We start from the raw sequence: 68,755 nt of genomic DNA, 5'->3' as shown, positions 1-68,755 counted from the left end.
CCCTAAGATAAGTGGCTAGAATGAGGATGCAAGTAGCTGACCTTAGTCTCTGTGCTTTCCCCTGAAGAAATGCCATTAGTAGACTGCAGGGAAAACTCTGACATGTCCTCCTTATAACTGTCACAGTGCATGCAAATCATGCAGCAAATGCTGGCCCACAGAGCTGTAGCACGTTCTGTCATTTTTATGGTGTGAATATGATAATGGTGATGTAACAATGCATTATTTAATGACGTGACAGAATGTAACAAATTGAATGATGATGATAATAACAATGATGATGATGATGATAGGATAATCTTGTAATATAAAATTATAATGTATGCCATACATTTGTTACATTTTGTTGAGCTGTTACACAATGCGGAGTTATTACATCACGCATTGTTACATCGATGTATTTTGTAATAACATCACATTTGTTACATTTTATCGAGTTATTACATAATGCAGCATTATTACATAATCAGCTTTTACACAATATTTACAGAGAATCATGGGACCAACAGCCTAAAGGAATTCATTTCAGAGAGGCCAAGCACAGTTCACTGTACATATGTTTTCCTCTGTGGCTCCAAAGGATTCCAGCAGTCCTGTATCCTGCAGCACTGATCAGTCCAAACTAAAGCAGATGGCACATCTCACACAGACTGACCCTGACAGAGTTCCTCACATTGTATAATTTTTATCTTTACCGGGACTAAAAGCTAAAACAGTGTAGATCCATGTCAGATGTATGTTCACATGAGCATTGCTTCATTCAGTACAATTATTCTTTCTCACTTTCTTGCTGTTGTGGGCTCGTGAGTATGGTCTTTGAGTTCACAGTCTTTCTGGAGAATTTCCTTTCAAATTCTTACGTTACGCTATTGCACACTGCATTACAATGACTCCGGGGCAGTTCATAGTCCACAGGATACATTGAGTCCAAAGAATCTAGCATTTCAGTGATGTACCTGCAATAGCAGTGCCACGTGTTTTGTGGTGGTGTTGATGGGAACTGGTCCTGTGCTTCTCACATTGAAAGTGACTTTGAGAAATGAGGGGGCTGACAAAACTATTGCAGAGCCCTTACACCTACAGCTACACTAACCACAGGAAGTGAACAATTACTAAGCAGTTTTACAAACGAATACACTCATTGTATTGAAGTAGTTGCCTTCTTGGTCGTCACAACAGTGGAAACTAATGGCGGTCATCCGTTTTCCTTTGTTTTTGCCTTATCTTGCCTTTCACCCCCCCCCCGCCACCTCTCAGTCCACTATTTCAGCAATTTTTCCCACATCCTTGATTACATACTAAACGTTTATCGATGTATGTTTCCAGACTTTGGTTGTCAGTGATAATGTGTGTGGGCTACTCTAATGTGAACCTGTCTGTTTGTCAGGCTGTTAGTGTGTGTGACTTGTCACAATGACTTGACATTTATTTACTTATTTGAACAAACATTGACACTTTTGTGCAGAGTGACATACAAAAGAAGCAGGTAATACAACCCTATTTCCAAAAAAGTTGGAACGCTGTGTAAAATGTAAATAAAAACGCAATGCAATGATTTGCAGAATCTCTGTATGCAAGGAACAAGGCCAAAAACCAATACTGAGCGTGGTCTTTAGGTCCTTAGGTGGCACTGCATTAAAAATAAATACAATTCTACAGTGGAAATCACTGCATGGGCTCCGGAACACTTCCGAAAACCACTGTCTGTGAGCACAGTTTGTCGCCGTATCCACAAATGCAGGATGAAACTCTATAATGCAAAGAAGAAACCAATTCTAAGCATGACCCAGAAACGCTGCCGACTTCTCTGGGCCTGAGCTCATTTATGATGGACTGAGGCAAAATGGAAAACTGTCCTGTGGTCTGATGAATCAAAATTTTAGTTTCTCTTTGGAAATCGTTGCTGTTGCATCCTTCATTGAAGACAATTGTTGCATCATGAAATGAAAAATACAACAATGGAAACCCCAAACTGTTGAACAGCTACAATCCTATATCAGGCAAGAATGGGACAAGATTTCACTTTCAAAACTCCACCAACTGGTCCCTTCAGTTCCGAAACATTTACAGAGTGTTGTTAAAAAAAGAGATGCTGCAACGCAGTGGTAAACCAGGCCCTGTGCTCACAAGAAGAGCTATTTACATCGAAACACCATGAAGGCTATAGGTTCCTAGTAGACAAGTGCAGTACAAGAAAATGCAGTATTGCTAGGAAGCCATAACTGTAGGGTGGGCAATGATGGAGCAGGTCATGGATGGAAGCATTTCTTGAAAGTTGAGAGGTACTCTGCGGACTGGATGTAGATTGGTATCTTGTTCTATCATTAAAGAATCACATACAGGAAATGTTTAGACCAGGGCTCACCAACATGGTGCCCTCGGGCACCAGGATGCCCCCAAGGACCATATGAGTCGCCAATGGACCTGTTCTAAAAATAGCACCACCTGGATGGTGGTGAACCCTCATCCAGGCTGAGGTGTCAGTGAGGAACTGTCTTCAACGTGAATATACCCTTTTGTCAGTGTCAGTCAGCATGTCTCTAACGTGAAGCTGTTCTTTTGCCTTGTCAGCTCATTTGAGTGAACGTGCCATGGGAAAGCTGCCAGCGAGACATGCTGTGTTGGGCATCTTGGTGTCTATGGTGTTGGGTGCCACCATTGTCGCGCTCATCCTCTTAGTCGTCAAGAATCACACTGTAGAAAGGCCACTAAGCTCTCAGGTGAGAATATATGATATTTCCTACAGAAATTCATTGTCTGTCTTTAAGCTCAATAGACCAACATCAGTTTGACAATGTGAACGATCAGCATTATTAAAAGCACGCTTTGTTCAGTTTTAGTATCATGTTCTAGCCAACATTCTGACTCGGACACCTTAACCACTACATTATTACTCTTGATTAAACTAGTTTACCCCAGTATGGCTGCTGCTAGCTTTGTTTTACAGTGATGCCAGTGATTGACAGTGACCCTTTCAGTTTGGGACTGTATGTCTTGCATTGAAAACACTGAGTGAACAGTGCATGTCTGTGACCCCTTCAGTATGGGATTGTGATCGATGCTGGCTCCACCCACACCGCCCTGTTCCTGTACAAGTGGCCCGCCGGAAAGGAAAATAATACTGCCATCGTGTCCCAGGTTCAGCTATGCGACGTGGATGGTGAGTACTAGGCCACACCTTCTCCTACTGAACCAGCTTCATGTTCCTGTTCATGATGCCTCATTGGGCCTCCTTGCCATGTTTGAAACCTCATTCTCTGGCCTCTTCTGTCTTATGTTCTCCGTTGGGAAAAAAGTACCTTTTTTGTACCTTTGAGGGTACAAAAATGTGATTACTTGTCACAGGGGTTGTACCCTCAAGGGTCTGCCAATCGTACCCTTGGCTATAGATAAATGTACCTTTTAAGGTACAGAAATGGATGCTGAGGAGCATTTTTGTACCATTGTGGGTGTATTATTGTTGTTTGTATACATCAATAATTTCTTCAAAAAATGAACATTCAGTGTGAAATGCATTTTTTATTTATGTTGTGACGTGTATTTTAACTTGGTCTGCAAAGTTCTGCAAATCGGTCATGTGCCGCCTAATCAGTGACTGTACTGCCTCTCTCCAGGTCCTGGTATTTCCAGCTATGCCTTGGACCCCCCCGGAGCTGGGCAGAGTCTGGTGAAGTGCCTGAATGAATTGCAACGGGTCATTCCAGCAGGGCAGTGGGAAGCAACGCCCGTGTACTTGGGGGCCACAGCTGGGATGCGGCTGCTCAAGTGAGATGGCAGCCTTGCCCCCCACCCCAAACACGCAGCTGTGGCTATGCTGGGGAGTTCTTCCCCTTTACATTATACCCCGAGCACAAGCCGATTGCAGTCTGGCCCTGGTCTTTAAACAGCATTTATGAAAATGACATGTTAATAGCACTGTTGTATTAAACAAATTACAAAGTGACCTAACTGGATGTTAACCTAAACTGTAGATTGCAGAACACAACCCAGGCTGATCAGGTCATGAAGGAAGTTTCCAAAGCCATCCAAAGATATCCCTTTAATTTCCGGGGGGCTCGGATACTCTCTGGCGTGGCGGAGGGGGCCTATGGCTGGATCACCATCAACTACTTACTTGAGGGATTTGTGAAGGTAGGTGGAGGTGATTTTAGAGCTGCTTTGTATAGTGAAAAATTCCAGTTGAGGTGATTTCTACAGTCTTTGGTTCTTCGTGGTTGTAAATGGTTGGATCAGGAAGCCAAAACATCTTTATAATGAGCCTGGAGTTGTTGATCCACAATCTTGGATCATGTATTATAGCTTCTACAATTTGTTATCAAAGAAACAGACTGTTGGAGTAGCCCAGTTCACTGCCGGAATTTGGTGTACCTTGTGCCAGAACAGTTTAATCCTTTATGAGGGCATCTGCAGTGGATTTGGAGAGGGGTGAAGTTCACCGGCTCCATGGTGTAATCTCACATGCTCCTGGGTGACAGTTCTCCTTCCAGGGAAAGTGGCTGCACCCTGTAGGAAACAACATCCTGGGAGCTTTGGACATGGGTGGTGCCTCCACCCAAATCACCTTTGTCCCAGCAGGCCCGGTGCAGGACCCGCAAACGGCGGCGGATTTCCGCTTGTACGGCTTTAACTACAGAGTTTACACGCACAGTTACCTGTGCTACGGCAAGGAACAGGCTATGAAGCAGCTTCAGGTGCAGCTCCATAAGGTAAGTGGGAGGAGCCTTACCTGATGACCGAGATGCGTGTTAGCCGCACCCTGGTAGGTGGGGCCGTTGTGATTGTATCTAGAAGGTGATAGCTTCACCCAGGTAGGCATGCCTAGCTGTCATCTGAGGCTGTTCTCCAAACAAGATAAGGTCTTACCACAGGAAATGCTACACAGGTTGACTATTAGTTCATCACTGAGAGCTCATCCTTCCTCCCATCCACCACAGGCAAATTTTTCTCAGAACATCTCGCACCCTTGCTACCACACGGGATTCCAGCTGACTCTGACCTTGGGTGACCTCTACAATTCGCCCTGCGTCGAAAAACCGATGCCCTTTGACCCAGCTGCCAAGGTGACCTTCTACGGGAGCAGTGACCCGGAAAAGTGCTCACAGCTTGTCCAGCGTTTATTCAACTTCAGCGGCTGCTCCTTCTCACCCAGCTGCTCCTTCAATGGCATCTACCAGCCGCCTGTCAATGGAAACTTCTTCGTAAGACTCCCTTCGGCATTTCTCATGTGGCAACACTAAATAAAAGCAAGATTTCATAATGTGAAGTTACATGCAAACATGCACTGTGTCAATCTTAACACATTCACTTTATGATAATATTGCATTTATGATTAGAATAAAATAGGTAATTTTTTAAAATAAGTTATTTGCAGTATTATTTAAAAGAATTATATTATGTAATATGATGTAGAGGGGCGGCATGGTGGTGCAGTGGTTAGCACTGTTGCCTCACACCTCTGGGACCCGGGTTCGAATCTCCGCCTGGGTCACATGTGTGTGGAGTTTGCATGTTCTCCCCATGTTGTCGTGGGGTTTCCTCCGGGTACTTCGGTTTCCCCCCACAGTCCAAAGACATGCTGAGGCTAATTGGACTTGCTGAATTGCCCGTAGGAATGCGAGTGGATGGTGTGTGAGTGTGCCCTGCGATGGGCTGGCCCCCCATCCTGGGTTGTTCCCAGCCTCGTGCCCATTGCTTCCGGGATAGGCTCCGGACCCCCCGTGACCCAGTAGGATAAGCGGTTTGGAAAATGGATGGATGGATGGAATATGATGTAGACTCCAGTCTCACCGAAACTGTGTACTGGAAGAGCAGTGATGTATAGATGGATGGATGGATGGATAAATGCAAGTCATTTTAAGGCAGGATGTTTGTGAATATAGACCATGGTTCTCCAATGGAGGTTCTAACAGCTGCTTATCCCTGCCCTTTCTCCACCCCCAGGCATTTTCTGCTTACTTCTACACCTTCAACTTCCTTGGCCTGGCTCCTCAGGCTTCTCTGTCCCGTGTGAACAGCACCATTGACTCCTTCTGCAGGAGGAACTGGCCTTCGGTGAGGCACCCCCACACCCCCACGCCCCCACGCCCCTGTTCTGTGGTGATGATAGGAAAGGGTAGAGGTGACAGGAGATTATGAGGAGGAGAAAGTGGCCACAGCGAACAGTCACGGGTTCCATCAAATCAGAGGGTTCATGAGCAGAGCATTATCAGCGTTGACTTGTGTTTGTTTATCGCAGGTGAAGACAGCATATCCATCAGAGAAAGATAAATACCTCCAGGATTACTGTGGCTCAGCTGTATACATGAAGGCCCTCCTACTGGATGGCTTCAACTTCACTCAGAACTGGAACAGCATTAGCTTCCAGAAGAAGGTAGGAGAACACACAGTACTTTGCAAATTTAAAGGAAATGTTTGCAGCTTTTTATCTAGAATAAGTATGCAAGTTTTTTAATAAGTTTTTTTCTTTTTTTCCAAAAAGTCACTGAGATCTTGTTGGATGGCTAGAAGAACACTGTTCAGTACCCAAACCTCTCCTCAGGGGCACCTCAGTTATTCCATGAAATTATTCAATTTCATTGCAAGCTCACTTAATCAATGAATTAAATTAAAAATTCAATGGGGTAATGATCAGCCATACGAGGTGGGATAGGAGTCAAGTCAAATGAAGTAGCTCATCATTAAAGAGAAGTTTTCTTTGACTGCCTAAGCCTTTGGCACAGTTCTGTAGATCCCAATCAAACAACTGCTAAACCAACAGACTTAAACAGGCGTGTCCAATGGGAGTCTTTGATAACAGTGAGTGAACGGAAACCACAGACAACTTTGTGTGTGTCTGTCTTACAGGCAGGAGATGCCGACATCGGCTGGACATTGGGGTACATGCTAAATCTCACCAATCTAATCACCAGTGAACCACTGGCACCAATCACTGGCATACAGCACGGTCAATGGGCTGCAGGCATCTTCTTCATTGTGTTTGCCATCTTCCTCAGCATCCTGCTTCTATTGATCCTGAGCGTCCACAAAACAGCCAACTGACAAGAAAGAAAGGATGGAAAACAAAACATATGATTAATGCAAAAGCACAGTCAAGACAGGGCTAACCAAGACAGGGCTAACTAAGACAGGGCTAACCAAGACAGGGCTAACCAAGACAGGGCTAACCAAGACAGGGCTCTCGTGACCCTGGCAAACTCAAACAAAACTGTGCCTATTTAAGATTAAATTATACTAATGTATTAGTAAACAGGAATATTGATGCAAACTGTACATTCATATAGTGTGGTTGTTATAGGTGATGCCAAGCCCTCATTTGAGGGGGGACACCATACTTGTAGATTTTTCTGGAAGTTTTCGCATATTTTTCAGTGACCTGTGAAAATTTATTAAAACAAATGTTGATATTATTGTATTTTATGTATGTGATATATAAATGTCTGTATAAATGTGTATACATAAATATACATGCAAATGGTAGCTCCTCGGCTTCTTAGATGTACAGATCATTGCACATTTTTTTTTTTAAGTGTAATTTTTTCTAAACAAACTCAGGAAAGAACCGGCTGCAGGAACAGGAAAAAGGGAAAAGGGCCGCCTTCCTTTGGGGTGTCTTCCTCCGGGAAAACCTCCATTTTCAGGCTTCCTATGACATGCCATCTGAGAATATATGGACTGTCTGATTCAGATTTATGGATGCTGTGGTACAAGTCTGAACTAGAATTAATGACAGGGCTGAAATCTGTGATGTGTGTAACCTTGACTGTGTATTTTACTCTAGAAATATCTTTGCTAGCAGCACAGTAACACTCACATTAGTGCCTCGGCCTCATGAATGATGGATTTTGTATGGATCCTTGTTAAAGTCTGTCAAAGCCTATTCTTTCTCCTTATCTCCTTATGTAAGGGATAGGGTTTGGGTTCAATTTAGCAATTTTTGTGAAAACCTAGAAAATGCCTGGTGCATCAGAGTGATCAGTCCAGGCATGCCTTTGACTGATGGTGAGTGAATGAATTCTGTCAACATCATCTTTATATGTTTGTGAATACCTGAAATTCAGAAAAGCAAAACTCTTTCTATTAGGATACATTTATTTTTGTTATCTATTATAAGTTATACAAATTTAAATAAAGATTTTATTAACGTAAATGCAGCACTTGTTGTTTATCATTCATCTAACTCTTTACAGATGTTTCTCAGAGTTAAACAGGTTATAAAAATACAATCTGGCATTACACTGAACATTGTATTTATTTATCATGTTTTATGGCAAAGTTTTTTCAAACTATAATGTCACTATTAATACATGAAGTGGACTTTGCCTCCCTCTGCTTGGGAAAAAATGTTACTGCAGATTGTACCTCAGAAAACTGGTAATTCTCTCCACTCCATGAAAACACATTTTCAATGGGTATCATTTACAAAGTAATTCGTCATAGCAGCTAATCTCCATGGTTGTGGGTACAGTCCCTGTCAGGAAGTGCAGGGTATGAGCAGGGACGGATTATGGGTTGTGTGGGCCCCTGGGCAAAACGTTCGCGAGGACCCCCCCCCCCCCCCACCACCAGCACCACCACCACAACCACCACAATTCAAGGGCCCTTGGCAGCCAAACGCCCTCCCTATAGGGTCAGGGGCCCTTGTAGGCAGAGGATCAAAGAATGTAGGCCCTCTAAAATAGACAAACAAAAATACATTGTTGATAAGCGTTGCAAATTGTTTTGGGCTAGGGGCCCCACGGGCCCCCTGCACCCCAAGGGCCCCTGGGCAGCGGCCCCGCTGGCCCGGTCCGTAATCCGTCCCTGGGTATGAGTGAGTCCAAAGTTCTGGGTTCTTGGGGACTTTGTGCGGCTTCAGGCTATCGAAACTTAAACTGGTTACTAGGTTACTGTAGAGGACTGGTTTATATACTATGGCTAACTTGTGGCTATGGTGGCTGATTAGTGACAACGTGCCACAAATTCTAGAAACACTTTAATCAAATGACAACACTTGATCTACATTTACAAACATGCAGCAAATCGATGGGTTGCAAACTGAGAAAAGACTTCAGTCAAAATGACGATGCCCACGCTGCATTTTCTGAATGCTGTAAATTGACAGACGCAATGCACATCCTGAAAACACACGAGAAACAAAAAAACACTGCAAATCCTCTCAGCACAACAGAAGTCAGCCACAACACAAGGGTTAACTTCCAGGGGGCAATGAAACACAATAGCCCATTGAGGCTGGGTGGTACAGTATGTGGAATGTTTAGGGCTCATTGATAAATTGTCAAAACTATATTTAGGATGACACATTTCCATTTATATCAACATATGTTCATGCAGAAACTTCAGTGTTTGCAAAAAACACTAAAGCTAAAAAAAAAGCTAAATTTTAAATTGAAGTCCAAGTATTAATATGTGAAAGCCTTTGTTCCACTTTGTGTCAAAAACATTTGTAAACACTAAAATCATATTTGTTCCTGTCTGTTATGAGCGTGTCTGCAACAGTATGTCTTCATGTAAACAGACATGATTAGTTGATTGTCTGTTTTAAGGTAGTTTGGGCTGAATGAATGGTAAATGAATGAAGATAAAGTACATTTAAACCGAGATTCCCAGTACTTAGTGGAGAGCTAAATGGAACTGGGAAGGAGGATCTCAGCTCTTTATTGATCTATAGCTCTGTCAATCTGAACCCAGAAAAGACAACCGGTGGCCTGTATCACAAAGCCGGATTTCTTGCTTAACTGGACAACTTGTTGGTTTTAAGGTACTCTGGTATAAATGGATTTCATCTTCGTCCACTATATTTAGCCCAGACTACCTTAAATCTGACAAGTTATCCAGCTAATCAATAAATCCTGCTTCGTGATACAGGGCTCCAGACAGTTGCAGGGAGCCCAGTGAAATTAAACTGCAGCAGCAGCAGAAGCTAGTGGAACCTCGGCCGGATTGAGCTAAAACTTTGCCCCAAGTTCCGGACCATCCAGCTTTTGGCACTTGGATTTTCTCATCACGCCAGATGTGTGAGTAATGCTGCTTAGTAAGCGATCCAAAGTGCACCAACTAGCCAAAATATAAATGTGTGACTCTCATAGCACAAAACCTGTGTATTTTCCTTTTCTGTTCATTCATTTGGTGTTTTCGATTGCTTGTGTTTTTTCATCTTTTCATCATAAGGAAGAACATTGCGATCAATGCACAAATTGGCTAAATGTGCTGGTTGAACTGTTTGAAGTGGAATATGGTTTGGGGAAGCAGGGAAGGAAATGAAAAGAAAACCATTTCCCATGTTCCTTCTGTGAAAGCAGCTTCCTATTTTCCCCAGGGTTGCATTAAATATTAATGATAATGGGCATGTAAAAGGGAGATATTGAGGGTCGTGGAAGTGGTATGTGTTAGGGTTGGGTATAAATATATGGTCACATGGATGTTTGATTGAATGAGGCTTATTTGAAAGGAGCATACTTTAGAGAATAGTTTAATACTAAGCTACCTTGGTCCTTGTTTTCGGTGTGCGCCAAGTTGAGAATCATACCCTAGAAAGTGGAAACACATACAGTGGGCAATTCATTATTAGCTAATATTACCCCCCCCCCCCCCCCCCCCGTCTTCTTGTGCTACAGGGGGTTTTGGTTCACTTTGCTGGGTGGAGGTTGCTACAAGTGGTTTATTGGTTTAGCATTGTCAAATTAAACTTTGGAATTACTACTATCCTTCATCTGGGAAGGAGTGAAGCCTCTCGTTCGTATTTGTATTGACCTAAGCCAGAGACTCACCTTCCCATCCAAAATTTCAATGATCAGCCTGCGACCAGATCTGGCCCTTTGGTCCCACTTCTGCCAGCATGTCTTCATCACTGAGCTGACGGCCCCTTGGGAGAATGCTGCAGATCAGCCATTCAAATGGAAAAGGCTACGATACGGCAACATTGCGGCCAAAGCAGATCAGCAACGTTGGAAGATTAAAGGCATCCAGTTGAAGTGGGGTGCAGGGGCTTTTAAGCCAGTACTACCGCAAGGCTCCTGAGGGAAATAGGAGTTATTTGGGAAAGCCAGTAGGAAGGCAATTAAAGCACTCTCCAGTGCCACTGAAATGACCAGTCACTGGATGTGGCTGAAAAGAAGCGATATTTTGTGGGCAGGCTAGTGACCATCTAGAGACTAACTAGGAGACATACACAGGTCTCATCAGTCTGTGGTGGGCCTGCCTCAGCCGAGGGCTGTCGTGATAAAAGGCCGAAACACCCAGTAATGCAGAGGTACACAAGCGATGATGGGTTGTAATGGTAGTAACATTATCTAGTGGTCATCTCCAAGAACAACCTCACTTAAATCAAGTGCAATGCAAAACCTTCAGGGACTGTAATACTCCGTCCTAGTAATCACTTTATTAGTAATCACAAATGAAATTCTGTTTGTCTGTTTTTCTATAAGTGGTTTGGAAAATGGATGGATGGATGGATGATAAGAAATGCATAGAAGGTCATTTATATCAAACAACTTTCCTCATGCTGTGACTCATGCATGAAGCTTGAGGCTGTTTAAACATCTCACATCTTAGTGCTAATTAACTCTCAATCCCGGGCTGAAAGCAGCCATGCCCACCACAGACAGGAGATACCAGGGGGCTCCGCACTGCAGGAAGATGGAGACTGTTCAACCAGTAATATGTCCCTTGAAGGAGATCAAAACATGATTAATGTAGATAAAATCACAGGTTAAGAGTTTGTTCTATTTTCATAACCTTCCTGTTGTATATAAACCACGTGGATCCTCAGAATGGACCAATTAAAATCAGTTTTCTGTCAGGAGGCACAGTCGAGGGTACAAGAAATGTGAACAATCAAGTTTTTGCATAGCTAGGAAAGATGTCAGAGGGGTGAATGGATGCACACATTTCTGTGATCACCCAGCCTGGAATGTGTGTGTCAGAGAGATGCTATCGGTAATAATCCCTCAACACAGAGGCAACAGTGATCTCACTCATGCTAGTCGGGGGTCACTGAACAAGGACAATGTATGTCCAGGAACCTCTATGGCAAAGATGATTTATAACCATATTGCGGCAATGAGGGTTGTTTTGATGTTGGTGTTTCCAGGAATGAGGTACCAGCACACTCTGCATGTGCCCTAACAAGTGAATCCCCCATGGTGGAAATGGGCGGCTTTCACACAGACATATATATATATATACAGGTACGAGAAAAGCTTGGAATTACAATGGTTGAGTCAGCCAGCATCGAGCTCCCCTGGGGCAGCTTCAGATAAGGACCTTGTTCAAGGGAACTACTGTCATGTGGTTTGAATCCCAGGGTCAATAGACTGACGTTACCATTGGATCCCTCAGCAAGGTCCCAGGTGCGACAGGGTCCCAGAGTCTGATGTGGCTTCTCAATTTGTATTTTGCTTTGGATGAAAACATCTGCTAAATGAAATAAATGTGAACACAAACACACAAATTTCTGAACTGCTTTTTTGTTTTATCAATACCCTAATATTTATCACAACAAAATCACATTGTTAGATTGCTAGATTAATATATTCAACAAAATACTTGTTTTTCTTTTCATGCCATCCAGATCTTTTTCTTGCACATGTTCTTACAACCAAATCACATTCTTTTTTCTTACTTTGTTGATCATTATTTTCTGAGATCGTAACTTTTTTTTCAGGACGGGGACAGTATTGTTTTTAGAGGCAGGGTATTTTCTTAACCAACCGACAAAGATAGTGTTTCAAGTCCCACCCCAAAGTACTGAAAGTACTGAAAGTACTGAAAATCTGGCATACTTGGTGCGGTGGAAACGCGTCCCAAAAGTGCCAAACCAGCTGGGGTAAGTCTTTGGTATTTCGGTACTTTTGGATGGTACTTCAGATGCTTTCTTTGTCGATTGGTTGTGCAAACAGCTGCAAATTCAGAAAACAACAATCGACAAAGTAAAAAATATATGTGTATTGCAATCTGCAACAGAAAGATCAGGATGGCATGAAAAGAAATTTTAAAAAGTGTTTCGTTTAATTTACTAGGACAGCACACATATTTTGTTGTAAAAAATAAATATTGGGGTATTTATAAAGGAAAAAGGAGTTCATAAATTTTTCACAAACCTGTCTAGGAGTGATTTAAACAGCAAGGATGAAGATGATTATAACTGTCTCAGAGAGCGCATGCAGCGCTCACGCAAAAGGACTGCAGGTAAACTTTAAACTGATTTTAACTATAAAAAACTAACTATAAAAGGAATAATAATTAAAATTGCAAAGCTAGTTTTTTTTCTGTGACAGAGCTAAAAATGTTTTAGTGAAACTTGAACTAGCTGCGCTGTAATGTCCATACAAAACTGAATGAAAAAGCCTGATCATAATCACAATAAGCTAAGTAATATATGAATTCCATGTGCATAACATGCAATGTTGGTATTAATATCGCACATCGTCCAACACTATAACATACAAAATATCCGCCTCCCACTGTGATGTCATTTGGCATCGGTACCAGTTTTTAACGCCAGTGGAAAACCAAACACCTTGAAGTACCATAGTTTTTGGTACCTTTTTGAAGTACCAAAAGTACGGTACCTGGTGCGGTGGAATAGCACCCATAAGTGAGTAAGGTAATGTGAGATTTTTTCTGTACCTTTGGAGTCCCTCCCCATATTGTCACCGCTCACCCTTACCTTGGCCCCTCCTATATCTGTCACAGCCCCTCCATAGCTGGGCCCCTCACCAAACCTGCCCTTCCAATTTCTGCCAGTGCCCCTCCCTAATCTGACATTGTCCCTCCCCAGCACTATCCCTCCCATTTCTATCAATGCCCCCCCCAAACCTACCCCTCTCCTTTCTAATAGCGCCCATCCCAAGATCTGCCCCTACCCTTTCAGTCAGCGACCCTCCCCAGCTCTGTCCCACCCCATCTCATCTTCGCATCCCTGCACTCTAGTTTCTTCCTTACGCCTTTTTGTCGATCCGGATCTCTACAGTCTGCTCACCCTTTCCCATTAATGTTGGTTCCCATGGTGACAAGGTGGCTCGGGTCCCGGGGCCTAGACGCTAGGGGTTTGTCGGACCAACCTGGCCCAGCCTGGACAACCTCTCTGGCAGCATATTCCACAGTCTTCATTCCTCTGAGCAGCAGCCTGTACAGCGACAAGGCGCTGAAGTTTTTCCTGTGGGTGAGTGAGAAATGGAGTGAGGGACCCATTTTCAGGGGCGATAGCTTCGGACTGAAAAATTGGGAGAGAGAGAGAGAAAGAGAGGCAGGGTAAGAGATGGAGGAGGGAGGCCGAATGAAAACAGAGAGGAACTGGAGTGACACATGGTGTGTTTGATGGCTTGAAGTGTGCAGCAGTGAATCAGCGTGACTTACAGAAAAACTGTGAATGTCACTGTTTAAGAATGTCATTACAGTGCTGTTATACAGACGCGTTTCCGTGAATCACCATATACCCAGTACAAACTGTTATAATAGGTAACCAGGGACCAGTTATAATAAGTAACCAAAGACTACGATTTTCATCCGTGGAAGAAAAGGAGATTTGCCACATCTCTGAGAGCTTGTGACTTTTCACAGCTCGACTAGATTCTGCCAGGTGACGTAACGGACTTGCAGCGTGTGTCTTACACTGATCGCTTACGGAGGATCACCCAGGCAGTTCATTCCTATTAAGGCTGTCATTTTTGTCTGCATTACAGCTAAACAGGGTGCAGAGCAAAGCCGCAAGTCTGTGGGACAGGGAGAGAGAGGGAAGAGAGAAAACTGAAGAGATATAGATGGAGAGAGAGAGCTATTGAAGGAGAATGAGAGGAAGGGATAAGACAGGGGGAGTGTTGCTTGTTTGTTCAGTTTTGATGACCTTCAAAACCCAAACATACATAAGGATCTTTGGGAAGGTGAGCAAACTGAAAGTGAAAAAGCTGGCAACGGCTATTTGTTTTGGTATTACTGAATTACAAGAAATCAGGGCATTCTGGGTACTATTAGGATTACAGTTTGCCTCATCGTCTCAGTGAAGCTGGCGGTGGCAAACATATCTGCTGCTGTCTTTCTTTGGTTTGACAGCAATGTTTACTTCCAGAAATCTCCTTCTCCTCAGCTGAAACAAATGAAGGAACTAGAGCTAGAGAAAGACTCTTTATTGGCTGGCCTGGATATGCTGGAACAGGCCAAGAACTGGTACCAGGACCAAATCTGCAACATTATTGGGAGGCAGAGGCAGATGGGCAAGAGTTCCCAGTACAGGGTAAGCCATGCCCATCAGCACCCGGGATCATCAACCAAACCTCTCACTGGGATGTCCAGGAGAGACAGGAGGGGCAGGAAGGACAGGAGGGAAAGGAGGGATAGGAGGGGCAGGAAGGACAGGAGGGGCAGGAAGGACAGGAGGGGCAGAAGGACAGGAGGGACAGGAAGGACAAGAGGGACAGGAGGGACAGGAGGGAAAGGAGGGACAGGAAGGACAGGAAGGACAGGAGGGGCAGAAGGACAGGAGGGACAGGAAGGACAAGAGGGACAGGAGGGACAGGAGGGAAAGGAGGGACAGGAAGGACAGGAAGGACAGGAGGGACAGGAGGGGCAGGAGGGACAGGAGGGAAAGGAGGGAGAGGAGGGGCAGGAAGGACAGGAGGGGCAGAAGGACAGGAGGGACAGGAAGGACAAGAGGGACAGGAGGGACAGGAGGGAAAGGAGGGACAGGAAGGACAGGAAGGACAGGAGGGACAGGAGGGAAAGGAGGGACAGGAAGGACAGGAAGGACAGGAGGGACAGGAGGGGCAGGAAGGACAGGAGGGACAAGAGGGACAGGAAGGACAGGAGGGACAGGAGGGAAAGGAGGGACAGGAAGGACAGGAAGGACAGGAGGGGCAGAAGGACAGGAGGGACAGAAAGGACAAGAGGGACAGGAGGGACAGGAGGGAAAGGAGGGACAGGAAGGACAGGAAGGACAGGAGGGACAGGAGGGACAGGAGGGAAAGGAGGGACAGGAAGGACAGGAAGGACAGGAGGGACAGGAGGGGCAGGAAGGACAGGAGGGACAAGAGGGACAGGAAGGACAGGAGGGACAGGAGGGAAAGGAGGGACAGGAGGGGCAGGAAGGACAGGAGGGACAAGAGGGACAGGAAGGACAAGAGGGACAGGAGGGGCAGGAGGGACAGGAAGGACAAGAGGGACAGGAGGGACAGGAAGGACAAGAGGGACAGGAGGGACAGGAGGGGCAGGAAGGACAAGAGGGACAGGAGGGGCAGGAGGGACAGGAGGGGCAGCCGTTTGTGTCACCTGGACACTGGAGCCACTGGAGGCTAGAGAGAGACAGAGACAAAGATTTGCTAATTGTTAGTAAGGAAAGAATATTGCAGACAGATTAAAAACAACACTCAAAAGGGGTACTTATACAATGGAATGCGATAATAGCCTTCAAAAAGCAAACCTAAAAGATCTAAAAAATATGCATACGCAGGTATTCATGTTCCTGAAACTTCATGTAACTTGTAAACTGAAGGATAGTGTTATTTGTACAGGCAAAATTACAAACAAAGCTGGTCTGCCATCTAACTTGCTGGCTTCACAGTATGTCTGTGCTACCACACTGATTACATAGCTAGCTAAGCAGACATGTGCGTCATATATTTCGCCAGTTTTAGGCTAATACAACCTATGTCTGTGGGACAACAACACAGAAACACTTCAGTTGCCTTCTTATACTTGCAGTAGCACATTTATTTGGCTAGCAGTTATAAACAGCTAAAGATAGCTAACCTTGTTTACCGCCACTGAGATGTGAGTTGTGAATGTCATGATGAGGCAACTCATTAATGATGTGCAGGGTTATCAGTAGAAGATGAGAATGATGAGGGAAGGAGGAGGGGAAGGTGGAAGCTTGCTCATTGGCTAAATTACCCTGACGGCAAGTTACTGCAAGTTTCACAATATAGTCTTATTCATAGTCAATAGTCCCATTATTGGTTGAATAGCTTTGCTCGCCAGTACTGTACTCCGTGGTCTCATGGGATAATCATCTTCAAATCATTCCCCTTAGGATACTTTCTTGAAGCCCAGTCAGAGTCAACTGAATGTCCTGTTACCCAAAATGCAAGAGGTCAACAGCCGCCTCAGTGACCTCATGTCTTGTTACAGAATGGTAAATAAGCCCCATTTAAACACTGAGCGGACTGTCGGCCTTTCCGACTCACATTATCGAAACTCAAAACTTGTGAGGTCATACAGTACCAGCTGACTAACTGCTCTCATAATTACTTTTACATTAACAAGAAAAAAAGAGTACATTCTGTACAGTAAAATGAAAAAAAAAAACATTTAATTACACGGTGATCCTGTATTTAAAACAGTCCTTTTTTATTTGTACTGTGAAAGAAGCCTTGAACTCTCAGAAAAAAGTATTATATAGATATAAATCACAAACCTTTGTACACATATATAAATTTCAGTGAGGCTGGTCCTTCCTAGTCATGTACTCAATCTACCTGCTCAGTGTCCATGTGATCTGCTATGTCTTCTAAATCACTGGAGTTTTTTCTCCCCAGGCTTCTGTTCCACATCCCACTTTCCATCATGAACCAACCTGCCAATCAGAAGCACCTCCCCATGTAGCCAACGTGTTCCGGTAGCTAATGACTAACCCAAGACTTACTCGAAACAAACTTTATTTCCATTGTTGTAACCTGCCTCCATTTTAATTCTTCTCTTGTGGGCTCTTTCCCCTTCCTACAGAAGGTCACCAGTGAAACCAGTAAGACAGAGGATGACAGCCCTGGAGCGGGAGGTGTGAGCTCCTGTCCTTCAGCAGCACTCTGGACTCGTTTTTGGCTTGAGCCCTGTGGGCGACACCCCTGTGCCCACTCTCCAGGGCTCCTGGCCAGTTCTCCAAGGGCCACCCCAGACTCCAGTGCTATGCTCCTCAACAGAGGAGACACTGACACCCAGTAGAGACCTCCTAACATGCTCTCTGCTCGCTATATTCCCATGTGTAGGTCTAGTGCTGTAGTTTGGGACAGCTGCACAGATATGTCAAGTGATAAAAAGCTGCACTTATGGTACTGTGTTTGCACTAACTGGCTCCTACGGTGACAGATCCAAACCAGCTGCTTTGTAACACTGGAAAAACTGGGAGAGAGAAATTGCTGGAATGCAGTGAGATGAGTCATTACAGAATCATGTCCCTCTCCAGTATCAGTGGGTGTTGAGAATCTGCTTCACGTATCTGTGGGCTTATCAGAAGAGTGAGTCCAAAGGTCAGTAAAGCTTTGGATTAAACCGAGATGCAACCTTGTATTTATCAACAGATCACCAAGGCTATTGCTGTCATCTGTGACTCGCGCCGCAGCAAATGAAGCACATGTAGGAAGGTGCCGTGGAAATACTGTGTGACAGACCCGTGAGCAGACTCCAAAGCTCATAAATAATCTCCCACAGCCTTCCCTGCCTTACATTTATGGGGGTTGCATTTTCGAACATTCATCTGGCAGAAGGAGAGTCTTTCCACACAGCCCTGAAAGCCGCTTTTCAATTTCTGCTCAATTATGTCCACTTTTCGTCAATGCTCTTGTTCAGTGGAGTTTAACAATCTCCTGGTTTTGCCATGTTATTTGGAGGTTTGATTTAAATCTTGATTTTTTTTTGGTTTACAAAAATCAATAGATTGTTATTATACAAACTAGGTGCAAAAAGAAGAATCTAGTTGACAGGAAAGCAAAGGCAGAAAAATACCTCATACAACTAATGTGATTTCTTCCTTTTCACTTAAAAATGACTTATAAGACATTACTCTGTCCCAAAATGCAGATATTAAGAACATAAGAAATTCGGCCCATCAAGCTTGTTTGGGGAGAACTTAACTAATAGCTAAGAGTTCTTAAAATCTAGCTCTGATTTAAAGGAACCCAGGGTTTTAGCTTGCGCTACGCTAGCAGGAAGACTCTTCCATACTCCAACTACACGCTGTGTAAAGAAGTGCTTCCTCAAATTCATTTTAAAATGTTCTCCCGCATCTTGTCTGTAGAATTTTGGAAATCGCCCAAAATAAAGTTTATATTAAATAACTGCTAAGAGCGCAGCATTTCTAAGCATAAAGGAAGTCACATCATCTTATATCTTCCTTCTGGTAATATGATCAAAGATGACAACTTGAAGGTAGAGATCCGACCGGAGGGGGGTCCGTATTGAGCTGTGCCCGGGTTTAGCCTAAAAGGAAAATGGACACACAGCTTGGTTATTAACAGTGCTTTCCAGTACTAGCTGGGAGAGATCAGACCCCTCTGCAAACATTCAAGGAAACAACAGAAAGACTCACCTGTGGATCCACATTCAGGATTTTTTGGTCTCTTTTGTTTACAAAGAGCAAACCACCTAAATCCTCGGTGCAGACCTCAAAATTTGGACTTGAGTTGGTGGTACAAATATGTGTGTTCCAATTGTAGAAACTTGTAGACAGAAAACAAGGAGATTGTCTAGTCCATTATTTGTAAAGCATTTTACTTAACTGGTTTAAAGAAGTTTGTCTTAAATGTCCGATGTTTGTGGCCTTTAAAAGCACTTCATGTTTCTAAGGGATTTAATAGTTTTTAAACAATAAAATCCATGATGAACGACACAACAAAAGTTACTTTATAGACACAGTCTAATTAGGAATTCAGACTGAGAACATCCTTTAAAAAGCACACATTATCTTGAGACCTTACAGAGATGCAACTAGCCAACAGAAAATTCTGGATTTCACTGGATTATTCATCGCTTTGTAACTTTGATTACTGGAAAACAGTATGATTTGTTCAGATGAAAGCGGCGTTACCTTAAGTCAGTTGGTCTTGGCAAAAGTTTCTTTGTTCTTTTGAAATACTGTCTGAAGTCTTCAGTTTTCAGTCTGTGGCAGTAGTCTACGTACCCAGATATTTCATGTCCTAGACAATTGTGATCCCTAATGAAGATAATAGACTGGAAAAAACAAGAAAGGGGAGAACAGAGGATAACAAAGGCTGAGACTCCCAGAAAATCAGTCATAGGCCTGACTGCTATTAATTAAGGGATGGAAACTTTGTCATAAAGCACCGTATTGAGATAACATTCACGCTTCAGAAACTGATCTGTAGATGGGTTCCTAATGCAATCAGACAATGACAAGGCAACCACCTCACAGATAAGCTCAGTTTACCACCAGAATTTATGCTCAAAACTGAAAAACTCAGCCTTACACAGACTACTCAAATTTAAATTGCATTTTGGATGCACACATCTACATGACCACTAGGGGGCAGTGAAGACAAAGTGCTATTTTCTTAATTTTGGTAAGTCCGTAAAAATGCGTGTTACGGATCTTAAAAGATGAGTCATACATTTATGGAACAGCAGAAGTGTCGTGGTAATACTGTGGAGTGCCAGTGGGGGACTTTTTCACACTATACAGCAAATGAAGCGAGTAATCATGCACCTACGGTCATTTTCCCATTCCTGTTAGGCTCCTCCCTCTCTGCCAGGGCTCTCAGGAAGTTGTCCTCCAAGTCTGCACCCATGCTCGCCAAAGGCCTGCTCAACAGCACATTCATATAGGGAGAAGTCAGCTAAAGTCAGCGATTTACGGGTCCATATTACCTTGCACTGTATCCATAGGAGGCGCTGTCCACCTCCTAAGACTCTGACCACAGTGAAATCAGCAGAAAATTTTGGTTGCAGGTGGCCATCAGGGGCTATTCATATTTTGGGGGGAAACCTCACATTGCACAGGATCTATTCTATGGTTCTGCTTAGAAAATAAAATAATGCATTTTGTTTTTATTATTTTGATGTTGGGTGCCAAAAGGGGTGGCTACGTATTTATTTTGGACGGCCGTGGCCACCCCTTAAATCCACCCCTGCCTGGCCGGGATAATCTTTGACTCTCATGGTGTGGCGAGTGTTGCATTGAGAGGGACCGAACAGATGGACTCACTTCTGTTGCTGCTGACTCCTAGCGAGCCTGGACTCCTCCTCTGCCACTGCTTTTGCTCTCTCAAAGTCCTCCTTCGTCATGACTTTTCTGCTACCCCTATAGCCCAGTTGCACCAGCTGACGTGCCAGCTCCTCATCCTGGGCCACCGGGAGAAACAGCACCAGCGTAACACCAGCGAGAGCTTTCCACTCAGTTCTGAAAGCCGGTTTTCAACATTCTGCATGATAATGGCCACTTTTTGACAGTTTTTCTTGATTATTGATCAATCGGTGACAATGAGAAAATGGAATCTGACTTTCATTCAGAATTATGGAGCTCAGGGGTATACTTACACGGACATACTGACAGTATATCTAAGCATTTGGAATCTCATGGTCAAAACGATGCCCATTGTTTTCATTTTGGTGGTGCTGACTAATTCTTTGGTGGAATTATTTGCTTTTGAGGCATGAGTAGATTGTTTTGGGCAAGTTACGGGCTTTTGCAGCATGAACTGTTTTGATAAATGCTTTTATAATCTGGAGAATGTTAAGCAGGTTTCGTGAAATGTGCCAAAGCAATCGAGAACAACTGTAAAATATTTACATATAAAGATTTCTGTGATATTCTGTACTGAGTGTAAATATTCTGATATTGTACGTTTTAAAATTATATAGAACAAAAAAACTATAACGTAATCGCATGGGCGTTTTCTCTAATTTAACGTATTTAAAACTTTTAATTGTGTCTAATTACAGACGCATAATACACAACTTCCAACCAGATTGTATGTCAACGTGTTGTAATGAAAAGTTAAACAGCTTTACCTCGAGGTAAAACAGATCGAGGGGCTTAACGTGATTATCCAGCAAATCCTCGTAGGTGCGAAACGTCTCCGCTGTGTGTCCGCGAGATGCGTCCGCCTCCATCTTGTTTATCGGCGCGCTGCTCCGTTTCCATGGTGATCAAAGGGGAAACCCAACAGGTGGCGCTGTGCCGTTCTCCCACAAATTACCACAACGGAGAAATTATCATTAGTTATTCTTTTCTAAATCACGTAATTTTTGTTTCACTACACACACACACACACACACACACACACACACAGTAATCATCTGAGCAGGTTATTGTAGGAATTCATAGTGTTTAAATTATTCCATTTCATATGATTAGTTATAGCTATTTGTAAGGCTTCTAAATTTTCAGGTAAGTGTCAGGTTCCTGTTTTCATGCACCAGACTGTACCCAACCTCCAAGCCCGGAGAACATATTAATCTACTCAAACTGGTATATTTAAATTGGTCATTCTGACACCAGCATCATCTTCTTCTACATTTAGGAAACTTACACTGATGCTGCCAGACTTTGATATATGAATCCAGCTTGTGGGATACTTTCCAGGAACAGATGTCATTTACCTAGTGCACTCAAAACAACTCTATGTAATGACATGTCCTAATGCCAGAGTATAATGTAACATTCTGGTTTTCAATCATACTGGGCACTTTGTACATCATGATAGTGTGGTAAGATCTGAAGATCCTCTATGACAGAGGTAGGGAACCTGATCCATGGAGAGCCAGTGTGGGTTTTTGGGATGGCCTCTCAGTCAGCCAATAATAAAGCAGGGATTCTCAACTCCAGTTCTTGGAATCCACTGTTATTGGCTGATTGAGAGGCCATCCCAAAAACCCGCACCGGCTCTCCATAGATCAGGTTCCCTACCCCTGCTCTATGACATACTGTCTGCCCCCCCACTGGATCATAGACAGCAGCGCTGAGTGCAAAGCAGGCATTCCTGCCTTCCTATTAGTGTGTCACACACACAGGAATCGAGTCTGACAACACAAGGCTAGTTAATAGGATTTTATTAGGCTTTCGGGGGGTAAGAAAAGGGGGCATTTTCCTAGACACAACTATGCTCGCATTGTTGTTCATTAATACTCTAACACACCCCCCAGCAGAACACCTCCCACACAAACTAAATCATACTCAACAGGTTTCCTTCTGAGCTATTACATACAAAACAAAGACGGTCAAAAGACTTGGATAAGACATGACATTAAGTACAGTAGAAAACTGCGAGAGGTCAGTGTCACTGGGTGTCTGGCTTTCCCTACATCTTAGTGTTAACTACGTATGAACCTTCATTTGAACTCCAGGGTAAAAATACTTATAAAACCACACACTTGGGTCCAAGACATTAACAAAAGTGTTTGCATCTCACAAAAATAATCATTGTAAATTTGTGGTAAAATGTAGAAAGTCTGTGTACTGATGCTACATGATCTCGACCGTTTGAATCTGCAGCTGGTTGAGGGAGCCGTCAGACTCGTTGGAGAGCTCGTCGTTCTGAATGAGGGCCCCTTCCGTGTGAGTCTTTATGTGTTTCTTGAGGGTCGACTGATCGCTGTACGTCTTGCCGCATTCGGTGCAGGAGTACAGCTTCTCCTTCGTGTGCACTTGCTCGTGCCGTTTGAGATGCCCGGAGCGGCTGAAGCTCTTCTTGCAGTAGGAACAGCTGTACAGTTTCTCGCCCGTATGTGTGCGCAGGTGCAGCTTCAAGCTGCTCGCCACGCTGAACTTCTTGCCGCAGTCTTTGCAGGTGTACGGCTTCTCGCCTGTGTGTATCCTCATATGTATGGTTAAATGCCCAGCTTGACTGAAAGTCTTCTCACAAAGAGTACAATGGTAGGGTCTCTCCCCTGTGTGCACTCTGTAGTGAGTTTTGAGGTCTCCCAAGCCGCTGAACCTCTTTCCGCACTGAGAGCACCCATAGGGTTTCTCTCCAGTGTGGATCCTCTGGTGCATCCTCAGGTTCCCTGCATTGCTGAAGGACTTTTCACAGTAGCCACAATGGTAGGGTCTCTCCCCAGTGTGAGTGCGCAGGTGCACCTTGAGCTGATTGTGCTCACTGAAGCGTTTGCCACAGTGCGGACAACAGTAAGGCCGCTCGCCGGTGTGCACGCGCTTGTGGATCCTGAGCTGCCCTGGCTGTCCATAGCTCTTCCCGCATACGTTACAGCTGTACGGTTTCTCGCCGGTGTGTGTGCGTTTGTGCGCCTTCAGCAGGTCGGCGCGGCTGAAGCGCTTGCCGCAGTAATTGCAGCAGTGCGCCTTCTCCCCGCTGTGCGTCCGCAGGTGTATGTTAAGCGAGCCCATGCGACCAAAACTCTTATCGCATAGGGAGCAGTGATAGATGCCCTGTGGGATTCTGGGGGACTCAGCAGCATCCAGAACCCCAGCAGAGGTGGAGGCCCTAGGGCTCCCAGAACCTTCTGGATCTTGCTGTTCCACAGACAGATCCTCACCCGCTCTGCCACCTATATCCATGGCCAGGTCTGAAAAAAGCACCCGAGACAGATTTCCTGCTGCCAGCTCCTTATCAGCGCCCCCCTCCACTGACCCAGCTTCCCCCTCCTGTGCCTCTGACTCCCCCACATCAGAGGCCTCGTTATCGCTGAGTCCTGCGTTAAGGTGATGGTCGGATATGATCGTCACACTCACTTCGCAGTCACTCTCTCTGGAATCCAGCTCTGCACTGCCAGGCGAGCCCATGTTCACATAATGATCTGGATTTATGTACCCAGCATCACAGTTCTCGGTCTTTATCTGCATGGCCACTACCCCGGACGGAAGCTTTGCTTTGGTCATGTCCACAGCACAGATATCGCCCATGTCTGGAACTTGGTTCAGACTCGGGCTTGTACCCGCCGACACCATTGAGCCAGCAGCGTCGTGATCGCCATCGAGTGGCACCCCCGTGAGAAACTTGCTCTCATCCTCTTGCTCCTCACCGCTACCGCAGTCGCTCATCTCCTGCTTCTCGGGCTTGTGCTGCTCCAGAAAATGGTCGTCTCCCACACGGATCTCTCTCCATGCCATGTTGCGCCGGGACGCTCGTCTCTGAGCATCTGGCTGCTTGCGGAGGCACCAAACGTCATTGGCGGAACCTAGGAGGGCACTGTCTTTCTGCTCGACCTCTGCGGGGAGTACAGATGGAGAGCAACGATGTTAGAAACGGCGCAGTACAGCTTCAGGATGTATCACACCCAGCCACCATAGACTTCTGCAAACATCAGAGCTGTCCCTCTGTGCACTGCTGTGGACAAGTAAGAGGTTTAGCTGTAAATATGTAACACTGGTTTAAACATTAACTGGGCCACAGGTCATAACCCATCTGCTCTGTGGGAAGACGGGGCTGGAAAATGTGCTGCTTTCAGTTTTAATGCTGAGACTGCAGAGATCTTTGAAATGCTTTACTATAGTGGTTAGGAAACGAGTTTTTCCAAGTCTCTGCAGAAGCCCTTCTAATTACCAACTCATGGTGCTGAAGCAACACGGATTCAGTGTCCCTTTGGTTCATGATAACTTAGCAGACGTGACCTTATACACATATTAGACGGCATAACAGAATTGATGCAATGGACACTTTCTAGTGTAAGTGACAGCAGATTAATTCACTATAGAATTTATAATCATATTATTAGCAGGTTAAACCGCACGCAAATATGTGAATGACCACTCTGCATGGCATGCTTACTGCATGGCTGCAAACAGCCTCCTTTGCAAAAATAACGGATTATTTCCGAAAAGAATTCCATCTCTGTCAGTACATACATAGCTCAGCTTTTCCCTGGATGAAAATCTCAAAGTATGGATGGGTTATGGGAAAAGCTGAATGCAAAGCCACGGCCTTTTCATGGTCCGGCATATCTTTGGGACCCCCGCACGCCATTTAGTATCAGCCCACGGCCCTCCCCGGAGACCAGCCCCGGCATCGCTCACTTATCCCGGCCTCCCGCAGTTCCTCCGGGCCCACCAGCCTCCGTCTAAGGCTCTCGTTCTCCGTCTCCATGTGCCGGATCCGCTCCTGATACTCGGACAGGGTCTGCTCCACCGAGTCCAAGATGTCATTCACGGTGGCCTTAAAGATCTCGTTCAGGGACGACTCCAGAAAGGCTTTAAGGTTTTTGGATCGTGACATGGTGGCCTGTTGCCTGCCCCCGGGAAAGGTGTGCGGTGACCGGTACACGACGTATCGGCGACGCTATTTTGATCAAGCGCTACCGGACGGCTAATTACGGCTATTGTATCACGTCGAGACAAGACCGCTGCACCAACAAAGCGATAATAAATAACGACCTCGGCTGTTTTCTAGCACACGTATGCACATTCTGGCATACTGCCACCTGCAGGACGGGAGGCCACATCGCCGTAAACACCTGAACACGCCGCGTCTCGCTGCCGCCTACATGAGCGGAAGATACATAAACATATAAATGGAAGGTAAACTTTTCTTTGCCGTGGAAGGTATTATTGTGTCGGCGCTAAAGGAGACAGGCAAATGTTAGTCTTAAACATATTTTACTATACTGTATGAATATATAATTGTTTATTCGTCTAACTTTTATTTTGGTAGGTTTTACCTTCCGTCTGTTCGACGTAGTTCCGGGTAAGAGCAGCGTTACGGAAGTGGTTTCGGTTCCTGATTCTGGGTAGCACCGGCAAAGTGCAGATAAAAAAAACAGCAGAAAGTTTGGCTCCACATAAAAATACAGATGATTCGTATTAGCTGAAGCGGGGGGGTCTGTGGAGGCTGACCGCCGTAATATCTGGGCCGCAATATTAAGGCAGGATGAACAATTAATCAACCACAAGGGGGCATTTACTTTACTAGTACTATTAACTCAGACAACTCACACGCCACCCACCGCGCGACCTGACTATCCACCTCCCGCACGCCACTATTTAAAACACAATATTAAACGCTATATGTGACATTGCAGCACAATGAAGACACAAACGGCGATGAATATACAAAGCAATTAACGTTAATTACAAGTTGGCATAGGTCCAGCACGTCGCGCTGCCCTCCCGGTCCCGCCAATGCTACAGCATGCTACTCTTACCCCATATGCTGATAATATAACTGCTAAAAATATCGGTGATATTCTGCTTAAATGGAAAAGCAGAAAACATTTTGTTAAAAATTATACTATTCAACGTGCTTTTTTATTGATTGTATTACTTAATAGGTTTAGGATATGAATATCCTATCAAAAATCAACATTCATTAATCCTACTTGTATTTATTGAAATGTACGTGGTTTGAGGGTTTGCTACTTTGCAAAAACAACGTTAAGGAAATCCCCGTTAGATTACTCCACTTTTTAAATTAAACAAATACTCTTAACTTAGACTATAACCTTCAACTAAAACTTCTAACCTCAAAACTATCTTATCTGGGATATTGAATAAAAATCTTTCTTGTTCAACTCTTTAGCCAAAATACTATAATTTGTAATTACAGAGAAAGATGGATTACCTGTGACAGTGAAGGATGTAATTTTTATGCTGCTTGAGAGGACACATTCTGTACCGCCCCAACCACCACTGTTCTTTGGTTGGATCCATGCAAACCATTCAAAAGCCACCCCCCCCCCAAGACTGGCATGACCTTGGATGAACCTGTTTTATGACACTTGTATTTACCGGACTCTATCTTAAGAGCACATACAATTTAGTTTAAATTTCTAAGTTGATTATCTGTCTCTGAGGACAATAAACAGTTTGTAAGAGTTTAGACATTAAAATTTGAATAAATAAAAAATCTGAAATACTATTTGAATAGACAGTATAGCCTAGCACATTACAAAGCATTCTACCACACAATTCTGTTGCACTTAGCCAAGTGATGTGCAGGACTGGGTTACGTTGTGCTTTTAGAACATTGCGCTCCATCAGCAACAGACTGTTGCATCCAAGGTGTGCGACAAAGAGATACCGCAGGACTTTTCTTCCATCTGCCATCAGACTTCACAACAAACAATAAGAACATACCATTTGTATTGTATTGTATATATTTTATTTATATTTCTTATTTTCTATTGTTTGATACTACTGTTATTGCTTTCTGTTATTTCTATTATTTACTGTTTTTTTCTGCCTTCTGCTTATTTCTGCTGCACTGTCCACTTTGCTGCTGTATAACGCAAATTTCCCACCCGTGGGACTAATAAAGGCTATCTTATCTTTATCTTATCTTTATCTTATCTTTATCTTATCTTTATCTTATCTTTATCTTATCTTTATCTTATCTTATCTTATTGGCGGCATGCTGTGTTTAGCCTTCGAAGTCTTTTTATAACATTTCGTGGTAGCGTTGATGATCACATGGTCAGGAGCCTGTCAGAGTGATGCTAACATCAGTCCCCAAAATATAATGCTGAAGCACAGGGCTTGTGTCCGTCCATCTGCTTCAACCCTAACAGGCTTAGTTAGGTGGAGCAGTTGGTGAGTCAGTGTGCAAAGTGATAACCGTGACCCTGAGGGGAAATCAACCCTTATCACATATTTGCTTGATTCGTAGATCACATTATAGGATTCCAGATATTATGTGGCAGCAAACTTGCAGAAATGTATGCGCTGCATGCAGGGACGGATTATGGGTTGTGTGGGCCCCTGGGCAAAACGTTCGCGAGCCCCCCCACCACCACGACCACCACCACCACCACCACAACCACTACAATTCAAGGGCCCTTGGCAGCCAAACGCCCTCCCTATAGGGTCAGGGGCCCTTGTAGGCAGAGGATCAAAGAATGTAGGCCCTCTAAAATAGACAAACGAAAATACATTGTTGATAAGTGTTGCAAATTGTTTTGGGCTAGGGGCCTCATGGACCCCCTGCACCCCAAGGGCCCCTGGGCAGCCGCCCCACTGGCCCGGTCCGTAATCTGTCCCTGGCTGCATGAATGAGTTTATACTAAATCCTCATCAAACCTCTGGTTGCCCCAGGGCTGGGATCCTGCCACAGGTACCTTCATGTATACTGCAGCTCTCAGTCAATCTCACATTTCTTGCTCAGGGGTGTCCTTTGTAACGGCTGTAGGCCACAGACTTCTGCACAAGAGTATATGTCATGGAAGGAAGGGCAAACTGACCCTGGGCAGAAATTCCTCAGGCTGTTCCGGTTACAGGTATCTGACGACACATTTTACATGCGCACAGACGTGCTGAAATAAGCAGCAGAACAAGTTTTCTGGAACTGAAACGTAAAATTGCGAAAATGTGGTGAAATGCCATGCTGTCTGCTCTGCAGTGCCCCTGTGATTCCCTGTCTGCCCATCCACACTGTAGAGCCTCTGTGTTTCCCTGTCTGCCCATCTGCTCTACAGTCCTCTGTGTTTCCCTGTCTGCCCATCTGCTCTACAGTCCTTTGTGTTTCTTTCTCTGCCCATCTGCTCTACAGTCCTTTGTGTTTCCCTCTATCCCTGTTTGCTGTGCAGTGCCTCTATGCCCACCAGCTCTTTGTTGGATTTATATTTGAGTGGAAGGCTGCAGGTACATGCAGTTTGTGCTGTTCTCTGAAAGGTATGCAGCCATTTTTGAGATTCTGGCTCTTCTGCTGCTGTTTTACTTATAATCTATAAGCATCTGAGCTGCTCTGCATACAGCATTAGGAATGAATGGGTAGGAGGCATCAGGTCTCCTGCATTCTGTGTGTGTGTGTCTACCTGTAAATTAAATTTAACATATATTTTATTGATCCCAAGGAAAATTTCATGCACATACAGCAGCGAGTACGTAGAGCACGGTTGAAGATACATATATTATAAGACAGACAAAGTGCAAAGACAGTATACACTTTGCAAACAGGTAAATGTGCTGCAATCAAATCAAAAAGTAGACTGTACACAAATGGAATATCTTGAAAAACAGAATATTTTGAATATTAAGAACATAAACATTTAAGGATAACAATAATACGTGAATTGTGATGGTATTTGCACAATGAATAAAAGAAATAGGACCAGATTTGTACTATTGCCTAGGTGGGTCACTTCCTGGCATGTTATGGCTGGGGTGGAAAGTGGTATGTAGGGGGGAGGCGTTCTGGTGTCTGATGACAGCAGGTAGAAGCAACCCCCAGCATTTAGCACACTGTGGTGGAATGAGCCAGTGGCTAAATATGCTCCAGAATAGCGCCCTCTAAGTTGCATGGGCAGCATTGTTTGTAATACTGTCCAATTTATCCTGCTGTCCTCTTCTCTGCCACTGTCTCCAGTGAGTCTAGGGTGTGTCCACTGATCGAGCACATGTCAGATGGCATCAAACCAAGCCTGTGACCACAAAGGTTAACAGAGGAACACATAGAACAAGTAACACACACACACACACACACACACACACACAAGTATTTACAAAAAATCTTAGTCAGTCTCAAATGTAAATATGCATACCTGGAAGTACAAAAACTCATACGATTGACAGAGAACTGTTTAGTTTAGTTATTCACCATGATTTTACAAAAGAGCAGTGGAATATTATAAAAAGTAGAGTATTGATAACAGATTCGTAATTTTGTGTTTGGCTGTAATTTGTACAAAGCGTGTCGAGATCCATAGAAACATGAGTTTACCATGTTGGCACAGGTGGGCTGGGTGGGCCTGGACCTGCCCAGATGGGACTCGACCCCACCCAGTTTTTTCTCTTGGTCCATTTGGTCTTAGTAATGCTGTGAGTTGTGTTAAAACTGCTAAAAAAATGTGGTTGAGTGTATATTGATTTTGTTGTTAAGTAAATTGTTATGGGAGTGGCCCATCTGTTTTTTTTGCAGGCCCACTCACGCTGTGATTTCTGGCTCCGCTATTGGTTGGAGTTGGAGGTGGAGGAGGAAGCCCTGGGTGGAGCTGATTTTCACATCACTACCGGTTTTATTCACAGCTCCTGTGTGAGGCTGCTGGGGTTCGTGAAAGCCAACACAGACTGGAAGGTACTCAAAGACGGCATTTGGCTTGTGGTTAAACTGCCCTACTTTCTGTAGGAGGGGTCGTGAAGACAGGAAACAGGAAATGAGGAGGAGCCAAGTGGGAGATGCTCATCTATGGCATGATGGGCAGCCATTTTTATTAGAGCAAAAACCACAATTAATGGGAGGAAACATGGTGGATTCTATAATTATTTTAGAAATGTTATAAATACAATGGAGGAAATAGGATGAGACATGGGAGACATTATAACCTTGTTCTGCAACCTTATAGTCCATGTGATTTCATTAAAGGTGCCATTAAATATTGTATATTAAATATTATTAAATAAGATTCACAGACTTATACAAAAGTGTAACTTTTATTTCAAATATTAAAAAATTGCTGAAGGTATCATCAAACCTAACCAGAAAGGAACAATTCTGCATTTAACCATAAAAGATCATAAAAGAAAATTAAATGACAGACACCCGCAGTTCCGACCCAAAGTAACCTGAGAATATTTTTCACAAGTATCATATTATAAAATGCCAAGTGTTGTTTGTTTCAGTGTTGGTCATATTCATAAAGGATCCTCTTTTTCATTCCCCTTTGTCTTTGTCACCCCTATTTTCCTCTTTTGCGCAATTTCACGGTGTTTAATAAAACCATGGCAATAATAGGCAAATCGGTGCTTTAAAACGCAGGAAGGCTTAAAGCTGAAAATGTTCACCATTGGGTGAAATTTACTTTTTTATTTATTGACAATAGACCAGGGCACAGCATTGGTTGATGTCTTCAATCTTCTTTTTCTCTTTACTCGTGATGCTCATCTTTGCTTAATCGCTGTGTGGAGGTTGTTTGTCTGTGGCAGGAAGTGTAACTGCAGTAGTTTTTCAGCAAGATTTACTGCAAGGAGCGTCTTCTGGGTTTCCGAGAGCCTGAACAGAGAACGTGGAAGAGATCATTGAAGAAAGTGTGACTGAGCAAAATAACACCGGTAAGTATGACCTTTTGTCTGAAGATGGCTTTAGAAACCTCTCCGCCTAATAAATATTCGGTGCCGGTAGCTCAGAACAGCTAGTGAACTTGCAGGAAAGATTTGTACGGTCTCCATTTTGAGAGCCGTGGGTGTCAGCCGGCCGAATGATGGTGAGGTGGAGAATCGTTGTGTGTGGTAACATTTTCACGGCTACGTCCATCGTTTGAAGGCTGATTTGTAAATATTAGTAATGTTATACTGTACTTCAGTCAGGGGGAAAAGTAGTGAAGTTGGTGTTAGTCATTGAGGAAGTTATCTGTTTGTGTGTGTATGGAGTTCTAATCCATTTCTGACTTTGTTCTCTCGAAAAGGCGGCGTCCAGTGGCGTGTGCTGGGGGGACCTGAGCGCCCCCAGGTGCCCCCAGTTTGCCGGAAGGAGTCATGCCATATGTTAATGATAAGCACGTCAGCATGGACACCTTCCTGGCCAGAAAGGAGGAAGAGTGAGCGTCTAACCACAGGGCTGTTTCCTCTGAGCGTGCTTTCGCTGTTAGCCTGCAAGCCTCCATGGAGGAAGAGCGGCCGTGTCTGAGGGCACCGGGCGGCTGGGGCTCCGAGGACCGGCTGCAGCCGGACTTGTGGACACGCGCAGAGGACGTAACCATGGAGATGGAGGCTCAACTTGACATGGTGGCAGAATTAGCACTGGGGGTGGCCCCCCACATAGGATCATCGCAGTCAAGCTCAGCTGATGATCTGGACAGTGCTGAGGAAGGTACCCCAGATATGGACTGGACAGAGAATCCTCTGTCTGTACATCTGCCCCACCTACAGGATCCGGGTGAAGGAGACCAGGCAGAAGAACATACAGGCTTATTGAGGCGTGCCAATAACGAGCTCAGGAAACCCTGTCAGCAGGTAGGGAGGAGGTCAGCGGAGGCTTGTGACAGAGTGCATGTGTTGACGTGTAATGTTAGCAGAAAGGAAGCATCTCAGTTTCAGAAATGACTGTTGGGACATGTATACGAATGGGATAGAATGGCATTGAAATACAGAGACTGTCACATTCTAAGGTTTAATTATTTGCATTTTATAAGCATTGATTGCTTATCTACTATTGATGACAATAATCTGAAGGGAGGGTAGGACGTCTGCAGAGCACTATTATAATGAATTTATTGTATATTATAATGTTTAATCACACGATCCTGAGCTTTAAAGCAAGAGTTAAATACCTGGAAGGAAGACTCTTTGATTGGATGTTGTACCTGTCACTCAGATAGGGTGGCCCTATGGTCATATTTAACCTGTCATCTTGTGCATGATTGGCTGTGAGTTGCGTCAAATAAAAGTAGGTGAGCTAAAACCACGTTAGATATTTTTGGTGATGAAAGACTAAGCTGCTAGCTAGATTTCCGGTGTGAGAGGCATCTGAGCACAGCATTATATGACTGTATGGTTCTCTCATTTCTCAGTATTATAGAAAATTAAAATGTAACCGATTTGATGGTTTACCACACAAACAGAGGGTCAGTACCCCCCCCCCCCCAAATATTTAGCTTCACTCATCCACCCCAATAAAATTGAAAATGAAATCAAATTAAATTGATTTAAGGTCTGAGCCCTGGGCAGAGCCTGTTTCAGCATTAATGCCTGTGTTTTGCTCTGTGATTTATGGATGTGTCACCTCGATGCTCCAGGCCCTTCACTGTGCTGAGGAGCCTGTTATCAATATGAGACATTTGTGCCTTTCTGTAGCTGATTCTGCTTATCGATGTGGACTCCAGGTTCTTGTGACGTGTTCATGCCCCCAGTGGCCTATCGGTTCCCATTTGCAGTCTGATGGTTTTGTGGTTACAGGAAGTTAACCTCTTAAGCCAAGACAGAGAGGATTGTGTGATGCAGGAGGATGATGGTGCTGCAGGCAGACAGACTGCAGAGGACAGAGGTATAGTACCTATTATTCCATTTATTCAGGAGACCTTAGTGTACAGATGGAGTTGTTGGTATCTAATGAATTAACTGAGAGCTATTGGCTGCTGACTAATTTACAAATTGATTATGAATTAGTAGTGTTGTGTGTTAATATTACACTCTGAAAAGTAATGTCCCTTTCATTGCTGAACATTGGGCTTTGCCATTTGGTGCGGTTTTATTTACAGTGATATGAATAAAGCTCTCTTTGCTCATAGCTTTGCATATAATGCTGAGAATGTGGTTTGACAGAATTAGCCGTGCTTGCACATTTCACCCTTCATCGTCACTCTCCTCAGTGCTGTGATCAGATTCTAATCTGTATACTGTGACTCTTCAGAACTTGTAACACCTGTCAGCTAACTCACTTCTGTCATGGTCCTCTGATCTGCAGAGTTTGTGGACTCACACCTGGGTGAATTCCGACAAAAGCCTGAGCGGGATTCATTGGAGGAAGCCACACATTCTGAAAGTGACACCAAGAATACTGTCATACCTGAACCTGCCGGAGGGAGAGCTGAGGTCAAGTGTCCAGCTTTGGAAAAAATCAGTGCCTTTGTGAGGGCCATGGAGGATGTGGGGCTGCCTAATGGGTTAGAGACATCTACAGAGATGGCAGATACCGAATCCGCAGCAGGGGAAGAATCAGGCTCTCCTGAACCCAGAATTATAGCATCGCATGAAAACCAGACAGGTTACTCCACTGAGGAGGAAGAGGAGGGAACTGTAAGAGAGCAGGGGGAAGAGAGACACGCCGGGACCACGCCCCCTTCTGAAGGTGAGGAGGAAGAGGAGGGGACTGAAAGAGAGCAGGGGGAAGAGAGACACGCCGGGACCACGCCCCCTCCTGAAGGTGAGGAGGAAGAGGAGGGGACTGAAAGAGAGCAGGGGGAGGAGAGACACGCCGGGGCCACGCCCCCTCCTGGAGGTGAGGAGGAAGAGGAGGGGACTGAAAGTGAGCAGGGGGAGGAGAGACAGGTCAGGACCACACCCCCTCCTGGAGATGAGGAGGAAGAGGAGGGGACTGAAAGAGAGCAGGGGGAGGAGAGACACGCCGGGACCACGCCCCCTCCTGGAGATGAGGAGGAAGAGGAGGGGACTGAAAGAGAGCAGGAGGAGGAGAGACAGGCCAGGACCACACCCCCTCCTGGAGATGAGGAGGAAGAGGAGGGGACTGAAAGAGAGCAGGAGGAGGAGAGACAGGCCAGGACCATGCTTCCTCCTGGAGGCGAGGAGGAAGAGGACCCCAATTTACCGCATAATAATGCTGAGAGGTAAGCCATCGATTTTGGGCCCTATGACAGCATATAATATTGGTCCTCCAACCCTGAGCTATCCAGTTATGTTCTAAATTTTTTAGGGTCCCTGTTACAGGTTCATGTTAAAAAATTAGTGTAAGTCACAATTTGTTTTGTGATTTGGCTGTTGTAATATTTCAACCTCTGAAGTTCGTTGCTTATACAGTCAGCCAAGTGAAACGATACAGCTGCAAACATTCAAAATCAATTGAGGTGAACGTCTAACGCAGGCCTGTTGTCTTTTAGGGATCATCACGCACCAGTGGAAAAAATCGAAAACACAGAAACAAATAAGAGCAGTAGTCCTGATATCAGCAAGCACCTTCAGCAATTAGAATCGCTGAAGAATGCAGAATATTTACAGCAGTCAGAAGAGCCAGAACAACAGGATTGGCTAAGGGTGTGTGAGGAAACAGAGTTGAAGGGAGACTCAAGGCAGACAGATCACATGGACCAGTCCGAACTGGAGAAACAATCGCAAGAGCAGAGAGAAGAAGAATCAAAACAAATAGATCACATGGATCAGTCTGAAGCAGAGGAGCGATTATTCGAGCAGAGAGAAGAAGGATCACGACTGATAGGTGACATGAATCAGTCTGAACAAGAGGATCGATCAGAAGAGTTAAGCACAATATACCGAATACAACAGGCAGAGGCATCCACCTCGGGATACATGGACAGGGCAGCAAATAAAGAGCCAGTCAGCCAGCCAGTGCAAGCAGAGGTGCTGGCGATCCCCCATGCCAACGGACGGTGCGTGGACAGGGAGGGGGCACGCACACTGGCCGAGAGGCTATACAGACTGGACAACATGCGACGCACGGAGGTGGTCAAACACATGGACAAAGAGTAAGTGAAGAAGCAGGTGGCTGATGCAGCACTCCCAAAATGTATAGCAGGAATGCCGTGTGATGCTGTTTCCATGGTTACCACTCCTGTAATGCTGCAACAACAAGTGATGCTTCAAACAGACATAACCCAATGGACATGATTAGATTCAATGATGTAGTTCGTAGTTTAGTTTTTATAATAATTTTTCTGAAATGTACTGAATCAAGCCCTGCCTCTTGACGCCAAACAATATGGTCTTTGAATGACAAGTTAATAAAATGACCACCCAGCCTTTCTGCTGGTACCAGAGATTGTGGACTAGCAGGATTCCCGTCAGACCGATGGTTGGGATGAATGTGCGGAGTGATCGGCTGATCCTCATTCAGAGCTTTCTTTCCCTTTTCGTAGTAACGAGTTCAGCAGAGCTGTAGGGGAAGAGTATCTCAAGTTCTTCAACTTCACTGGTCAGAGCCTGGAACAGAGTCTGAGGTGTGTCTGTGGGGTAGAATCTCCAGGAGATGACTGCCGATGGCGGCTACACCGCAATTTCAGAAGATCATCTGGAAAACTAAAGCTAAACATAAATGTATATCAGTATCAAATAAAGAGAGAACAGCTGTCGGGTCAAAGTCAGACCAAGAGATATGAGAACATACATCTGCTAGGAATAATGCATTCCCTCAATCGCAGGTCGTTCCTGAAAGTGGTGGTTCTAATAGGTGAGACGCAGGAGAGAGAGAGGGTTCTGGAACATTTCGCCAAACGGTTTCATCAGTGCAACCCTGACTGCTTCTCCTCCCCAGGTCAGTAGGTTGACTAGTAGTGTTATGATGCAGGAACAGTTGAATATTTCTGGGCTTGAGACTTTGAGTGGATTTAATACCAGCCTGTGCTTCTCTCTCACCCTTCAGAAATGGTGCTGACTCTCACCTGTGCTGTGATGCTGCTGAACAGTGATCTTCACGGCCAGGTGAGTAAGGTGGAGTAAACGCTCGAGGCGAAATGGTGAGGCGCTACAAGATTTATTGAGGAGTCACACTCTGGTGTTTCCGATGAGTTAAAACAGGGCGGCCAGGTTTATCTGCTAAGGTATGCAGGCTTTTGGGGTAACCTTTAGGTCAGCTGATCAAGCCCAGGTGTGAGGACTCTTCAGCTAATCAGTCGTCTAATTAGTAATCTAATTAGGGGGTTGCAGTGAAAACCCACATATACAATGGCTATTTTTGAATATGATTGATCAGCCCTGCTTAAAACTACTTTTATCTAGCGAGTTACCTTGAAAACGGTATGCTAGAGTTTAGAGTCCTTGTACTGCCTTTGGCTATTTGAGGATTTATGAGGACAGAGGAAAATGGCTGCATGTCTGTGTGTCTGTCTGAAGAACGTGGGGAAGCCTATGACTGTCTCCAGCTTTGTGTCCAACCTGGAAGGCATGAACGATGGAGGGAATTTTTGCAAGGACCTGCTAAAGGTAAGACGTCTATTTGAAGCAGTGAGACTCCCTACTTTCTGCCCTCATTTTCTCCACCAGAAACCGAGAGATTTAGGTTTTTTTTAAATATTTTGAGATTGCCCATGACCCAGTAGGATAAGCGGTTTGGAAAATGGATGGATGGATTTTGAGATTGATGGCAGTAAGACGGTACTTTCAGCTAATCCAGCTCTATCACATATGGCAACTCTTCCCTTTGCTTTCCAGAACCTGTACAGCAGTATAAAAAGCGACCCTCTGGAGTGGGCAGTGTGAGTGTGATCTGCCTTTTTGCCCCAGAATGGACAGTCCCTCGCTTAGTGTTGTTTTTGTCTTGCTTTGTCATTCTAATCATATAAAACATCTTGGGACTCAAACCTACAGGCTCCCTGTTGAAAATACCCTATCTTGCTTGCTGCCACACACTGTTCCCCTAGTTTTGATGACCAAGTTAGATATGCATTGTATTTTTCCTCTCTCCTTTCCCCGAACCCATTCTCCCTTCATTTAACACCTCGTCGGTCTACCTGTCTGCCCCCTACAGGAACGAGGAGGAACTGAAGTGTTCCCTGCTTCCAGGGGAAGAAAAGGCAGAAGCACAGCCACGTTCAAAAAGCAACCCCTTCCAGGACGTCCCCCATGATAAGAAGGCCACCGTTTACAAGCACGGCTTGCTGACACGTAAAGCCCACGCAGATATCGACGGCAAACGCAGTGAGTTGGGGGGGGAGAGACGTGCCTCTGTGATGGTTGCTGATGGCAATACTGCAATCACATATGAGACATCGCGTAAATCCTGTGCATGTAATGGATAGCGATGTAACATCAGCACTGGACAGGTGGTCTGCCGGTTAGTCGCCTGAAAATGGTGGTCGGAGGTCAGTAGAGCCCAGCTGACAGTGTGAAATATAAACTTTCCGGATTATTGCAGTAAATTGAGTAATACATGGACCATGCATCATCAATTACAGAGTGAAGACAAGTGGCTTGCTGACATAGACAGAACAGTGCTGGTGCTAGAACTAGATCCCGAGCATTTATTGCAGACCACTTAAGGACAGACCTCAGTAGTCTGTCGCATCACTGTGGCCTGGGAGATCTAGACACATGAAATCTGTATCAGTGTCTCTGAGTCAACATGGAATGAAAAGACTCGAAATATTCTGTGTATCGTCTAGCTCCTTGGGGGAAGAGAAGCTGGAAGACCTTCTATGCTGTCTTGAAAGGGATGGTGCTGTACCTACAGAAGGTAAGGGTCGCTGCATCCCTGAGTCAGATCTACTGCATGGAGCTCGTGTGGCATTATGGGATAGGGTTTGCTGCCGTGTGGAGGTCCTCATCTTGTTCCACTGATCATGTTGCCGTTGCCTCTGTCAGGATGAGTACAGGATGGAGTGGCAGAGCTCAGAGGAGGTAATCAGCGTTCATCACACCCTAGCTGAGAAGGCCGACGACTACACCAAGAAACCGCACGTCTTCAGGCTGCAGACTGCCGACTGGAGGGTCTTCCTCTTCCAGGCCTCGTGAGTGTTTGTGCGTTTGTGTCCATCGCTGGTGGTGCAGACTGGCTCGCGCCTGAGCTTCACACACAGCGCGTGTCTGACCGATATCTGTGCCCCCTCAGCTCCGCCGAGCAGATGAGCTCCTGGATCTCCCGGATAAACCTGGTGTCGGCCCTCTACTCATCCCCCCCATTCCCAGCCGCTGTGGGTTCCCAGAAGAAGTTCACCAGGCCCATCCTACCTGCCACCCAGTCCACCCTCTCCATGGTGACTAATCTGAGCACCCATTTGTGTCATATCTGTCTGGCTATTACCTTTATATTATAGCCAATGCTTTTATCCAGAGCAAAGCCTTTTTGAGAACTCAGGGTCAGGCAGTACCTGGTACGACTGGCATAAGGACATTCGAAATCATGACCGTGGAGTTTGAGCTGGCGACCTTCCAGCCACAGGCACAGAGACTTAACACATCCCCCCCCCCCTCCTCCCCCCCCGTCAGATATGTAGAAGCCTACCATGCATGAAGGTGTATTTAAATGCCCTTCACGATCAGCCGGGTGATACCTACTTAGCGCCAGTAATATGTCTTAAGTCGATGCTCTGATATTATTTCAAACACCCCCACACTGAGTGGTCTCCCTCCATCTCCTCCCCACAGGACAAACAGCTGGAGTCCCACTGCAGGATGCTGCAGTCCTTCTCTGAGGACCTGAGCTTCCTGACGCAGAGCTTGCCTGAAGGCCGCAAGGCCAAGGCTCGGGAGATGGAGGAATACAAGCTGAGAGAGGAGTATCTGCAGCATGAGGTAGGGACTGCAGGGGGAAGCCTGTAAGGGCAAGACCCAGGGGCCCAGTGTGTGACTCTGCCATGTCATGTGACATAGACTGCGTAACTCCTACATTGTACTACTTTGTGCAAAATAGAGACCTGGGCAGCCATATTTGTTTTGGCGGGTTTGCCAGAAGATGAAAGCAGGCAGTGCTTCTTACTTCCTATATGTCTGTCTCTTCTCACTCTCACCCCCTGCCTGCAGAAGAGCCGTTATGAGGCGTATAAGCAGATTCTGGAGGTGTGGAAAGGCCTGGTCAGAGAGAAGGATGGAGCACCGGGGGCGGCACAGCTGGAGCGGCTTGACAGGGAGATGTGTGTCGACATCTCCGACGACGAGCTGGACGAAGGGGCGGGCCTTAAAAAGTCCCACTCCAGCCCATCCATCAACCTGGAGACCACGCCGCAGCCCCCCGTCAAGGTGAAGCGCAACATCTCCGAGAGAAGGACCTATCGGAAGATCGTCATACCGCGGCGCAACCGGGAGCTATGAGCCAGCGGCAGCTTCAGCGGCAGCTTCAGCAATGCTGCGGCGGGTTTGCTTTTACATTCTTGTATTCAGTTATTTTCATCTCCTGATTGTTACAGGAAAAGGTTTACTGAGCTCAGCTGTCATGGGTACTGCCATAATACATACATATATATATTTTATTAATTTAGTAATACTTCAGTTTGATAATGCTTAAGTATTTTTGTCTTCTGACCAAGTAAAATGTAGTTAGATTATTCAAATGACTCTTCAGAAAAAGGTCAATGAATGTTATGGAGCAGGGCCGTCCTCTGTTGTGTGTCCCAAAGTTGACCACCTGAGGGCGTCATTTCACCAGCACTTGAAAATGAAGGCACACCGACGACTGTATCTTACAATCTGAATGGCTGGATCTTTCCACACCTGGGGGCCGCACTGTTACTGTTTTCTGCTCCCTTTCTTATACGACATAATTTCCCCTAAATTATGTGTCACTTTGCAAAAATAAATTTTGCACTTTTGTAAACTTTAAGATACCGCTGAGCTTGCAGCTTATTTCTCCCCAATAAGAACTGAATGGTTTCCTGCTCCATTGTGTGACTGAGTGCCTGAGCCTTTGTTCATATCATCACAGTGATTCACATTCTCATTTGTATAACTCACAATTCTCCTGGAGTGTCCACATTTTTAAAGAAAGTCATCCTCAATCATTATGTTTACACGACATTTGAAAAAAATCTAATTATTGTGTTAGTTGACTAAAACCGGACTTCATTGTTAATAAATCCCATGCTTGTTAATATAAGGATATATTTTGAACAATTAATAAATTTGCAATGAAATTTTAGGCTAAGGGGTTAAAGTTTAGGCCTCACAAAACTAAACTGAAAGAAGGCAGAGAGGAGGGTGGGGTGAAGATTGTTTCAGCTTTGTCACACAGAAACAGCTCATTTCAACAAAGTTAAATTCCACGCTAGGTCGTCGAACAGCCATTCAGACAGCAGGCTTCCTTTAAACAGCCAATCGGATGGCACTCTTCCTTTAAACAGCCAATCAGAGAGTACGCTCCATTTCAATAGCCAAACGGACGGCATACTCCCTTTAAGCTGCTAATTTACACCTGTCACTCATGTCAGGATGCTTACTATGCTGTGATTTCGCTCATCTGGATGGATGGTGCTCTTTGAAAGGCTGCTCATTTAAGAGACGTGTGCTGTTGCCACCTGAACAAGCCCCGTCACCCCCCATACACACGCAGACAGGCTCCGGCAGTTGACATTAGTGATGGTTGCCGGCGCCGTTGATGTCTGTCCTTGTTCCCGTCTTGTCCCCTGTTTCTAGCCCTTTCTTCCTTTGCATTGCATGGCTGTGCGAGCCGCAGGGTGCCACGTCAGGGGTGACTGAGTTATTAAAAAGGCGAGACAAAAACAGGAGCGGGGAGGAGCAGCCCACCCCCGGCGAGAGGAACAGCAACAACACACTGCAGACAAAACCATCCGTGACACTCCTTTCTCCCTCTTTCTCTCCCTCTTTCTCTCCCTCTTTCTCTCTCTCTCTCTCCTGAGTTCCCCTCCCTTGATCTCATTGTTCTGACCCCTCTTCCTCCACACTCTCTAGTGTTTCCTTCTGTACACGTTGGTCACATGACTCCTGCTCTCTGCTGTTAGCCCTGATGCTAACCGCTAGCATCAGTCTGAGTGCTCCTGGCCCCAAGGGCTTCCCAGCCCTCCAGCTGACCTCTCCCCCGACCTCATGCTCAGTCACTCTGACTCAGTCGCCCCCCATTCCTCTCTGGTATGACCACTTCAGGTAAAGTGTCCTTCGCTCCCTGAAAGAGACGCAGTAGAAATAACAGAAGAGGTCAGAGCCAGCGGCCGCCAATCACGCGGTGTTTAAGGGCACGAACCTGAACTGTGGGGAGGGGCAGTTCTTTTATGCTAAGAAAAGTCCTGAAGCTAAATTAATTCACTAAAATTGTGAACAGAAATGTGTAAAATGTATTGGACAAAAATTAGGATTTAAAATTGAATCTGATGATGTCATGCTGCTGATCTCTTGCTGTCCAGTAGGTGACCAAAGATGCTCATTTGCACAAATCAAATGAAATATGATAATTTTTCTATTAAAGTTAGTTTTGCGCCGTGACAGCCATCTATTTTACCAATGACTGGCTGCAAATAGTTAATCTGAATCGGATTGAATGTGTACATAGTAAAACTGATCTCCCTTATGGCAGGTAATCCTGGCCGGTAGAGGTGGGTCTGTATTCTCTTCTACTTAGACCATAATAGCATTGCTAAACAGTAATAAACAGCATAAATCCATTGCCATCCAGTGTCTGTGCTCTATCCATCTGTGCAAGTTTTGTCCTGCCCACAAAGACCCCGAGAAGGAAAAACAAGCTGAGAGTGATTGTGGTGATAAGCAGGGGCCTGGTACTCGCAGGTAGGGAGTCAGCGACTCAGGGCAGTGTCCACCTGCCTTTAAGGAGCTGTCCTGGTGCCCTTTCCCCCAGGGCAGGACTTGATACCGGAAGCTTCTAGGTGAAACTGGAAAGGCCATGTTGTTTGTATGTGTTTTTCTTGACACACTGGGCCGGAGGTGCTTCCTGCTGTGATGGCTGTCCACAGGGCGACGTCTCAGATGGGTGGGCGGGGGGATGGGGGGGGGGGATACTTCTCGGCAAGTTTTGTTGAACCACTGACCAGCTCCAATGCTAATGATCAACCCATCAGTGAAGACTAAGACTGGGGCAGGCAAACACAAAGAGAGGGGTCTTTTGCCAGCAGTGTTTTTACTTTTCAAGGTTGCAGAAAGACTGTTATTACTGTTTTTTTTCCCACCTGGTGTTGCCCCTTTAAGCGTTTTGCAAGTCTAAGCCCTGTTAGGGCAGCATACGGCGCCTAAACGGCTGGCTAACCGAGAGCAGGCCCATCTATCAGCGAGCGTACAGGCCCAGCTCCCCCACGCCGCCGGCCAGCCAGAACCTCGTTAAGGGCCCATAATGATGAGCTCCGCACGAAGGGGGAATAATTGCAAATAAAAATACGTGATGCAGAAAATAAAAAGGGAGATGAAACAGATGCGAGTGGTGTAGGGATCAGTGCGCACGCTCTTTCTCATCCGTCAGAGTGCTGACTAGCAAGGAAATGCCGGCGGGACAGAACTATCGGAGGCTGGAGTCCGACGGCCAAACAAAGCGATAAAGATTCACCGCATTTACTTACCGATGCTGACACTCGTCCACGATGAGAGTCATTCTGGCTCCAGGTGTTTGCTGGTTGTTAAATTATGACAGATTCCTGAATGGGTTAGGGAATTGTGGCTAATGACCTTTGTCAGTCAAAATCCCATTGTACGTGGCGTGCACTTCCTGCACTTGTCCTTTTGGGGTTTGCCGTGAAGTCAGGCCCCATAATTCATTGCATGGCGATAACTAGCATAAAGTGTAGCATCAAGTGCGTGTCAGAGACAAGCGAGCTTTCCGCTCTGCCGGGTGACGTGCTCATGACTATATTATAGCAGTCATCTCATTACAGCCTTCAGTTTCAAATGGATACTACGTCTCTCCTGGTACATGTATGTGTTCTGTTTAAATGCATGTAGCCTTCACTGCATGTATCCTGAGTTTGTGAACATTCACAAACCCGCACCACACACACAAGGGTCTGTCTTAAGCTAAGACATTCATCTTCCAGACTAGCAAATCACTCATCCATCCATCCATCCATCCATCCATCCATCCATCCATCTATCCATCTTCTGAATCTCCTTGTCCTTTTCAGGGTCACCAGGGGTCTGGAGCCTGTCCCAGAAGCTATGGGTGCAAGGCAGGGAACAACCCAGGATGGGGGGCCAACCCATCACACACCGTTCACACCTACGGGCAATTTTGGTAACTTAAATTAACCTTAGCTAGTTTTTGGACTGTGGGGGTAAACGGGATAACTCACAGGAAACCCCACGACGACACCCTGGCAGAATCCCAGCTCCCAGTGCCGTGAGGCGACCACTAACCACTGCACCACCACACTCCACTTACAAATCAGACAATAAATTGCAAATTAAATTGCACATTTAACATGGCAGACAATAATAACATTCAGCAACAAATTCATATAAGCATATCTTTTAGAACTGAAAAAAAATAAAGTTAAGCTCTTTGGACCTTAAGCGTCGACAATCCGCCCCCTTGATGTGCCTGCAGCATGACCTAGTGATCTGATTGGTTGCGCCCATCGTGATGTCTGATTGGCACAGGGATTGTAGGTCCACCCCTCAGCTTCCCATTGGATTGCGGGCGTTGCTTACGCTTAGCCTCTTCACCTGGGTGTATCCTCTACACCCTCATCAAAACATTGGGAACCTGGTTTACGTTATCAGATTACCGATACCTTACGTCTAGCGTGAACATGGGCCGATTTGTGAATATATGTGATACACCTAGATGACAGTTATTTATGATGCGTGTTTTGATTGAATCTGTTAATATGTAAATGAGCTCCTTCCGACGGACATCCTCGCAGCGTTTCACCGCCTGGCCCCTCCCACTGCTCTCTCCCTACACTCACCCTTGTTTCTCTATGCCCCCCCCACACCCGTGCTTCAAATAGAATGTATAACACAAACAGTATGGCAGGACCTGTGTCTTTGTACCTAAATCCCATGGCCATTTTAATCTTCATTTTACTTTTATTTTATGATCATTGTAGTACATTTAGAGTTTAAAAAAGCAAATGTATCCTATTCATGCTTTATTTAGTTAAAATAGTTCTTTGGAAATATGACATTTGCATTTCGAAATATAATATCCAGATGATTTTCAGTCACGTGCCTTAGAGTAGCAGCATGAGATAAAAGAAAACCCTGAAAGTCGAGGGCGAAAGTCCTTCCAGCATGGATCCCCATGTTTTGAACCATCTCATCCATCCTGTGTCCCTCTTAAATGAAACCCTACACAGCAGCTGCAGAAATATCATATCTTTTCTCTAACAGGAAGCTGATGTTTCTGTCCATCATGCTTTCTTTCCACTGGAAAATCTCATTCATGTTTTTTTTAGATTATTTTTCCGCTGATTATAAACTGCATAGCGTCCAAAAGTCTGTTGTGCTGACTGCAGGTTCTCAGAGTTCATTAGATTGCTGTAGATCCATGATAAAGAAAAGTGCCACAGATGTCAGAAGTCTGTCGGACACTTCGACTCTGTGTATAAGATGAAGGAACGAAGACAGTCTGTGACAGTGACATCATCTCCTGGTATTCCGAATGAGGTGTGAACCTCCACTCATTCCGTGGATCTGTTCCGCTCCACGCATGATTCTCCGGTTTGTCGTCTCCTTTGCTGCTGCTGATTCGCTCAGCTTCTCGTCTTTTGCCTTTAGAAACATGTCCTGTTCCTGTTGCCGGTCCCTAAACCCCCAACCCCCCCACCCCCCCACCATCCCCAAAGGTGACTGCTGCTCGGGACCCTGGACTGTGGGCCGACCCCTACAGGTGATCGTAGGCTGTGCTGGAGGGGGCCGCCGTCCGTGAGGCTGAGCTGTAATAGTATGGCGACCCTGTGGGGGTAATCCCGAAAAGAGACGTCATTTTACCTTTTCACCCAGCCTGAAACCGCAGAACTCAAGCCTTTCTCCACTCAAACCTTGTCAACAGTATGTATCATGATTCATATGAGTAACAAGCTTTGATACATAAAATGGGACTGCTATAAACACACAAATGCAAAGACACACTTTTTTGTAAAAATATACCTCATCTCAGTTAGCAGACATTTTGAGAAAGTGCAGTCAGACAGTTCCTGGAGAAATGAAGGGCCTTGTGCAATTGGCTCATAAGCTGGTAATGCTGGATTTGAACTGACAACCACCTGACTCCAGGCACACCAGTCTAACCCACAGAGCTACAAACCATCCCACTTCTGTGGCCTCTTGATTCATTCCTAAAATACTGCTCAAGTGTTTTCCTTCCAATGGGCGCATGATTTTGGACAGGATGATTTTCATGCGTTTCCATTCCTTAACTCCTCAAGACCCTGAGTGTGAATCACACAAAGTGATTGAACAGCCCTTACATGTAGACAGGCTGCACCACACGGCCAGTATAAACGTACGGCCACTTTCTTTTCAGCGTAGTTTCCTACATGATAACTTGGGCAGCCCTGCAAAAGCATTCGCCAGTGATTCAGAGCAGCAGCTAATTAAAACTCCTTTGATATTGGTGGGGCTGGTCAGCACTGGTTAATGGTTAATCCTTTAATGAGCTCACTGTGTGCATTAAGTCACTAGCGGTTATCTTTGCCCTGTGGTTGTCGTTTTATCCTACTAGAATACATTATCTTAGAATGGGGGGCACTGAGTAAAGGAGTGATTTGTGACTGCAGGATGGAGGACGGCTGTTCAGCATGAGTGTCGGGGCTAACCCCCCCCCCATTCAAGCAGAGCTGCTTTCTACGACAACTGATTGAAAATTACAGCTCAGCTTCCACTGTGATGTGTGGCCTGCTTGGTGAACCTGCTTTTGTACAAATACCTGATTTTTCACTGTCACAGGCCTTTTATCCCACTCAGGTTCATAAGACCATAAAAGCTCCATGACATAATAAGAGAATGTACATTTTACACTGGAGGACTTATAAGCTGTAGGAGCTGCCTAAACCACAAGACCAGACTAAACTGCAGGACCACCTTAAACCTCAAGACCACCCTAAAACTGCAGGACCACCTTAAACCTCAAGACCACCCTAAAATTGCAGGACCACCTTAAACCACAACATTATCCTAAACCGTCAGACCACATTCAACCTCAGGATTACCCTAAACTGCAGGAACACATTATACCTCAGAACTATCATAAACTGCAGGACCACCTTAAGCCTCAGGACTATCCTGAACTGCAAGACCACCTTAAGCCTTAAGACCACCCTGAATTGCAGGACCACCTTCAACCTCAGGATTACCCTAAACTGCAGGACCACTTATACCTCAGGACTATCATAAACTGCAGGACCACCTTAAGCCTTAAGACCACCCTAAATTGCAGGACCACCTTCAACCTCAGGATTACCCTAAACTGCAGGACCACCTTCAACCTCAGGATTACCCTAAACTGCAGGACCACCTTAAACCTCAGGACCACCACAATGAAGCTGTTGGGTGTTTCCGGGTGTGGTGATCTCACCAAGAATGGCAGAGTTGGTGAACCTCCAGGTCTCGCTGTAAGAGGCGTACGGGGTGTGTGTGTACGCTGCCTGACCGGAATAATCAGCACCTGCAGAATGGAAACACGCACATCAGGGGTCTCGACACACAGCAATATTTGTTCCACTAATGACCCAGAATTGCTCAGTTTGATAGGCTTAGTATTTCTGCTAACTGCTCAGGGAAATGATTTTGGTGAACATAATGTGTGTAAAGCTCAACTTTAGCTTGTTTTGTAAAACAGAATCACCATCACTTTAGGAGAAACACGACAAACATAAGCGTGTCACATGTAAACACACGTGTCATAAACTGTGAACAGTGATTCCATTGCGAAAGCGCATGACTCACACCATGGAACCTTCACATGCAAATCAGCAACGATGCCAGCGCCATGTAAACCATTAATCTGAGCTGGATTGGGGGTCCAAGGTGAAACTCACTCTCTACCCCCCCATTTTATTAGCTATGCTGGTACCAAAGGGCTGAGTGCGAGCAGGACCCCAACGTGTCCTGATACGAGTCCAGCATCCCTCTTCTCACACAGACTCCCGCATCATTCACCGTGCGCCCTTGCCTGCGTCTCCATGGCGATGCCCATGTTGGGGGGGGGGGGGGGGGGGCTGCTGTGGTTACTAGCATAGCTCAGCAGTTAGGTAAGTTACTCATTAGCTAACCTTTCCCCTCTGTTAGTGACAGCTTCTCCCACAGGTGATTCCCCCCCCCCCCCCCCCCCATCTCTCTGGCCACCCACCTTCCCCCTCTTCTCAGAGTGTATTCTGCCCCCCATGTGTGGTGACCACATCTCTGCCTCATTTCCCCAGCAAATACACTGGGGCCTGTCTCCGCTAAACTGGGACCAGCTTGGCTTAGGTGTGAGTTGGACCAGGTCTGGCCTGGACTATGGGCATGTGCTTCGTATCTGTCTGTGTGTCTGTGTTTCGGTGTGTGATTCTGATCACATGATTCTGACTCTTTGCAGCTGAAATGGTGCCAAAGTTGAGCATTAATTTAAAGAACGAAGGACAAACTGTACCAAGCCTATAATCTGTAAAACCAAAAACAAAGTGGGTTACTTTTTAAATAGAGCAGAAATATGTTTTCTGAAGCATTAAAGCTTGCATTTAAATACTGAAGATGAGCCTCTTATTAAATGTGTTTATCATATTTTAAAGTTTATCTGTATTTATGCTACACACCTAACACAGAGGCTCATGAAAGCTGTATTCATTTTACTGTTTTATGCTGTGTTTTTTAGTCAGACGGCATCGTTTTGAGACTGGACTTCAGATCATCAAAAGGTGACTATCCTGCCTGAGTCCCTGAACATCAGAAGGTGGACTATCCTGCCTGAGTCCCTGAACATCAGAAGGTGGACTATCCTGCCTGAGTCCCTGAACATCAGAAGGTGGACTACCCTGCCTGAGTCCCTGAACATCAGAAGGTGGACTATCCTGTCTGGGTCCCTGAACATCAGAAGGTGGATTACCCTGCCTGAGTCCCTGAAGATCAGAAGGTGGACTATCCTGCCTGAGTCCCTGAACATCAGAAGGTGGACTATCCTGTCTGGGTCCCTGAACATCAGAAGGTGGATTACCCTGCCTGAGTCCCTGAACATCAGAAGGTGGATTACCCTGCCTGAGTCCCTGAAGATCAGAAGGTGGACTATCCTGTCTGGGTCCCTGAACATCAGAAGGTGGACTATCCTGCCTGAGTCTCTGAGCTCCTCTCTCACCTGCGACCATGCTGGCGATGGTGGGCGAGGAAAAGCCGGGCTGGCCACTAGCCGGGATGTGAGGAGGGTAACCAGGCAGACTGGAGTCCATCATTTCTCTACCTGGAGCCCCAGGAGAGACAAGCCGAGTGTGGAGGGGGGGCAGACAAAACACCGCCCAGCTGCATTATCTCACGTTTAAACCATCATTATGTGACATTTACATGCCTTTCCGGCTTTTGTAGAAGATCTGGACCATTAGAGTATCTTGAAGCTGAGATGAAATGGGCTTGTAGGTGGCAGCAGAGAGGAATGCGGGAGGAATATGAGGTGGGGGGGGGGGGCGAGCTCGTGGGACCCTTAGCGTACCTGCTATGAGAGACTGGGTGCTGAGCTGCCCGTACACTGCACCATGAGGGGAGAATGGACGGAAAGCATGAGAGAGATGGGAGGAGCCACCCCCGCCGCTGCAAGCAGAGACGGAAGCTGCGATTGGCTGGAGCTCCATGAAGGCGGAGCTGGCCACGTCGCCAGGGGAGTCGCTGGTGCTGCTCACTTCTGGGGACATTTCCTGTTTCAGACAGATTGGGGGGGCCTGTAGAGGGTCTGTGGCACCACGACACCATGGAGGAGGGTGAGTGGATGAGGGAAATGAAAATGGAATTAAAGAATGGCGCTAGCACCTAAACTCCGGTACATTCTAAGGGGGCGATGATGTTCACATGTGCTCAATGTTAGGCTCTCGTTTGCCAGCGGATCTCCTACCTGCCACCACGGAGTAGCTGTGGGGGGCCGCCAGGCTGCGGCCTGCTGGGGAGCTCGCTTTGCCTCCATCCAGGCTGCCGCTAACGAGCGATAGCGGATATAGGGCCTGACGAGGGACGGACAGAGAGATCATTTACGCGATGGCGCCGACCTTACGTGCAAACAGGATAGCTAATGCCACTGTCCTCAGAGGAATGTGGCCCACTGCCTGTTAGCATGTGCTAGCAGAATGCATTATGACATTCCCAACAATGAACGCTTTCAAGAAACACCCTCTGGGTGCCTGCAGAGGGCTGGGCTGGGGGGAGCAGGGGGTTATGCGTGTACCTGCTCAGTTTTGCCATGGCCAGTGGAGGGCAAGGTCTCGGAGGGGCAGTGATGGTGCTCAAAGCCGCAGTCCAGAGCCTCCAGGTGGAGAGGGGGCAGGTGCTCAGGCCTCAGCTGCTTTCTACAACTCCCCCTAGTGGTCTGGGGGTCCATTCTGAGCCGGCAGCTGTCCTCGTCAGCTGAGTTGTGGACAGAAACGAGGGATGAGCAGGTTGGGGGAGGGAAGAGCAGGGAGTGATACACTGGAAAAAGGAGGGAGCAAACCTACTTTCATCATGCTTCCTCTTGCCTTCAGGTCCTGTCTGCGTGATGCCCAGCAGCCCGCTGATGCTGTAGGTGGAGCCGTGAGAGTCAGACTGTGGTGATTCTGGGGGCGTCACCGCCGAGCTGGGAACTGCAGCATTGAGGGAGGGCAGCGAGGAAGAGAGAGGGAGAGAGAGCATTACTCTGTATTTACTGGCCATAGTAGTTAACTGACTGACCGGAGGAGCAGAACAAACCCACCACTGGCAGGCCTGCTACTTACATGAAGTCCCTCCCCCTCCCAGAGCAATGACACATGACACCCATTGTCAGAAATAAAGCTTGATGACCAAGCTTGACTTTGACCACAAAGTTGCCGTCACTCTGAAATCTGGGTATATCTGAAGCCATGGGATGGTCTGTATGGCTGGGACTGGAAACTCACTCAGCATGTGACCAGGGCTCAGTCCCTTGGAGTCCAGCGGCAGGTTGAATGGCTGCTGTACCTTGGTCCTGATGATCCTGCAGAGGCGTCATGGTCATGCTTGATCAACATCATCCTACACCCACCAGGGGAATCTGGGGGGGGGCTATGGGTTACGTGACACCATAACTCCCCTTTCCTACCTGTTGATAGAGCTGACACTGGGGACCGAGTCGTTGTCACAAACGCCCTCGGCCAGCAGCCGGTCCCGGATCTCCCAGGCGAACATGGTGGGGTTCTGCCGCTTGTACTCCGCTATCTTGTCCACCACCTTGGGTGTGGCCACCTTGGGCTTGGAGCCGCCGATCACGCCAGGCTTGATGCTGCCCGTCTCGTAGTACCTGCCACGAAGATAGACGGAGAATTAAGCAGTTTGAAAGGATAAAGAAGACATATCTCAGCAAGATAACCTGCCTTCTCCCAGTCATGCAGTCAGTAATGACAGTCTTGTAAACAACCCAGAAGCTGAGTGCTATGCCCCCCCCCCCCCCCCCCCCCCCAGGTCATGAACCGTCACTGCAATTCATGTTTATTGAAGGGGCCCTGGTCATTCATATGGATGCCTCTTCATATGGCATCTATAGCATGCTGGACAGGGCATGTGGGGCACCTAAGGGTTGAGCAGATGTGAGCTGCGGGTGTAGTGTCGATGCTGGGGGGGGGCATATGACTGCGACCAGGCTACACGGCACAATGACTTACCGGCCCAGGATCTTGCTGACGCAGCCATGGCTAACCCGGAGCTGACGGGAGATGTCACAGGGACGAACGCCCTGGTGCGCCATGTCCACGATGCGCTGGCGGATCACCTCCGGCAATGGCCGTCCATTCACAAACATGCCGCCTAGTTGGTTAAGGCCCCCATGGCCTGGGGGAGGGAGGGAAGTCAAACTTTCAGCCCACAGTCAGTATTTAACACAACACTTACCCTTTAAAATCACATAAGTACCGAAACTGAAAATGTTAAATTCTGGTACGTAATCATATTAAAATACCAATGATTCATGTGACCTAGGATCAGGGACGGATTACGGACCCGGCCAGCGGGGCTACTGCCCAGGGGCCCTTGGGGTGCAGGGGGCCCATGGGGCCCCTAGCCCAAAACAATTTGCAACGCTTATCAACAATGTATTTTCGTTTGTCTATTTTAGAGGGCCTACATTCTTTGATCCTCTGCCTACAAGGGCCCCTGACCCTATAGGGAGGGTGTTTGGGTGCCAAGGGCCCTTGAATTGTGGTGGTTGTGGTGGTGGTGCTGGTGGTGGGGGGGCTTGCGAACGTTTTGCCCAGGGGCCCACACAACCCATAATCCATCTCTGCCTAGGATCGCCTGTATTTCAGAATATATTTATGCTATAAAGTGTTTATGGGCTAAAACCTAAATTTAAAAGCGCTGGATAACGTACATATTTTGACATGTATAAATGACGGTGGGGGGCGGGGTAGGTACGCTTGTATTTTGTGTATTTTTTTGGGGGATTATTTCAACAACGTTACCTTACATTAAAAAAAACAAAACGCACACTTGGGTCACATTTGCGGAAATAAAAAAGTGAAAAGAACAAAGTTCGCAGACAGTATAAGCAGAAGTAAGAGAAGAAGCCCAAGCAAATCTGGAAGCAACAATGATACTGCGAAAAAAGTGACAAAATTAGGGACACTGCGATGGAAGACAGACATTAAAACAAATGAAATTAAAACCAGCGAAAATGTTTTTAAAATATCGGAGAAAAAGATGGCAATTTGTCTTTCTTTCTCTAAGCCCAACTGTATCTTAATCAAAGAAACCTCCAGCTGTGATTTTAACTGCAGAGAGGGGGCGTTTGATTTTTAATCGGCTTTACACCGTTTATAACACATGAAGCCATACCGTGTGATGCCGCGGCCAGATGTGGAACGGGGGGGTCTGGTGCGGTGTCGGGTCCCTGTGGTAGTGTGACATCGCTGACTGACGAAGCATCTCCAGACTTTTAATTTAACCCATTGATGGGCCCCGTCCCGCTTACACCCCCCCTGTCCCACTTTTAACCTCGCTTCGCTTTCATTTCCACATCAAACGGCTGGAGGAGCTGGGAGGGGGTGCGCCATTAACGGCGGTAGCGGAGTGTGTAAGGGCCCCTCGCCAAGCTCCACCGGTCAAGAGGATATTAAAATCGGGCTGCCCCAAGGGGACCGGATAGGGACAGGAAACCTTGGTGGACTAAAAGAAAGATCCCATTACTTATCCGCACCTGCCATCGACGATAAGGACAAGGGCTGGGCACAGCACAAGCACAGGGTCTGTCTCAGCGAAGAGGAAACACTAACAAACTGGACGGAGACACATGTATGGTCGCAACTTGCTTTACTGATGTGTTATTTTTAGTGAAAGCCGAAGTCTCCCGTTTTACTAGGTATTTGCGCATTTTCCCTGCCCGTCATTCCCCTTTACATTAAAGGGTTAAAGGGCTAAACTAAATTCAGTCGCAATCAATTATTTATGACAGATTCATACATTATCAAAGAAATGGTTTTGCAATAGGAGAGACGACGTACCTAAGAATCCAATTTCTCATTAAATGAATATTTAAAGCATATTTTATATTACCTGCATTATTATTCCTTTTAAAATGCTTTTAAATTTACCCTACGCAATTTAATTGAATCTATCCATCCGTATCATTACGCTTATCGTTTCCTTAAAATAAAAATCAGACTTTCTTACAACCAAGCATCATGGCATTTATTATGACATTTTCTGCGTAAGATTTCTGCACTGCGTTGTTTTCCGTGGCAAGTTTAGACGGAAAAGCCCAAACTGATGCATGGATGTTTCACGCTGAAGTCCAATATGTGCCGTAAAACGTGAGCGCTAATCTATAACCCAAGTCACGGTACAGGTTAAACGTCAATGCATGGGGGATACTTTTCTGTACATCATAATATAGTCAATATAGCAAGCTCGTGTAACTTATTAAGAACAACACTTTATTTCATTAAACGTGTATGATATCTATCTTTGTGGTTAGTGGTTTCTTAGCGAGTGGAATCGCCATTTCCCGCTGATTTAACTCTATATAGTTGTAGCCTAATTGACATGCGAGCTGCTTTAAACACATAGTCTACCATACTACAAAACCGTCGTTAAAACAAGTCAATTTGTGTCGTCACTCTCCATCTGCACTTCATATCCAATTAATGCATAGCACCGTTTTGACAACACGAGATAATGTCCCTTTTTCTCTGAAAATGTACCATTGGTATGAAAACGGTGAATGTACGAAGATCTACCGACACTGTAGTCTCAGGAATTACAGAAGTAGGTGCTTGATTTTGATTTTGTAATTTTGCAATTTTGTTTAGAATGAAGAACTAAACTTGCAGATTATTCGCACAGGCTACTGTCGTTCATTGTTATAAACAGTCTAAGGTTGTTATTTGAAATCTGGTTTAATTGTTTGGTTTTGCATAAAGATACATCACGTACAAGATTATGTTACTAACCATAACCATACGGGTGCTGTGGGATTGGGGAACTGGCCCCTCTGGGCGTGGAGACTGACAAACTGGCCAAGCAAAGAAACCCGGACGTTTAATTCAATTCAAGATTTAGTGAAACTCGGCGTTAAATAATATGCATGAAAATCACAGCTAGGGTATCAGTAATCGTACCTCCCAACTGGTAAGTAGGCCTATATATTATCTGTAAAAGATAAATAAAAAAACATAACGTGTAAAATGGAGCAGTCACATATGAATATGAATGATCAACAGCCCTATTTTCAAAGAGGCATTCAACACAGCACAACTCGTGTCAATTAGCTAAGCTGAACGTTTTATTTTCTTTTGAACCAGACATCGATGTAGGACCGGACAGATATAGTTAAACATGATTTTGGTCAAGCCGGTTATTCGGCCAGTATTTCCGGCTGCACTGAAGACGCTGAAAGTACAAGAGGTGCGTATCGTGTTTGCGACTTTTATAGCTGAAGGAAGGCGTCACATGTTCAACTCAAAATCACCAATACAAAATCAGCTGTACAAATTAAATTAAACAAATTTAAGGTATCAATTAAATAACATTCCCCGTAAATGAGATATTTTAACACCTGTAACGCTATGCAACCCACCACATAGCTTATATTTCCAACAAACTACTGCAGGTTCGCGGAATCGTAAAAGACTGATTGCGTTGGTATCTACATAAATGTTGTCTGTGAAGCGGTTTCTAAAGGGGGTTATATCATATTTAAACGAGTAAGTCTCTTAATTCGGTTGTACACTATTATATTAACACATTAATATCTTATGCGTCTGTGTGCTATAGGTTGCTATTAATTATTGTCAAAATAAAAGAATTTGTAGCATGATTTTTTTCAATGGGAACACAAAGTGAGAGCCAACTGTCATTTATAAAGACTATCCAATTCATTCACTCAATTACACAGTATATCAGAGCGGCGGGATAGACAGAGATCAGTAATTAATTACAATGAGTCATGTAACTTGGGCAGGTTGTAGTTTAAAATGTATTTTAAATCAGCAAACTGCATCTGTCAGGTCGTCTCATGCTACAGTTCGCATCAAAAAGTTCAGACCACATAGGGTGTCTCTGGACTGACTGAATCCTTCCGTTATCTACAGCGAGAGTTACCATCACATCCGTCAATGTCGTAATTAAACTGACAAAGCCCACGCGATAACCATCTTTTTCCCCTGATCCCTCGCAATTTATTAAAAGGAGCTTTTAATTACCTTCCAAGCGAGGTCTTTCAATTGTCTGCATTTGTATAGGGAAACATAGTAAAACCCTTTGCCAATTAATTTTCCAACTGCAAGCAAACCTATTTTGGGACATTGTAACTCTGTCTTGTTTTATATAATTTATTTACTTTTATGGTAGTAATTAATTTTGTAATATGTCTCATTCAATATGTTGAATTTAATAGAAATGTAGGCTGCGCTGGAAAGTTACGTTTTGCACTGCAGGTTAAAAGGAAACATTTCGGCTAAGGGAAGACATGTTCTCCGTATATTTAATAAATAACTAATCTTAATTACAAGAACTTCTGCTTTTCTTGTATCGTTTATTGGATTATCTTAATTAATTCTGTTTAACCGTTTTAGCGCGATTCGTTGGTTTTGATTCAATACACAAGTTTACTTTCCAAATTTTATATTCGTAACAGGCCTGTCGCTTTAATTCCATTTGAAAAACTTTTCTTCCATATTGCAAAACCTTAATATGTTCTTTACAGTATATTAATTTTATTATATTATTGTATTAGGCCTATTATATTTGGCTCGAAATATAAATGAAAGTCGTTAATATCAGAAAGGGTTTACGTAATTATACGCAAAAGAAAAAAATAGGCCTACCCCAAAAAGTTTTCACCAACTCACTCGATTTGTCCATAAATTATCATTTTTATTTGGTTAATTAGCGCAATTTCTTTATGTATACTATTGAAAGCGAAGTTTAATAAACTAAGAAGAATCTATATACAAGACCCTATGCATGAATAACGTTTTCATTTAAGATTTACTTAATTTAATAACAACTTATTTTTCTCATAGTTCAAAAATCAACGAACAACGATGGTCAAATATATCTATAAATATTCGTTTAATCGATATAGATTTTGGATTGATACCTTTAATTTTCATTTTGATCGTCATATAAAATATTAGAGTATTAATTTTTATTTAAAAGTTGACTGTTTCTAAAACAGTTATTTCCACGACGTCAATTGACTTGGGAATGAAATAGTAAATGATTTTACAGCTGCGATAAGAGTACTCCCTGATGGATAGTTAAATGATAATGCTATGTACCTAGCCCTATATCTGTCTTTGAGTGGATGTGCCTGCATGGTTTTCTATAGATTCATCGTTATTCTGAAAGTGAGAAAAAAAACTCAAAATACCATATAATATTACATTTGGTATTTTGGCTTATTATTATTTTATGGGTGTTAGGGCAGTTAGTAAACATACTTTCCTTACTTATGAAACCATTAGAAATGTCCATTACAGAAATTTTATGCATAAAATACGCACATTATGTACCCCGATGGGAAACCGATATGAAAATGCGCTACAATTATATATAATATACACTAGCCTATATGATATTTTTTAATTGGTCATTCTGTAATATTCAAGAGTCTAATAAATAATCTTCATAGTGAACCGTACAGTGTAGCGTATAGCTTTATATTAGACTAAAATGTCACTTCATCAAAACGCCTAAATTGTTATGCACACGCTTTGATCATACAAATATCCTGCGATTTTAACCCAAACAGCAGTTTTAATTTATTAGTGAACGCTTGTTCAATATTATTACGATTGTTGTTTTGGTATAAGATTCTCAGAAAGGCAAATTTCCAATTATATCCGAACACAACAAACCAAGATGGTCTTTTACTAGGAAAGCCTTTCATATTCATTTAAGCGTGACAGGTTTCAGCTCTAACTGAATAAACGGCTTCAGATTCATGCACACTGGGATTTCTGCTGGGCTATCCCTCTTACCTCGTCCGGGTGCGCTGGACATCTTCCCGCTCTCTCCGAAGACGAAACTGGACTTGACGGTGCGTGTTTCCCGCAGTTGGTTACTGAGTTGCGCGATCAGCCGACGAAGAGCTGCGATGGGCATTAAAGAGAGTCTTTCGGTGCACAATAGGCTAAAAAACGCGCTGGAATTAATCGGTGGCGTAAAAGCACGATTGAATTCAGTTTTATACTTCATGAACAATTCCATATATGTGTACTTTTAGTTAACAAGCCCAAGTCGTTCCCGCAGACTTAAAACCTACATGATTCGAAAGGAATTTTTGCTTCTCTACCCCGGCGGATAACCCACTAGTGTGCTTATGATGACGTTATTTCTGCATATGTCAGTCGTTTTACGTCAAAAACTGAGAAAAAAACAGAAATGAGGAGATCTGGGCAGCGCAAAGCACCCTAGGTAATAAAGCAAGTTCAGAATCTCCTGCGCTGCCAGTTGTACCCTCTGGTGTTTAGAAACCGATCATTTACCTGAACAGTGCGTAAATAAAATCTCAGTCCACTCAGGTGTGTATTATCCAAAGGTATACAGAACAGCCGCAAGCCCACTTTCAGGTGACTCCTCGGGACGAAACGCCTCTTAAGTTGTTTCTAATATCATCAGCCAGGGCTGTGCGTCGCTTTTATCCCGCTGATGCTGCAGAGGAGGGGGGCGGGGGGGGGGGGGGGGAGCGTCGCCGCACCCCCCATTACTAGGTGAAGGCGTGGTGAGTAACTTATCACATTAAAACCGATGCCACTCAAACCGAGCCACCTGGACAAATTACCGTCCATCCACCGTAAGTAAGAAGTGGGATCGCTCCGGGACCTGGAAATCTTGCTTGCTGTCTTTCATCCGCAGATACCAGCAAGTACGACTGTCGATTTCGTTGTGGCACGATTTTCCACACCTTTCACACATTTAGACTACATATTCTACTTAATAAAAGTGATGGAGGTGTGATCTATTATCTAACACTGTAATAAGTATATGGTGATGTTTGGATATAAATTATTTGATTTTTTTTCCCCCCCGAGAACTTTCTTTACTTACTTTACTAATTATACATGCCTCGACCCCACATTTTCCCGCCATTCACTCGTATCAGAGTTTATTCATTTGTCAGATTATGACCCAGCGTCATGTATAAGGGTCAAACCTTCGCTCAGTGCATTACTATAGGTATACATTAAGAGTCTGCTGCAGGTCCACCCTATGTAAAACGGCGGCTGTTTACTGTCATACGAGGAGCTCATTACTGCAGCAAGTCGCTTGAATGAGCCCACGTGCGGATATTTCAGCCTGTCAAGATTTGTCCAGTTGCAGTTCCTCCTCATCTTTTTAAATTCCGAAAATATATTTCTACTTTCACACGGTATGAGTTTGAATGATATACGGGCAGCGATTTCTCTCTAGAGAAAACTCCGTTGTTAGGGGTATTTAAATGCATTCGGGTCCTGTTATTCCTCCCGTGTTATTGTTTAGTTTAGTAATTGTTTTCACGTTGTAATGTAACGTTTATGGCCGCGTTTCTTCTCGCCAGTTCGTCGGGATGCCTGTGGTCTTCTCACTTCCAGCGCTATCATTTACACAAAGACAAACATTACGGACGCTCTGGCACCTCGGTTAGCCGGTCATTGAGCAGAGCCCAAACGCCGAGCGTCCCGGCCATATGGCTCCGTGAAACGTCACTTGCATTTCTGAAGGCTAAATTCACCTGAAGCAGTAGGCTACTCACAAGCCATTATTATTATTGCTATATATTATTATTATTATTGTCGTTGTTGTTGCTGCTGATGTTGTTTACTCGTTTGTTTTTTTATATTGTCCTCGAGTTTTTGTATCCGATTATTTTCTGCAGAAAACAATAAATAGTAAAACAATATAAAATTAAATATGTATTTCCGTTTAAATGAAATTAAAATGCTGTGATGTGCCAAATGACTAGCTTTAATATGCTGAAATTAGTTGAACTGCAATTTTAGTATCAATTAACGCGGTGGATGGCGGCAGAGACAGCGACGAGAAACACGCTATACATCCCATAAAAGCAAATTCGTATGGAATTTGGGATGCAAACAAAAATACACACATGAACACATGTCCGTTTAATCATTGCCAATCGCCAATAAATTAACAAAATATATCTCATCAATTACTTAGTAGATATTACCTGTAAAAAATAAGAGAAAGAAATCCACATAGTAATGAATCATGACTAAAACGAGTTAATAACGAATGTAGACGCACTTTTTGAATGCATAGTCGATGTGCTGACATACGCGCTATTTGGATGACATATTGGATGATTTCTATAAGTTGCGCATCTAACCATGAGCCCGGTGCTTTCATTAACACAGCCCTAGAGTGGAAGAGTGAACGTCTGCTTTCATACAGTTTATTAGTTTCTGCGTGTTGGCAATGGCGAGATTTGCTTCGTTTCGTGTGCATTTCCAAAGGGACCGCATGCGACTTAAGAAAAATAAAATACTTTTATCATTGTAATAGGTACTATTATTATTATGATTGATATGTATTTTCGGGGATTAAAAATAAACATCACGAGCTCCCAAAGGCATAAATATTTTAATCTTTTTCATAATAAAACAGTTTATTAAACTTAATGCGATTGATGTCGCATATAAATAATAATTTCATTGATACGTTATTTATTAGGTTACGTGCAATTAAAGTCATATTTTTAAAATATGTGTCGGTATATGTGCATTTTCAATGGGACTGATTTTAAAAGAATATGTAACCACAGGATTCAAATACAGAATATCTAGGAAACTGTAACTTTATGTTTAGACCGTATGATTAGTAACTCCGTTAGACCTGGATATACTTTGCTTTGGATCGGTAAATCAAGATAACCTCAACAGACTGACTTTCTTTCTTTCTTTCTTTCTTTCTTTCTTTCTTTCTTTCTTTTCTTTTCCTTTCCTTTCTTTTCTTTCTTCTTGTATCCCCGAAACAACGGACGCATTGACACATTCCCCTATAGTAAGTTATGGTTTCACGCATATGTAGGCCTATCTGACGTACACTAACCTACTACTTTGTGTACCTTTACGGTACCGACAAACCTGTTATGCAAAGGTGCAAAGTATCAACGCAGAATATGTGCAATGCTGGTCTTGTCAAATTATTGCAATTTAGTCCAAGGAGACTAGATGGCCAGTTCCCTCCCGCCTCCCTCAAACTCCGTCCATGCTTTGGATATTCATATTTTAGGCATGCAGTGACACCAACCATCCAGAAAACACTTAACCCCTATTTCAGGCTTCCACCCTTCAGGGAACCAAACTGAAACAGAAACGGCCCTCAACAGGTGTCACGGTTCACACTATGGTTGCCGTGATGACAAGCAGGATGTCTAACGGAGAAAGATCACTGAGCTTAATCCAGAATTTCACCGAATGGCTTAAAGCAGAACTTCCCCGTGAGTCTAAAGTAAAACCCCAACGTTAAGTTTAAACCAGAACGTCACCGCATTAAACAGGAACTTCACCGCAGATTAAACGGGAACGTCACCATATTATTTATTAACTTAAACTGTTGTCGTCAGGCATACAACAGGAAGGGACACCGGGAGAAGTTGGCTGGACAATCTGATCTGTATGTCCACCAATTGCTTGCATTTCAATCGTATATTTTATAAACAAATGCAGCGTAAGGACGCAGGATAAGTGTTTATACTAAGATTTAATTTAATGACGCTTAAATAAGTACGGACAGAGGGAGGCTTTACAAGTGTCCCGGGCGAATTCTCACGCCTGCGTTTGAAACTGATAGCTTTTATTGTTTTATTACCGCTATCAAATCGTGATCGTTATGTGAAAGTTTAATTGCTCGTGCAGTTCAGTTCATGAGAAATTATTTAGTATTAATAACGCGAGTGAATACTGAAATAGATAATAAACGAAGACTCCAAAATTATTTGTGTAACTGAATTTACTCCAGCAAAATTGTTTCTTTAATTTGTCTAAAATTGAATAACTTTAATAATATGATATTTTATGGCGTTACTGCCGTTTTGTGGATTAGCTATTCAGTAGCCTATCCTGCACCTCTAAACTCCGCAGCCAGAACGGTGAACAGCGCGCTCCCGTGCCGTCCACAGCTATGCGCGCCCCCAGCTGTCCGCCTGGAAAGATGGATGAGCCTATTCACATTTTCACAGCAATTGTTTAAGTCTGTCCTTATTTTGTTGTGGTTAGTGATTCGAGATAATTAAATCATGACAGCTGAAATTAAATCCTGGTGATTGTACTCCCCATTTTACCGATATTTGAATATGACTACTCACTCCCGTCTTGACGAGGCTTTTTATGCTTTTCGGTTGTCCTTCCCAAGGCTATGGGTGTTCTGGCGGCCACACAGACACACACACAGACACACACACACAGACACACAGACACACACACAGACACACAGGAGAGCAGGAGAAAACTAATTTTGTAAATTCACACACACACACACACACACACACACACACACACACACACATATATATATATATATATATATATATATATATATACTTCATATATTAACATTTCAGTAGCACACAGTCAGCATATGTATACGCTGCTGATTTCATGCAAGTTGCGTGGTAAAAGGCAGGACTGCGCAGTGCTCATGCAAGATCTTACAGCAAATCTGTATAATTCCATTATAAACATAAAATTAGCGATATCTAAATCTTTGGGGTAGTTTGCAAAACCTACAGACTATTTACATGGTAATAAAATTGTTACATACATGTAAATGTGTGCATGCAAGCGTGTGCAGTATCGAAGTGAAAATCTTGCTCCAGTCAGCTGACCATAGTTGGAAACCCTGCTTTATATTTGAAATGAACTGTAAAACGCAGTTTTCTGCTGAAACGGCTCATCATTCACTTTGCGTTATGAAATTATGAGAAAACATTACTTATCTCACTTTTTATACATAACCAACTGTAATAGCGATTAATGTGTACGTATACAAAAATATATTTTTTTACTATATATAAAAGAAGAGGACACCCTTCTTTCCCTCAAAACTTGGAAAAAAGTAATACTGTGATATAATGCCGTCACCGTCAAAAAAGTGAAAAATACCGTGATAAGAATTTTAAGGCATATCGCCTACCCCTAGCACAGGGTGCCTGGCTGCTAACTAGCCAGCTAGCATGTATCACTAGAAACGTAGTGAAATATTAAAACTAGTGTAAAAAACTGTAATATCATGGAATGCTATAGGTATTTCTTCAGATTTTTTTCACTTGCTCTTCTGCGCCCCCTAATCAAAAAGCGCCTATATCTCGTGTAGGGTGGGCTGGGATTAACGCTGAGCTGCGTCCCAATTCGGCTCTCTGCGTGATGACATGCGCACAGGTGCCTAATCGCACGCTGAGCTGCAATGTCACCCGCGTGTCCCTGTTAACAGGTCAGTGTAGGGTCATCAGTAGACTCATCACGAAACTGCCACCTGCTGGTTGTGACTATTTATCAGAATATCTGCACATTATCCTCTTGTTATATTGTACTTTTTATATAGTACTTTTAAAATTCAAATGTATCCCGCCCTCTTCTGTGTCCTGTACCTCCACAATTTTTTCCCCATACTTCCTTCCCACCCTTTATGCAAATTCACCCCCCCTTCATGTTTTCTTCCCAATGTTGCTTTTCATATTCCTCATAAACAGTTTGCCTCTTGCCCTCCCCCATTAAAGACCTTTCTGTCTGTGTCTCCCTGTTCCTCTGAGGTCTCATCAACCCCACTTATCAGATAAACCGTGCTGGGAAAGCAGGGTTTACCACGTGAGGCTGATCAGCCAATCAAAACAAACGTTATACCGGTAAGTGTGTGAAAGCAGGTGCTGGCTGACAGAGTACATTAATCCTGCCTCTTTCTCCAGTTTGTCCCGACACTCTTCAGGAAGCTCAGGTGCTTGCAGTTGCCTTCAGAAATTGCAAAGCAAATTAATCAGGGTAACTGAACGTAATGCACCCAGCCACCAGACTCCCCAGCTCCAGTCCAGTGACAAGCTGGCCGATGGGATGCATGGCCGAAAACCGAGGAGATGCAGCAAATCATTTTCCATCTAAAGTCCCGATAAAACTTAGCATATTGCTCAGATAACAGCACCCTGATCGTGACATGTTCTACCTGCATGGAACAGAAGCCTGACAGAGCAGAAAGGAACTCTGGGAAGAAAAAACATGGAAGTCCTAAGACTGGAGACAGACACAATTCAGCAGGAGAAAGTCATGAACTATTTATTTGCTGAACAGAAACTCTGAAAATACATTCACCACATGCCAGAATGAACTTTTTCTCATAAAAATGTCACATTTATTCTCAGTCCATAAAGAGTGTCACTTAATATGCTTTATATTCTAGACTAGTGTTTCCTCCTTTCGTTATTATATGACACAGTGCTTTTATTTGAGAGCTGTGAGTATCTAGGTGCCTGTCATCCCATCTGCATGAATGGAGGGGGGTGGGTTTTAATTGCCTAAAGATCCTGTACAATTGTGCCCTCGTCCTGGAGCGGCAATTAGCCAAAGAACAGTGGAGTTAATGAGATGTGAGCTGAGTAAACAGGGACATGACAGAGTATGAGGGCAATGGTGCTGTGAGGCTGTGCTGTGCATGAGTGAGAACAGAGGAGGAGGAGGAGAGAGCGAGAGAAGGGGAATTAAAGGTGAAGAGGGGTTTTCACCGAACAGACAGGGCTGCTGTGAGGGCCGAGGGCTTGGAGAGGGGGCAAGAGGGGGGGCGTGTCCCACGTAGCGTCGTGCTTCCGGAGTCGCTGGTGTGGAAGCTGATCCGTTCCCCCAGTGACTCTGTTAATTGACCTCGTTTATCTTTAACACACCCATACGCTAGCTAGGGATCTCACCACAGCGTCAGGGATCCTCCGCACTCACCGTGTCTGTGCCGAGTCTGTGCTGTGGGGGAGTCGCAGCAGCTCCCCTCTCTGCTCCCAAAGGACTAATCTGCAGCATGAAAACTCATTTCCCTGCAAATGGTTTGTCAGCTGAGCAAGGATAATACATTATCACAGGCATTAGGAGAAGGAGGTGGCCATCAGGGGAGGGGCTTCCTCTCTCCCTGTGTGTGTCTCTCTCTCTGCCTCTTTCTTTCCCTGTCTCTCCCTCCCTGTCTCTCCCTCCCTGTCTCTCCCTCCCTGTCTCTCTCTCCCTGTCTCTCTCTCCCTGTCTCTCCCTCCCTGTCTTTCTCTCTCTGTCTCTCTCTCCCTGTCTCTCCCTCCCTGTCTTTCTCTTCCTGTCTCTCCCTCCTTGTCTTTCTCTCCCTGTCTCTCTCTCCCTGTCTCTCCCTCCCTGTCTCTCTCTCCCTGTCTCACCCTCCCTACATCCCTCTTCCTGTCTCTCTCTCTCCCTCCCTCTTTCTCTCTGTCTCTCTTCCTCCCTGCCTCTCTCTCCCTGTCTCTCCCTTCTCTCTCTCCTCTTCCTTTTTTCTCCCTACTCTCCATCTCTCTCCATCTATCCTCCTTTCTATCCAAATCGTTCTCCTTTCTCCATTCCATTTACTGAGTCTCTCTCAGTCTCTCCGGATTCTCTCTCCACCCCTCTCTCCTGCCTCTCTTCCTCTCCCCCTGTTCCTCTCAGTCTCCCCCATACCCAGCCCCCCACCCCGCCATAGTGAGGCAGGGAAAAGGACTAGCTGCAGCTCAGCCGTGACTTCCCGTCCCCGGTGATAAATTGACGGCTAGCGGATTGGATTTGTTTTAAACTGGTAACACATCAAAGAAATAATAATTTAGCATGGGAGTGTGGCAGGGTGATGGATTAGTGTGGGCAGGTGGATTACAGGAGATGGGAGCATGGGAGGGTAGGAGAGTAAGAGAAAAAGACATAAAACAGTGACAGGACTACACAGAAGCAGAGCACCTGTATGAGGGGAGAGTTTATTTCGTGTATCAAGAGCAGCAGGGCAAGCAGCTTAAGAGGAAAGAGCAGAATGAGAGGAGAGTGGAGATGAATCAAAGCGCTAATGTAACACGAGCGGCTTCACATAATCCGAGTCTTTAAAAGCTTGGCTGTTCATTGCTTCATTTAGTCCCAAATATCTTATACTCCAACACACACTCATCTACACCAGCGTTTCAACAATATCTGTGGACCAGCCTCGCGTTAGACTAAAACCATTTCAGCACAGTTGACTGTACTTGAAACACTACATCACACGTTATATTATAGGAATCTCATCACTGGTATGAAAACGATTCCCCGCAAAGATCAAACATGACAGTCCAGCTAAGAACAGAGAGGCTGAATACGTCTTGTTAATGCCTGGTAGGCTGACATTCACTCCCGAAAAGAGCACAAGACAGAGTGACAGATTTCCAGGGGGGGGCGGGCATCATGCGAGTGGCCAAGGTGAAACAATGAGAGGTTGAGAGTGTAAGATCCAAAGGATACAGACATCAGTCACCCAGCCGCCTGAAACTGTTAGCCTGCCACCACAGACATACAGAGATCCCTCACATCTCAAGCTCAACCCAGTAGTTTTACTAAAGCACCCTCAGCATGCATCGTGGGACATAGCAAAGTTTCATAACTGTAAGATTTTGATGGTGACGTTAGTGTCATTATTCCTCTTTTTTTGCCTTTTTTCTACTTCATTTTAATTCCCCCTCCCTGCCATCCCTCCCCCTCCACCCTCTAGCGCCACCTCCCCCACTCTGCTCTCCGTCCCCACGGAGGTGGACAAGCCGGGCCGTCCGGGAAAGGCCCCCTTCCCAGGGTGCACTGGGAGCGGCGGCGGATGTGAAGAGGAAGGGAGCTCAGCTGAAAGTCACAGACTTAATTCTATGCATCATTAAGCAGTCCCACTCAATGCAACATCCCCAATACATCATCCATGCTCGGTAAACACAGCAATGACACTACATTAGCCACTGCAAATGAATTCCCCTTTTATAGGGAAATTGAGAATTCGCTGCTACAACCGCACCACCCACCCCCCGCCCTTGCCAAATCCGTTTGCCATTCTTAGCTGTTTCTTTGGATATTATTATTTAACACACGCAAGGTACTGATAGCGTAATGCCACATAAATATAATTAACCATTCGTAAAGGGCTGCGAAGTTGCACAGCAGGAGAAACAGCTCATGGTACATTTTAGCATGTTAGGGTGACAGTATAAAAACATGACATTCTACACTGGTGATCACATGGTCATACACGTGCGTGATGCATGAGGACAGTGATATTCACATACTAGAACACAATTAAATTAACCCAGCCATTGTGCGGGATCGTCTGCCCGATAGATAATGAATGCGGCTCATTTGGGGCCCAGACGGGTTGCTGACCCGAATGAGCCGTGGAAGGGCTGGGAGGCCAAGCGGCGCCAAGCGGCGCTCAGACAGATAGCGTCCGTCAGTAGGAGTAGTGACACCACCACTGATGCTCAGGAGATTGAAGCAGATCAGTGGGGAAATGGGGTCATCAGTCAGACAAGGAATCACACCCCTGACCATCACAGGGAGGATCAGAGGGGGCGGAGTCAGGCTTGTCACGGGGGCAGACTGGGGGCAGCGGGTCAGCATGAGGTCACCCTGACACAGGCTGAGCCACACTGTCCCCACCCCTGACATAAGAGCTGGGGCATGGTGACACCCTTCTAGGGACGGGCGGCGGGGGGGGGCGTCGAGGGCTTATGGTTCTGGGAGTCTGTGAGAATCACCCCCCTGTCATGTGTTTTTTTCTGAAGCTGGACAGGGTAGAGCTCAATGGCTCCCAGTCCCACTACTGCAGTGGTTCTCAAACTCGGTCCTCAGGCCCCACTGCCCTGCTTGTTTTCCAGCTATCCCTGCCCTACACACAAGTCCCAGCTGTCTTTCAGCTTCTGATTGACTGAACACACCTGATCCAGGTAATCAGCAGTGTGTGGGGCAGGGAGAGCTGGAAAAGAAGCAGGGCAGTGGGGCCTGAGGACCGAGTTTGAGAACCACTGCACTACTGGGGGATCCCTGGGTGTACTGGTTTCTGTGTCATCTAATCTTCCAACAAATGAAGTTAGATTACATTGCTACAATGCTGTGGTGCATCTCCTGAATTGAATGCATCTGCATCACATTAACTAATTTATTACAAATAATTTGGGATTTGTGAATTTGAGGCTGAAACAAATTAAGAATATATTGGCTCTCTTTAGTATGGAAACATCTTCAGACATTTTTGAAGAATTATTCAGAAATGTAACGACAGGACAAACAAGTCAGCTCAGGTTAATAAAATACCGCTCTTTGGGCTGTAGAGGGCACTCTTTCCTTCTGCTCAGATGATGAACCAGCATCTGAGTGCAGGAAAGTAAGCAGCATGCTGTAGGGGGCGCTGCCCTTCAGAGGTGATGGTAACAGCAGTGCTGACTCACAGAGCTCGTTACAGATTTCAGCAAATGGTGAGTCCAGGACGTCATGCCCCAGTGGCTTTTCAGTGGGAAACACAGACTGCTAAAGGCCCCGTGTGGAGGGTCGCTGTGGTTTCTTTGGGGCCCTGAGATTTGGGCCACCAACAGACACTACACTAAATAACAAATAAATGCAAATACATTCCTTATTCAGGAGCTGCTGAAACAGCACACTCTCCTAACCAGCTAGTTAGCATCTTATACTTCTACTCACTATCTGTTTATTTAGTTTTTCGTTATTAGGTGGCGGTGGGAGGGAGGGAGGGGGGCAGAGACTGGTGTTAATCCAGATTCAGGCCTTCTGCTCCTTTAAATGATCCCTAAATTCAGCTGCCCAGGATGCAAGTGGGCTGATTCTCCTTATGCAAGCTGCACACTATTAAATTAGCGATACCAGTCTCAGACAAAGTCACTGTATAAATTAAATCCATAGTTATTTTTTTATCATGTTTAAAGAGGCCATTTTTAAAATGGAAATGGTTTGTGTGATAACTGCAGATGTCTCGTTTAACCCTAGGTTTGGCCTGTCAGTGTGGGGGTGGGGTGAGTGATTTAAAGGAGAGCATAAAGATCCCTAACTGTGCCCCCCCATCTCAATTTACTGTCCTGGTCAATCATCGTGTGCTTAATTACCCTCTGCAATCAAAGAAACCATGCCGTCCTCCGTGCCAAGCAGAGAAACGGCCTTCCAAGTCGTTAAATGGTCCAAGGTGCCAAATCGTAGAGAGATAATCCTCAAAGCAAAAATGGGAGGAATGTGTGTCTACTTGAGAGAGTCACCACTGCCAGCTGACAGACGTTAGGCGCAGGAAGCAGCTCTGAAAAGCGAGCTGACCCCACAGGAGAAACTCACCACAGCTGAAGCCGCTCACACTCTTCCATGGGTGACCGCATAAGTGCTGAGGGATGCACATTCAAATGCAGCCATATTCATCGAATTCAATAGTAAATCAGGATTCATCTGTCCTTCTTTTTAAGCATTATGCATACATATATGTCATACTGATAGTTGGAAGTGTGGAGTCACATGACCTGCTCTGATCCAGGCA

General features: G+C 45.0%; 6 protein-coding genes across 30 annotated transcripts in view; 3 read left to right on the top strand and 3 right to left on the bottom strand.

The window, feature by feature from the left end:
• entpd8 (ectonucleoside triphosphate diphosphohydrolase 8) overlaps positions 1–8,146 on the top strand; it is a 10,458-nt gene extending 2,312 nt beyond the window's left edge. For both annotated transcript variants that reach the window (XM_049003577.1, XM_049003576.1), the window contains exons 2-10: positions 2,572–2,720; positions 3,043–3,160; positions 3,615–3,765; positions 3,972–4,131; positions 4,476–4,706; positions 4,935–5,198; positions 5,941–6,051; positions 6,236–6,370; positions 6,844–8,146. In XM_049003577.1, the coding sequence (XP_048859534.1) occupies positions 2,592–2,720; positions 3,043–3,160; positions 3,615–3,765; positions 3,972–4,131; positions 4,476–4,706; positions 4,935–5,198; positions 5,941–6,051; positions 6,236–6,370; positions 6,844–7,038 (1,494 nt within the window). In that variant the 5' untranslated portion in view covers positions 2,572–2,591 and the 3' untranslated portion in view covers positions 7,039–8,146. The remainder of the gene's footprint in view (positions 1–2,571; positions 2,721–3,042; positions 3,161–3,614; positions 3,766–3,971; positions 4,132–4,475; positions 4,707–4,934; positions 5,199–5,940; positions 6,052–6,235; positions 6,371–6,843) is intronic.
• Positions 8,147–9,900: 1,754 nt separating this feature from the next.
• LOC125727597 (suppressor APC domain-containing protein 1-like) lies at positions 9,901–18,724 on the top strand. Its single transcript, XM_049004438.1, has 6 exons — positions 9,901–10,013; positions 13,106–14,161; positions 15,083–15,229; positions 17,021–17,122; positions 17,526–17,605; positions 17,713–18,724. Exons 2-6 carry the CDS (start codon positions 13,991–13,993, stop codon positions 17,768–17,770), a joined length of 558 nt encoding a protein of 185 aa, XP_048860395.1. The 5' UTR covers positions 9,901–10,013; positions 13,106–13,990; the 3' UTR covers positions 17,771–18,724.
• A 134-nt stretch (positions 18,725–18,858) lies between these two features.
• On the bottom strand, positions 18,859–21,854 carry cfap299 (cilia and flagella associated protein 299). 2 transcript variants are annotated; one of them, XM_049004418.1, is made up of 6 exons: positions 21,730–21,854; positions 20,924–21,060; positions 20,430–20,520; positions 19,790–19,932; positions 19,292–19,421; positions 18,859–19,182 (listed from the first exon to the last, which is right to left on the bottom strand). In XM_049004418.1, exons 1-6 carry the CDS (start codon positions 21,829–21,831, stop codon positions 19,087–19,089), a joined length of 699 nt encoding a protein of 232 aa, XP_048860375.1. In that variant the 5' UTR covers positions 21,832–21,854; the 3' UTR covers positions 18,859–19,086. The 2 variants fall into 2 exon arrangements, with proteins under 2 accessions (XP_048860375.1, XP_048860383.1); XM_049004426.1 differs by lacking the exon at positions 19,292–19,421.
• An 899-nt stretch (positions 21,855–22,753) lies between these two features.
• Positions 22,754–26,036, bottom strand: LOC125721272 (zinc finger protein 436-like). Its single transcript, XM_048997267.1, has 2 exons — positions 25,691–26,036; positions 22,754–24,885 (listed from the first exon to the last, which is right to left on the bottom strand). Exons 1-2 carry the CDS (start codon positions 25,887–25,889, stop codon positions 23,183–23,185), a joined length of 1,902 nt encoding a protein of 633 aa, XP_048853224.1. The 5' UTR covers positions 25,890–26,036; the 3' UTR covers positions 22,754–23,182.
• Positions 26,037–26,076: 40 nt separating this feature from the next.
• Positions 26,077–40,538, top strand: LOC125721148 (PH and SEC7 domain-containing protein 2). 18 transcript variants are annotated; one of them, XM_048997184.1, is made up of 18 exons: positions 26,077–26,191; positions 30,522–30,677; positions 31,552–31,651; positions 32,005–32,551; positions 33,494–33,581; positions 34,002–34,881; positions 35,152–35,754; positions 36,145–36,225; positions 36,427–36,539; positions 36,648–36,706; positions 37,118–37,207; positions 37,436–37,479; positions 37,752–37,921; positions 38,386–38,456; positions 38,585–38,730; positions 38,832–38,976; positions 39,368–39,514; positions 39,743–40,538. In XM_048997184.1, the coding sequence occupies exons 4-18, from the start codon at positions 32,201–32,203 to the stop codon at positions 40,028–40,030; spliced, it is 3,276 nt and encodes a 1,091-aa protein (XP_048853141.1). In that variant the 5' UTR covers positions 26,077–26,191; positions 30,522–30,677; positions 31,552–31,651; positions 32,005–32,200; the 3' UTR covers positions 40,031–40,538. The 18 variants fall into 18 exon arrangements, with proteins under 18 accessions (XP_048853141.1, XP_048853134.1, XP_048853222.1 ...); XM_048997265.1 differs by lacking the exons at positions 26,077–26,191; positions 30,522–30,677 and having other exon boundaries at positions 31,508–31,651; positions 34,002–34,385; positions 34,536–34,585; positions 34,736–34,881; XM_048997245.1 differs by lacking the exons at positions 26,077–26,191; positions 30,522–30,677 and having other exon boundaries at positions 31,508–31,651; positions 34,002–34,385; positions 34,461–34,535; positions 34,611–34,881.
• Positions 40,539–45,440: 4,902 nt separating this feature from the next.
• Positions 45,441–57,877, bottom strand: LOC125728046 (paired box protein Pax-8-like). Of its 6 annotated transcripts, XR_007388905.1 has the most exons (13): positions 57,763–57,877; positions 57,256–57,366; positions 51,442–51,607; positions 50,883–51,080; positions 50,701–50,777; positions 50,281–50,406; positions 50,013–50,191; positions 49,686–49,791; positions 49,290–49,526; positions 48,942–49,043; positions 47,127–47,276; positions 47,019–47,090; positions 45,941–46,911 (listed from the first exon to the last, which is right to left on the bottom strand). XR_007388905.1 is itself a non-coding variant. In XM_049005120.1 (12 exons), the coding sequence occupies exons 2-12, from the start codon at positions 57,275–57,277 to the stop codon at positions 45,495–45,497; spliced, it is 1,374 nt and encodes a 457-aa protein (XP_048861077.1). In that variant the 5' UTR covers positions 57,278–57,366; positions 57,763–57,877; the 3' UTR covers positions 45,441–45,494. The 6 variants fall into 6 exon arrangements, 5 of the variants coding, with proteins under 5 accessions (XP_048861077.1, XP_048861085.1, XP_048861059.1 ...); XM_049005120.1 differs by lacking the exons at positions 45,941–46,911; positions 47,019–47,090 and adding an exon at positions 45,441–45,565 and having other exon boundaries at positions 47,187–47,276; XM_049005128.1 differs by having other exon boundaries at positions 45,941–47,090.
• Between the last annotated feature and the right edge of the window lie 10,878 nt (positions 57,878–68,755).

The sequence above is a fragment of the Brienomyrus brachyistius genome, chromosome 2, assembly GCF_023856365.1.
Source record: "Brienomyrus brachyistius isolate T26 chromosome 2, BBRACH_0.4, whole genome shotgun sequence".
NCBI classification, from domain to species: Eukaryota; Metazoa; Chordata; class Actinopteri; order Osteoglossiformes; family Mormyridae; genus Brienomyrus; species Brienomyrus brachyistius.
The sequence above is the reverse complement of the archived record's forward strand: the minus strand, read 5'-3'. Positions and strand labels throughout refer to the sequence as shown.

Excerpts from the sequence above, each read along its gene's own strand:
- LOC125721148 (XM_048997184.1), top strand. The coding sequence starts at position 32,201 with ATGGAGGAAGAGCGGCCGTGTCTGAGGGCACCGGGCGGCTGGGGCTCC. Across the intron at positions 34,882-35,151 it reads CCGCATAATAATGCTGAGAG|GGATCATCACGCACCAGTGG; the intron begins GTAAGCCATCGA and ends GTTGTCTTTTAG. Across the intron at positions 38,977-39,367 it reads CCCAGTCCACCCTCTCCATG|GACAAACAGCTGGAGTCCCA; the intron begins GTGACTAATCTG and ends TCCTCCCCACAG.
- LOC125721272 (XM_048997267.1), bottom strand. The coding sequence starts at position 25,889 with ATGTCACGATCCAAAAACCTTAAAGCCTTTCTGGAGTCGTCCCTGAAC. Across the intron at positions 24,886-25,690 it reads ACTGCGGGAGGCCGGGATAA|AGGTCGAGCAGAAAGACAGT; the intron begins GTGAGCGATGCC and ends TACTCCCCGCAG.
- LOC125727597 (XM_049004438.1), top strand. The coding sequence starts at position 13,991 with ATGTTGGTTCCCATGGTGACAAGGTGGCTCGGGTCCCGGGGCCTAGAC. Across the intron at positions 15,230-17,020 it reads GCAAGAGTTCCCAGTACAGG|GATACTTTCTTGAAGCCCAG; the intron begins GTAAGCCATGCC and ends CATTCCCCTTAG. Across the intron at positions 17,606-17,712 it reads CATGTAGCCAACGTGTTCCG|AAGGTCACCAGTGAAACCAG; the intron begins GTAGCTAATGAC and ends CCCTTCCTACAG.
- cfap299 (XM_049004418.1), bottom strand. The coding sequence starts at position 21,831 with ATGGAGGCGGACGCATCTCGCGGACACACAGCGGAGACGTTTCGCACC. Across the intron at positions 21,061-21,729 it reads TCGATCTGTTTTACCTCGAG|GATGAGGAGCTGGCACGTCA; the intron begins GTAAAGCTGTTT and ends CCGGTGGCCCAG. Across the intron at positions 19,422-19,789 it reads CCAAGACCAACTGACTTAAG|TTTCTACAATTGGAACACAC; the intron begins GTAACGCCGCTT and ends TCTGTCTACAAG.
- LOC125728046 (XM_049005102.1), bottom strand. The coding sequence starts at position 57,277 with ATGTCCAGCGCACCCGGACGAG. Across the intron at positions 50,192-50,280 it reads CAAGAGGAAGCATGATGAAA|CTGACGAGGACAGCTGCCGG; the intron begins GTAGGTTTGCTC and ends TCCACAACTCAG. Across the intron at positions 49,044-49,289 it reads CACCCAGTCTCTCATAGCAG|GTAGAGAAATGATGGACTCC; the intron begins GTACGCTAAGGG and ends CTGGGGCTCCAG.